The following is a 72,089-nucleotide window of genomic DNA, read 5'->3' as shown; positions in this document are numbered from 1 at the left end:
CACGAATTATCCACAGAACACATCAATCTGTTACAGGAAGAAGTCAGATCTCTATTACTCAAACAAGCAATAGAACCTGTGCCACAAAATCAAATAGGGACGGGAGTTTACTCACCATACTTCCTGATTCCCAAAAAGGATGGCACCCTAAGGCCAATATTAGATCTCGGGACCTTCAACCTTTACTTCCTGTCAGAACACTTTCACATGGTAACTCTCCAGAATGTTATCCCACTACTTCAAAAACATGATTTCATGGCAACATTAGACCTCAAGGATGTGTATTTTCATAGACCCATCCATCCGGCTCACAGAAGATATCTCAGGTTTGTCATTCAAGGAAAGCACTATCAGTTCAAAGTGTTACCCTTCGGAATAACAACAACTCCAAGGGTATTCACAAAGTGCCTAGCAGTAGTCGCAGTCTTTCTAAGAAGACAACATATACATGTCTTTCCATATCTAGACGACTGGCTAATAAAATCAAACATTCATACACAGTGTCAAACCCATACGCATTACGTAATACAAACCCTGCACACGTTGGGGTACTCAATAAATTACCAAAAGTCACAACTGCAACCTGCGCAAATACAACAGTATTTAGGTGCAATACTAAATACTCAAAAAACGATAGCAAGTCCAAATACGCAAAGAATACAAGCATTCCAAAATATAATCACACAGATACAGACAGGTCAACAATACACTGTCAGATTTGTCATGAAGATGTTAGGAATGATGGCATCATGTATTGAAATTGTTCCACATCCAAGACTAAACATGCGGCCCTTACAACAGTGCCTTGCACAACAATGGTCACAGGCACATGGACATCTTCAAGATCTAGTGTTGCTAGACCGCCAAACATACATGTTCCTTCAGTGGTGGAATTCCACAAACCTAAACAAAGGGCGGCCATTTCAAGGCCCTGTGCCTCAGACCATAATTACAACAGTTGCATCAATGATTGGCTGGGGAGCTCACCTCAACAATCACAACATCCAAGGACAATGGGATTCCTAACACAAATAGCTACACATAAATACTTAGAGTTGTTAGCTGTTTCCCTAGCACTCAAAGCTTTTCAGCCTCTTCTCACTCAGAAGAATGTCCTGATCTAAACAGACAACATGACCACCATGTATTACCTCAATAAGCAAGGAGGGACACATTTGGCCCAACTCTCCCAAACAATTTGGAAATGAGCAATACACAACCAAATTCACCTGGTAGCACCATACATCCCAGGGATACACAACCAACTTGCAGATGTTCTCAGCAGAAATCACCAACAAACACACGAGTGGGAGATTCACTTCCAAGTACTTCAAAAATACTTTCAACAATGGGGAACACCAAACATAGATCTGTTCGCCACAAGCGAAAATGCCAAAACTTCGCATCCAGACACCCACATCCCCTATCCAAGGGCAATGCTCTATGGATCAATTGGTCAGGGATATTTGCTTACGCTTTTCCCCCTCTCCCACTCATTCCATTTGTAGTCAACAAATTGAGTCAAAACACACTCAATATGATACTCATAGCACCAACGTGGACCCGTCAACCGTGGTACACAACATTATTAGACCTATCAGTAGTACACACACTCCAAACTCCCAAACAGACCAGACCTGTTGACACAAAACAAAGGACAGATCAGACACCCAAATCCCAACACACTCAATCTGGCAATTTGGCTCCTGAAATCATAGTTTGGGTATTTACAACTACAATCAGAATGTATGGAAGTGATTAAAGAAGTAAGAAAACCCACTACTAGACATTGCTATTCTAACAAATGGAAAAGGATTTGAATATTATTGTCAATCTAAACAGATTGCCCCTCTTACAGCATCAATACAAGATATTGTATGCTATTTACTTCATTTACAAAAATCTAATTTAGCATTCTCTTCTATAAAAATACATCTTACTGCAATTTCAGCATATTTACAAAATATACAGCACAGCTCTTTATTTAGAGTTCCTGTTATTAAAGCCTTCATGGAAGGCTTAAAACGCATCATTCCAACCAGAACACCTCCAGTTCCTTCTTGGAATTTAAACATAGTACTTACGCAACTTATGGGCCCACCATTTGAACCTATGCACTCATGTCAAATGCAATTCTTAATACGGAAGGTTGCCTTCCTAGTCGCAATTACATCATTGCGAAGAGTCAGTGAAATTCAAGCTTTCACTATTGAACAGCCGTTCATACAAGTACACAAACATAAAGTCGTACTACGAACTAATCCCTAATTTCTTCTAAAAGTAGTATCACCTTTTCATATCAATCAAACAGTGGAACTGCCAGTCTTCTTCCCACAGCCAGATTCTGTGGCAGAAAGAGCTCTACATACATTAGATATTAAAAGAGCACTAATGTACTATATAGATAGAACAAAAACATTCAGAAAAACTAAACAGCTATTTGTAGCCTTTCAAAAACCTCATACTGGTAACCCTATTTCAAAACAAGGATTAGCAAGATGGCTAGTAAGATGCATCCAGACATGCTACGTTAAAGCCAAACGACAACTCTTAGTTACTCCTAAAACACATTCCACTAGGAACAAAGGTGCTACAATGGCTTTTTTAGGAAACATACCAATGGCTAAAATATGTAAAGCAGCTACTTGGTCAACACCACATACATTTACTAAACACTATTGTGTAGATGTTTTAGCAATAGGTCAAGCTGTACTCTGAACATTTTTTCAAACAACTTCAACTCCTATAGGCTAACCACAGCTTTTATGGGAGGACTAACTGCTTTGTAGTCTATGCACAGCATGTGTACCTGCAGCTACACATGACATCGAACAGAAAATTTCACTTACCCAGTGTACATCTGTTCGTGGCATGTTCCGCTGCAGATTCACATGCACCTTCCCGGCAGCCTGTTGTCGTTTAAGTTAACAACATTTGTACATATGTAGATATATATATATTAAACATTCCATCAGCATGAACATCTCTTTTCTTTAAACTCTATCACTCCTACCTTACCCTCTGCGGGAAAACAATCTAACATGGAGTCGATGCCCATGCGCAATGGAGCCGAAGAGGAGGAGTCACTCGATCCTGTGACTCAAAAACACTTCTTCAAAGAAAAACAACTTGTACACTCCGGGCCCAACACTAGATGGCAGAAGTATATGCACAGCATGTGAATCTGCAGCAGAACATGCCACGAACAGATGTACACTGGGTAAGTGACATTTTCCATATATATATATATATATATATATATGTTCAATTTAACTGTTTTCTGTTTGGAGAAAACTCCCCTTTTTCAATTTACTCCTAATCTTCCTTTACCACTACCCACCCCTAAACCCTAAAATTAATATTCAATTTTTTTCTTAGGGGGGGGAGCCTGCCCAGCACCCTCCCTTTATTTTTAATTTACTCCTAATGTTCCGTTATCACTATCCACCTCTAAACCTTAAAAATACTCATACTGTCCTTTGCCACCACCCACCCCTGAGTCTGAGGAGGTGCTTGTGCAGAGAGCAGTGTACCAGCTTCCAGGAAAAGCTTGAGGACAACCTGCAACCTCCACGTCCTGCCGTCAGGTACCGGGGCAACAGAAACAACAAATCTGAGTGGCGGCAAGCAGTGATGCAGCTCAATGGGCGGAAGCAGTCGACAGTAGTCCGATGCGGCTTGCTGGTGTGGGTGCTCCCTGCCTGCTAAACAGTCATTCCTCTGCTAAAAAATCGCACACTTTACAACTCACTAAAAAGATCATTATGTCTGATTATTGCACCAATGGCGGTATCACCTTTGTCCGCTTGTTGCCTCAGTCTGCCTTAATCTGTATTAACCTGCTGCTTTGTCAGAAACTGCAAGGAACTTCTTTGGGCAAGGTGTGAAGAGGAGGAGAATGCACAGATAGTTTGAATCATTGAACAGCTCCTGTCAGTGCACATAAATTTACAAAAGGCTTACAAAAAACACCACCCTAATGCAAGATTAAGCTCTCAACTCCGAGCAATCCAAACTACCTAAGCATCTCAAGGGGCCGAGGCCAACCGTCTGGCTGATACATTTTGTATAGTGCTCTGCCCCCAGCCACACTTGTGCAGACACTTTCTAAATCCATCTGAGACTTAGCCCATTGCCCATAATGAACCCAAAGTGTTTTTTATTCAGAGAAGGCAGCAGCATCTATTTAAGTAAATTCACATTAATTAAGAAAATCAACATCTGTCCATAATTTCCTCATTCCCAGTGCCAATGTCCATAATTTAAAGAGGAGACCAACCAAGGAACAGAGTCAGAGTTGGAGGCAAGAGACGTCCTTTATGCTTCATCTCAAAGCTGGAAATTTGTTAACAAAATCTTCAGCATGTGATGGAAGAAAATGGGATCCACCGAAAGAGTTGAAGTCCCCAAACGTCTCCCCACTCAACTGAGCACTGTGACTTGAACAGTGACCGCGGAGATATCCAGGACTATAAAATATCCAGCTATGGGATTAGCCACCGGGAAGACCACCACCCCAATGTATAATTACTTCCTAAAATACAGATCGGCTTGGTGCCCTGCCCCACAATAGGATGTGAGGAAATGACTTGTGTGGCTACCGAACTGTCGCGTAGGCTCTCATTATCCTAATGAGACTACTGGATTTTTGGGCGGCAAGATCGTTCACAGTGTGGGGGGCTAAATCTAACCCACGGCGAAGGACCCTTGTCACCCCAAATCCAGGTTGAGCTCCGGCTAACTAGCAGTGCCTCATCTCTCCCAAAGGGAAGAGACAATTGGGCAGCCAAGCACATGACATCTTAGTGCTTCCCAGGGAAGTCGTGGTCACTCAGATCCCAACCAGTTCTCTCATACACAGTGTGGTCTCATATATAAATGACAAAGGCAGTTTGAGTTTTAAATATTGGTTTAATAAAACAACTGCATTTTAGATAACTAGGCGTGAGCCGCAATAACCAGAACCATACAACACAGTAGGATTGAAATAGTAACGAGGAGAGTGAAACATAAGAATAACGCTATCATAGTGCAACTAGATTACGTTCTCTCTTCTAAATTCTATTTTGAGCACAGCATGTTAAGCTCTAAGCCTGCCTTTCAGGTTCCCCCGGGAGGACATCGACCCTCATACCTGAGCAAAGGCCTGTGATCGGGATCAGCATCTGCAACAGGGCAGTCAGCGTCTAGTTGTGGGTTCCTGGTCGGAATCTCCCTCTTACGTGTACCAGGACTAGGAAGTGTTTTTATAACTAACACGCCAATGTTCTAAGAAACGTCCCTACGTAAGAAAGTGTACTTTCTACGAACCCTAAAGACTAAACTTCTACCACGTCTATCGCCAATGTACCAGACTGTATCCTTGACTGAAGCACAGAGCGAGCAAGAATGTATTGTTTGAGAACTTCAGTGCTGAAGTAAGCTAAACAGTGTGATAGAAGAAAATAAAACAAGACCGTGAAACTGGTTATTGTAAAATAACAGTGCAAGGCTAAATAAAACGCATCTAGGGCAGAGTGCACAGAGGCCTAATACTTTAAGCAAACGCGCAGAAAGCTACATTAAAAATAGCTACACTACAGAACCAACTGGAAAATCCAGTCCTTTTCGAAGAAAACCTTCATTGATGCAGAGCAAATCTGAGTGACCAGAGAATAAGAGCCTCAGAAATAATTGAACTGTCTTCATCAACCAACCCTATTGCTCTTTTGTTGCCTTGCCCTCTCACCTCTACACACGCTAAACACCTGAGTAATCATGGAGCAATTATGGAAACGGTAGAGCAAGTGCACAGCATGTATTATCCCGAGAAATGCAAAGCTTTTCTTGTTAATGGTAACGCCTCTACTCATCGGGTAATGTGATTCTCCAACAAGAGAGCCAGTTAGCTTCACATTAACTGATCTTAGAATCACTGGAACACATGAATCCAGGACGTTTCCCTGAGCAAAACATCAACCGGCCAAATCATAAAGGTGGCTGTAATTGTTCAATGAAAACCACCCTAATGTAAATCAGTTAATCATTCTTGGCCGCCACCAATGTGCTTACATGGCAATCACATAAACTCGAGCTGCAAATTGATCTAATGCAATCAGTTGCCAACTCCATATCTAACATTGACTTAAAAATTGCCAATCTGGAATCTAAACTCAATATTGTAAAACAAATTTGCGTCTGTGCTCCAATAAACTGTGTACCTTCCCAGAATTACTATTGTTACTGATGGAGAATTGAAACACAGCAATCTGCACAGGTCCAACCAGAGCTTCGCTGCAGGCGCACCTTAATTGCCCCTTACCACCTCCCTTGAAACTAGAGGAAAGGCAATGCTTACTTCAAAATTTCAGCAGTGAGCAGTGCCCAAAACGATAATCCTACGTTCCCTCTGGTTAAAGACAACTTCTGTAAGGGCCTGAAGCCAGTGACTGTCATAGATATGTCACAACAACAAACTGGTGATGATCTACCCCAGTGGAACATTCAAACTATTAAACCCTAAACAGGAGAGGAAAAGAAAGATGAAGAAATATAAAAAAAATCCTAAAGTATTTACCAAACTGAACACAAAGGGACTAGCATGTAATGTCACCCTAAGCATTACATCACATTTGAAAGTCTTTCCCTTCTTTTGTTTTTCACAAATGAAAGAAGAACAGACATTGGGTCCTGCCATCACAATGATTCAACTGCCCCAGGCAAAAACGTTACTCAGCTTTGGCCTGTCAAACATCACTTAGCACTGCCAGATTGCCTACAGAAGAAGTCCATTCAGACACAGTGCGAGATATACCAAGCTCATTTGCACGAAAAACAAGTATGTAAGTACGGTCAACTCTTATCTACTGGGGAACAACTGGTGTGCAGTACTAAAGCTCAAGAGCAGAATACCCCCCCCCCCCCCATAGGACAGAACTACGTCTCCACACGAGAGATCACTACTTCAACTGAGATGGAACCACTATTATAGCCCCCCACTAGCAACTAAGGGTCAAGAGCAGAATACCCCCCTCCACCCCCCGAAGGACAGAACTACGTCTCCACGAGAGAGATCATTACTACAACTTAGGAAGAACCACTATTATAGCCCCCACTAGCAACTAAGGCCCTAAACATGAAGTACCTGCTCAAGGAGAGTCCAAGTATTTTAAAGAGGTTACTTCAAGGAACCAAGACTCAGCCGAGGGCACCCAGGAATAACAAGATGCATAAGCTCACTACTATCGGGGACCTAGGAAGTACGAGGGCTCAACTTATTTTGTGCCCACAATACATTTCCTGGGGAAATGCTCAATTGAGATAATATTTTGTGGTTACTGCACAATATTCCCTCCTTATAACGCCTACAATCCAAAGGCAAACAGAGTTCAATTTGTTAGATTGGATCACTCATGCAATTAGGAAAGACTGTTGTGACCTAGAGTTCTCTGTCTAAGGTGAAGTTATTTTTGAATGAGTGTGGATTATTTGAGGACTTGGAAATTGATTGAGAAGCTAAGCAAACAAAATATCCTTACATCCTTGAGAGTTCTGGGGATATGGAACAAACTAAGCCCCGTCTCCTAAGTATGCTATGGAACGCTCAGTGCGCCTTGAACCCCAAAGGACCTTTGGGAAATGAAGACTGAAGCTGGCTAGCTGCAACGCTACAGACTGCAACTAATCCACACTGCTAGCAGGGACATTTACAAAGCAACAACACATTATGCCATTCATGAAGCAAACATGAAGGTTTGCGTCAGTCAGACTCCCATCATCAGAACTCCAAAAACTGCCAAATCTTTTAAACAAGAGCTCACACTAATATCATGGAATGTTGCCAGTCTCCACCGGTTAATGACTTGGTGAGATCATACCAGTTTATTACCACTGGGGACATAATATGTTTGCAAGAAACCTTGGTGGCTGATCCTATGGCAGGATCTCATGACTTTCATAAACCAGCAATAAAGTTTAAGTATTTTGGGCGACCATCAGGTGGGCTCTCTTTATGTTTCTGCCACCTTGAAATTTGAAGTCAGAAGCATTGATTCCAGCAGCCCATCATTGCGTGCTATGATAATTGATGGCTGCAGCATTGCTGGCAACCCAAGAGCAATGCTATTGGTTAACATTTACTTAAACCTGCATATGGATAACAAAAACATAGTACTGAATGATTTTTGCGATGTTGTGGAAGATCATATCTGCACAAATCCACTTGCTGAGATTGTTCTTACTGGAGATTTCAATCTAGCCAATCTCGCTACGTTTGGCTTAAGAAATCAAAATTCATCCTTGAAGGCCCACCCAGAGAGGAAATTTGGTTAACTTATAGGCCAACACAACAGTCAGTCCTTCTGAAATCAAACAAAAACTCAGACCAACAAAGATAGCAAGGTACAACACACATATAGATGCATTTCCAATTTGGACTACACAGTTGCAAGTCATGGTATATACAGCATGTACAAAGAACATGAGATTAAACAATTACAGGTCAGTGATCATCTCCCTCAACGGTTCTCCTTTCAGCTAATGCTAGAAAAGTTACTGAGTTAAACATTGTGAGTACGACCAGAGGAGCCTCTCTTGCCTGTCCTGTGTGGTTGGTTTGTTGCCCCTGCCCTCCATGGTGTGATTTGATGCTCATGTAAAGCACTACAATACCTTTAGGTCAAGTCTGCGCTATATAAAACAAAAAAACAAAATTAAGGACCTGATTTATGAAAAGTTACGCAGCATCCACTGCAGCACCACTTTTCTTGCACCCCTTAGGGCCCCCTAACTCAACCATGGATGCGCCGTATTAAGTATATGGCGCACCTTGGCGGTAGTTAGGGAACTAGTGTCAACATTTTGAATGCTAGTTTGGCGCATTGCAGGATTAGCGTAAAAAATGTTGCCGCTAATCCTGCATAGCACATTGTCTCCGTTTAACTCCTGCTCTGTGCAGGTGTAAAAATTGCTGCAAACTTTGCCGCAAAGAAATCTTTTAGATTTCTTTGCACTATTTTTTCAGCCCTTCCAACTGGGGAACACCCCCTTGCATAGATTATACCTGGCGAAGGCATCATGTGGCGTAAGGGGTTACCACTTTGTAAACCTGGTGCAGCGATTATGGCCTCTTTGGGCCACATTAGCATGAAAAAAATTACACTATTGTGGGGCAAGAAGGTGCTAGCCCCTCTTAAATCTTGGCCTTAGTGTTTTGCCTGCTGCTGTCATTGGGTTATGCCTGGGCTACATTTAGGCTCTTTTTTCTCTATTGGCAACCTTGGATGACATGGTTTTAATGAAGCTTCCTAATTTCCTCATTTACTGCAGTATTGTCAGTAGAAAATGCTTTCAGTTTTCCACTTCAATTCCATCAAGATGGTGTTCTGATGTGACACTTTTGGCATAAATTCAGAATGCTAGCACTAGTTGCTCATTAGAACACTGTACTCAAGCTGCTGATCACCAGGGAGTTAACTGGCAGTCTGCTGCTGGTGTTGAAAGTGCATATTTCAGTTTTCATGTCAGAATGTTTTAGGGAAATAGAAAAGGAAGGTATTTGAGAACTCATTTAAAACATGTCGACATTTTTCTTTTACTGCACTAAGCATACTTTCTCTGGCAAAATAAACCCCCTTATTTAGTTCCTTTCTAAATTAAATGTTTTAAGTTTACCAGTTTGATTTCAATCAAGATGGCTTCAGGTGTGCCAAACGTTTGTCATAAGTAAGACTTAGGGCCAGATTTATGGAAAAGTGGTGCAGTGCAAAGCTGTGCCAAAATTGGCAGCGCTGCGTCACTTTAGAACCGCTGGGATGTGCCATATTTAAGTGAATACTGCACACCTCTGTGTTGTCCCCTGCTCTGGTGCTAAATTTAGCTGCCAACGCAGGCATCCTTGCACCACCATGCAAGGATGTCTGCGTTGAGGGGTGTCATTGTTTATGTGCGGGAAGGTGTCCCTTCCTAAACATACACAAACAATCACTAATGGCATTTTCAAATGATTGTTTATGTGCAGGAAGGGACACCTTCCTGCACATAAGCAATAATTTCTGGCATTTTGCTCTTTCCATGCATGCTGCAGAATGCAGCATGCATAGAAAAAGCAAAAACAAGGAGGAATAAAAATATTCCTTCTCGTTGCACCCTGCTAACACCACCCGTAGGGGTGGCGTTAGATTTTGGAGCTGCCTCAGGTTTATGAAATTTCATAAATCTGAGGCAGCGTCAAAATGCAATGTAGCATGTCCACAGCAACACCCGTTGCACGCCCCTTCCACGCACAGTGCTGCGTGGGAAGGGGACAGATTTACAAGGTGACGTTGTGTAGTCATTTTAATTATAGCTTCATACATGTTATTTTAGCGAACTAGGCCTGCCGCTGTGCACTTTAACCTAGATATATTTTATTCAGCTTTGTTTATTATTTTAACAATAGCTACGTTTGCGGTCTTGTTTTATTTCTCTCTGTCTAGCTGTGCTTTGCCTAGGTCAGCACTGCGTTCTTAAACTAGACATTTCTTTCACTGTGTGCTTTTCTCAAGGCTGCAGTTAGATAGGTTGCCTGTGCTGCAGTTAGATAGGTTGCCTGTAAACGTGGTAACGCTTTGTCTCTAGTGTTCATAGAAACATACACATCCTTACGCAGGGACATTTTCTCAGAACATCAGCTGTTTTATTACTTCTCTGTCCCATACACGTTAGAGGGAGATTCCAGCCAGATGACAACTACTGTATGCTGATTGCTGAATGCTTCACTACAGCTGCTTGTGTAGACTACAGGCCTCTTACTCTGGTATGAGGGATGCTGTCTTCCCAGGGGAACCTGAAGGGCAGGAATAGAGCTTAACATGCTGTGCTCTAACACAGCCTGGGTAGTAATTATTTTAACGATTTTAGTGACAATATTGTAGCGTTATTTTTATACTTCCCTCTCCTTGTCACAATTTTAATGCTGTCATGCTTCATCGTCCTGGTTATTGCAGTACATGCTTTATTATTTAAGATGCAGTTGCTTTGTTAAAACCTTATTGAAACATATATACTGCCTCTGATTGTCCTTGTATACGTGAGACTAATGTAAATAAGAGAAACAGTTGCGATTTGAGTGACCACAATTTCCCTGAGGAGTCAATTGTGTCACATGCTCAGCTGCCCAATCATCCCTGCTCTTGGGTAGAGGTGAGGCACTGCTAGTTAGCCGGAGCAAAACCCGGATTAGGCCGACAGGTGTCACCTGTTGTGGGTTTGACTCAGTCCCTCACAGTGCTGGTGATTTTGCCTCCCAAATCCAGTAGTCTCATTAGAATAATGACAGCATACGCAACGTTAAGCTACAAAAATTATATTAAAGCCACCTTGTAAATACGGTGCAGTGCTTAGCACCACAGGAGCGTCATGAAAAGTCACGCTCCTGTGGCGCAAGGGGCCTATAAATATGCCCCTTAGTGCTCTAATTGTTCTTTAGAACACTCTGGGAGACTGTAGTAGAACACAAGGGAATCAACTGACAGGCTGCTCTCGTTGGAAGTACATGTTTTACTGAGCATGTCAGACTTCATTCTCACATGGATGAGAAATATAGTGTGAATTTACAGAAAATATACTCTCACTTTAGCTTCTGGGGCACCTTCCATAACCTTTATGGGAAAATCATGAGAAAACAGTTTTATTTCAAACATGATTCATGAATTCCCAACAGAAGGCTTTTTCAAGTGGGAAAATCACCATTAAACACACCACAATTCCTAAAATGAGTATGGTACCATCAACAAAATATTTATATTCGAGCTCTAATCTTTTATATGTTCTCCTTTTTGTGACCCTCAAAACCTGGCATTTGGTACAGTGCATTTTGATGGGGTCCTTGTCCCACAGTCCTATAACTGCTGCCACTTCTCATGCTACATGTGTGTATATATATATATATATATATATGTGTGTGTGTGTGTGCATTTTTCCCTACATTTAAGCTTTAATTCTCGTTTTCAGCTTTGTGAACCATTTAGAAGGTGCTATGATGTATATGGGTTCCAAGATGGCTGCCAGCAGTATTGCCAGATTTTGCGACCCATCCCATTTGGCTGTCCAAAAGTTCAAACTCAAATTCCGCCCAATCCAGACAAGTATCAGCCCAAAAGCCAGCCCAAAGTTGAAACCCTCAAAGCTTGCAAAAACAGCCTTCAAGAAATATTTTGACCATAATTCTGATTTATTTCAACTAGCATACAATATGTGGAGTTTCAAAGGGCACCTATGGACTTCTGCAATCATAGTAAAATTCTATTAATGATTACTGATTTTGAAGATTGATCCCCTCTATGACTGTCTAAATGGCACTTGTGCACCACAAATCTGAGCCTGGCGCTGATGAATAAACTTTACAAGAGCAGACTATAACTCATCTTAATTAAGCCTAGCTCCGGAAATGTTGAAACTCTGTAAGTAATGTGGCCCCAAAAAACAGTATATTTAATTGATCTCACAGGATTAACACCACAAAATGATACGCATGTAAAGAAACCACCCTGGAGTTAAAACAATTCCACAATTTACTGGTTTGGCAGGAGGGAAGGGTCCTCACAGTACAACACAAGGCCCATTCTTTCTAGTTAAAATGGAAGAAGGCCAGAAAGGAGATAGTCACTTACTCTGGGATGAGTCCCGCGCCACCCACTCCAAAGTCCTTCACCATGAAAACTTACTGTGGCACTAAAGCCCTGATTTCTACTTTTTTGTGCAAAACTTCACTAACACAGTTTTGAACCAAAACGTTTAGCACCGGCATGCTCCATTTCTAGGCACCAGCTGGGCACCATATTTATGGAATGGTGTAAGCCGGTGCAAAGGGTAGGTTAGCATTAAAAGAAAATGATGTAAGTCGGGTGGGGCTGGCAGTACGGAAAAAAGGGGTTTTGCACCAGAAAATGACATTAGGCAGGTTAGAGTAAAAAAAAAATGACTAACCTGCCTAGAGTAATTTTCTGACACAAAACCATCCATACCAGTTGACTCCTGTCTTAGAAAAGACAGGAGTCATGCCCACCACCCCAATAGCCAGCACAGAAGACCAGGGTCCCCTGGGCAACGCCTTTTCACCCAGTGCCATGTAGAGGGGCCCATTTCAGGGCCCCCAATGGCACATAAAAAATTAATAATACTTACCTGTACCTACCTGGGATGGGATCCCCATCCTCCGCTCTCCCTCTGGTGTAGGTGTTCATGGGGCTTGGGTAGGGCATCTGTGGGCTTATTCAATGGTGTTCCACCATGGAAATAGGCCCACAGATCCCCTAACGCCTGCCCTGACCAAGGCATTAAAAAAATAGTGGAAAGCAAGCTTTGCACCATTTTTGTTACCCCTCCTCACCCCGTGCGTGATTTTAGCACAGGGGGTGTGTGATGAATATGGCGCTAAGGCCATAGGTGCAAAACTAACTCCATATTCATACTTTGGCGCTAGACCCTTCTAGTGCCAAATTTATGGGGTAGGGTCATTTTTTGCACTGGAATGCCTACTTTGCATCTCATTGATGCAAAGTAGGTTTCCACGTCCAAAAAATGACTTAACACCATAAATTTGGCACTAGAAGGGTCTAGTGCCAAAGTATAAATATGGAGTTAGTTTTGCACCGAATTTGCATAAAACAAAATGATGCAAATTCAGTGGAAAACAAGTATAAATATTCCCCTAAGTGTTATTCAGTACCTACACTGTTTCCTTTCTGTGGCAGCACCGACTAGACTAAAGCGGTGTTGGAAATAAGCAAGTGGGTTTGTTTGGGAACCAAACTAAAGCAAGGGTTTGGAGCAGAAAGAAAAGAGACTCCTTTCCCAACACCTTTAGGCCCATATTTATACTTTGTTAGTGCTGCATTTGCGTCATTTTTTTACGCAAATGCGGCGCAAAGTTACAAAATACAATTGTATTTTGTAACTTTGCGCCGCTTTTGCGTCAATAAATGACGCAAATGCGGCGCTAAAAAAGTATAAATATGGGCCTTAGTGTTACTCTCCCCCAAAATCTGAACTGTAACACTCCTTGATGTTTGCTGACACCACCATGACTCCCATTTTTCCATCCCATTCAATATCCCGTCATCATTAGCACTGTCCCAATCACTTTTTACCCCTGATCTGTGCAGTCTCATTAGGCTGCCCAGCTCCCTTACACCTATCTCCCACCCTGGGCTTTAAGTGCATCAGGTCCTAAAACTAATTTTTAAATGAGTCCCTAGGAGGGCCTATGTTCATATGCTTAAATTGTAAAACCATGGATTTATTTTTCAGTAATGCATTTAACCCCTTTAGTGCGGGTGTCGGCCACTGGCCGACACCCACACTACCTCCCTGGTGCGGGTCACGACCAGTGGCCGACACCAGGGAGGCCAGTAGGGCCGCTTCCTGCTCCGATGGGGAAAACAGCCCCAAACGGCCTTCCCTACGTTCGGGAAGCCCTCGTATGAAAGGGGAGACTCTCTCCCCTTTCATACGAGGCCTTCCTGAACACATTTCCTGGCCCTCGATCGCAGCACAAACGCCACTAGACACCAGGGATTTCACTTGGGGGGGTCGCCCCCCCTCAAAAAACGGGGCACCCCCCATAGGGGGCCATATTGTTTAATTTTAAGGTTTGGGCCCCATGGGGCTATTTTTATTTATTTTTTAAATAAAAAATTGACAGGGGGTCACCCATGGGAAGGGCGACCCCCTGCGGGGGCAATACTTTTTTTTTGTAGTTGTAGGGTTTCCCTGGGGGCCATTTTGGCCCCCAAGGAAACCCTACAACTACCCAAAAAAAAATACAGATCTATATATATATATATATATATATATATATATATATATATATATATATATATATATATATATATATATAGATATATCAATTCATGTAGATAGATATATCTATCTACATGGATATATCTATAGATAGATATATATCTATAGATAGATCTATATATATGTATGTGTGTGTGTATATATATATATATATATATATATATATATCTAAATCTAAATAGATCACTTTTGTCAGTGCATGTAGGGTTTCCCTGGGGACTGCGATCGGCCCCCAGGAAAACCAGACCCACATATAAAAGTGATCTATATATATATCTTATATATATATATAAAAAAATATATATATATAATCATATATATGTATATATATATATATATATTTGCCAGCAGTTGTCTTGCAGTTGCAGCTTGCGTCTTCCAAGCAGTGCACATACTTCAACTGACGCATTTCAACTGTAGCTTTTAGGCAGCAATAAAAAAGTCAAATAAGTCTTGTGATTATGTTTCTGCTACAAAAGGATCAGACTTTTATCTAGTGGCAGTTTTAGTGCCATAAAGAAGCGCAGAAGGTTTATATGACTACTGCAAAGAGCAAATCTGTATTTTATGTAAATAGCTGAGTTCATTAGTAAAGTCAGCCACTACCTGCGCTATAATACAAATTAAATGTATGTGCGGGGTGGGGGGTGGCTATGGAGAGATGAAGAGCACGTTTGCTGGGTGGTAATGAGGGAATCCGAGGAGGAGGACATGGGAGTGGGAGCACCAATAATGATTGTTGGACTGGGCGCAGGAGGTGCTAAAGACTGTGATGAATGGTATGTGACAAGGTGTTTGAGTGTCTTGAAAGAACGTGCTGATTGAGGGAAGAAGCGCAGGTAAGGTGGCCTCTACTGTTGCACGTATCACACACCCCAGCAATTTTGTGACTGTCTGTAGGCTAGTGTTTTAGAGCAACAGTTTAGGTAATAGCAGAGATGGCATCTTGATGGATGACTGCTGCTGACGTCACTCGGGTTATAAATGACATCTCTGACATAGGATCAGAGACTGAGACAGCAGATACTGAGACAGCATCTGAGGGATAGGACAATGGCGCAGACTCTGGGAGTGATTTTTCAGTTGGAGGAGTCCCATTGGATAACTCCTTCCAGTAAATTGTGAGGGAGGTGATGAGGGCAGTCCTGTTGTCCCTTCGCAAGCACAGTCTGTGCAACAGGGCAATAGTGGGTTAGCCTAACCCAGAGAGCAGGTGAATGCTGGGGCAAGCACATAGAGGGTGCTCTCTTGGGGGCTCCCCAATTTAGTTCAGCCCCAAATTGTATTGTGGAGACATCAAAATTATCTATCACAAAACAAACTGGTTTTGTAAGGCAGGCACCTGTGTTTTTGATCCTGGGTTCGACGGCTAAATAGGGAAACATACTAAACCCAAACATTTCTGGAAACTAGACATCCAGGGGAGTCCACAGAGGTGTGACTTGTGTGGATTCCCCAAAGTTTTCCTACCCAGAATACCTTGCAAAGCTGAAATGTTGAATAAAAACTCTATTTTCCTTGCATTTCTGTCACACAAACTACAGGAATATGCTGCAATCCACAAAATTCCTACCACCCAGTGATTCCTCACCTGTCCTGATAAAACCACTACCCCACTTGAGTGCCTATACCTAGTGCCTGCTTAAGGAATGGATTACCCCAGGGTCAACAGTTGCCTCATATAAGTACCAACATTGACCGTTGTGTGATCTATTCCTGTCGCCGGCACTAGGCCTACCCACGCAAGTGAGGTACCAATTTTATCGGGAGACCTGGGGGAATGCTGGGTGGAAGGACATTTGTGGCTCCTCTCAGATTCCAGAACTTTCTGTCACCGAAACTTGAGGAAAAGGTGTTTTTCTGGCCACATTTTGAGGTTTGCAATGGATTCTGGGTAACAGAACCTGATCAGAGCTCCACAAGTCACCCCATCTTCGATTCCCCTAGGTGTCTAGTTTTCAAAACTGTGCAGGTTTGCTAGATTTCCCTAGGTGCCAGCTGAGCTAGAGGCCAAAATCCACAGCTAGGCACTTAGCAAAAAACAGCTATGTTTTCTTTGTGAAAATGTGATATGTCCACGTTGTGTTTTGGGGCATTTCCTGTCGCGGGCACTAGGCCTACCCCCACAAGTGAGGTATAAGTTTTATCAGTAGACTTGGGGGAACGCTGGGTGGAAGGAAATTTGTGTCTCCTCTCAGATTCCAGAACTTTCTGTCACCAAAATGTGAGGAAAAAGTGTTTTTTGGCCACATTTTGAGGTATACAAAGGATTCTGGGTAACAGAACCTGATCAGAGTCCCACAAGTCAGCCCATCCTGGGTTCCCCTTGGTGTCTAGTTTTAACAAATGTGCAGGTTTGGTATGTTTCCCTAGGTGCCGGCTGAGTTAGAGGCCAAAATCCACAGCTAGGCACTTTGCAAAAAACACATGAGATTTCAATGTAAAAATGTGATGTCTCCATGTTGCCTTTCCTGTTGCGAGCATTAGGCCTACCCCCACGAGTTAGGTATAATTTTTATCGGTAGACTTGGGGGAACGCTGGGTGGAAGGAAATTTGTGTCTCTCTCAGATTCCAGAACTTTCTGTCACCAAAATGTGAGGAAAAAGTGTTTTTTGGCCACATTTTGAGGTTTACAAAGGATTCTGGGTAACAGAACCTGATCAGAGCCCCACAAGTCAGCCCATCCTGGGTTCCCCTCGGTGTCTAGTTTTAACAAATGTGCAGGTTTGGTATGTTTGCCTAGGTGCCGGCTGAGCTAGAGGCCAAAATCCACAGCTAGGCACTTTGCAAAAAACACATGAGATTTCAATGTAGAAATGTGATGTGTCCATGTTGCCTTTCCTGTTGCGAGCATTATGCCTACCCACGCAAGTGAGGTACCATTTTTATCGGGAGACTTGGGGGAACACAGAATAGCACAACAAGTGTTATTGCCCCTTGTCTTTCTCTACATTTTTCCTTCCAAATGTAAGACAGTGTGTAAAAAAGACGTCTATTTGAGAAATGGCCTGTAATTCACATGCTAGTATGGGCACCCCAGAATTCAGAGATGGGCAAATAACCACTGCTGCTCAATACCTTATCTTGTGCCCATTTTGGAAATACAAAGGTTTTCTTGATACCTATTTTTCACTCTTTATATTTCAGCAAATGAATTGCTGTATACCCAGTGTAGAATGAAAACCCATTGCAAAGTGCAACTCATTTATTGGCTCTGGGTACCTAGGGATCTTGATGAACCTACAAGCCCTATATATCCCTGCAACCACAAGAGTCCAGCACACGTAACGGTATATTGCTTTAAAAAATCTGACATTGCAGGAAAAAGTTACAGAGTAAAACGCTGAAAAAATGGCGGTTTTTTTTTCAGCTCAATTTCAATATTTCTTTATTTCAGCTGTTATTTTCTGTAGGAAAACCTTGTAGGATCTACACAAATGACACCTGGCTGAATACAGAATTTTGTCTACTTTTCAGAAATACTTAGCTTTCCGGGATCCAGTGTTGGTTTCACACCCATTCCTGTCACTAACTGGAAGGAGGATGAAAGCACCAAAAATAGTAAAAATGAAGTATGTCCCAGTAAAATGCCAAAATTGTGTTGAAAAATGTGGTTTTCTGATTCAACTCTGCCTGTTCCTGAAAGCTGGGAAGATGGTGATTTTAGCACCGCAAACCCTTTGTTGGTGCCATTTTCAGGGTAAAAAACACAAGCCTTCTTCGGCAGCCCTTTTTTCAAATTTTTTTGAACAAAACAAAACTTTAGGTCTATTTTGGCTACTTTCTTGGTCTCCTCCAGGGGAACCCAGAAACTCTTTAGAAACCCTAGGATGTTGGAAAAAAAGGACGCAAATTTGGCGTGGATAGCTTATGTGGACAAAAAGTTATGAAGGCCTAAGCGTGAACTACCACAAATAGCCAAAAAAGGGTTCAGCACTGGTGGGGGGAAAGGCCCAGCAGCTAAGAGGTTAAAAAACCATACAGTAACCAGTATCAGCGAAGCAGCATTTGCTTATTACCTTCATTTTCATTTTATCTTTCATTTTGTGGAAGTATTTCCTTTTTTAGGTGCACATCTGGAAGATTATTTTCATGCAACATATGGCTCTTGTGTAGTCCACACTGTGAACTGAGCCACCTCCAGGTGTCAGGGTGAGTTCAGATTGTGGGTGGGTGTTCATGATGGTGTACTACTGAGTCCTGCGGCTGAAAGTAGTATGAGTTTCCTCTGCTCTGCCAGTGTGAAATTAAGGGGTTCAGACTACGTGCACATCCAATCCTTGCCCTCTCTGCAAAGCACACAGGTTGGTGGTCACATGTAAATTTTTCCAGTGCAGCTTGAAGCTGGGTCACATCAAGTTTCAAAAGTCCATCTTTCAGAGCATAGTGAGATTAGGGCTATGGGGCCTGTTTTCTTCTCCACAGCTTTCTGAAATCCTCCATCTGCATGTCTCACGCCATTGCTTTCCTCTTCAGGACTACCTTTCCACTCTGTTGTTTATATATGTATACACCTTTTCATTAGTGAAATGAGAGAACCACAGCACATCACAGGATCATAGTGTGAAACATTTAATATTTTGTAGTATTTCAAGAAAAACAGATATCCTGATTCAATAGAATACATTCGAAAGGTTGCTTGTAGATTGATTCCATAGTGGTAAGAAAACAGCCGACACGTGTTTCGTCATCCTTGACTTTTTCAAGGCTGTGAAAAATGGAATGTAACAATCATGAAGCTAGTAGGTAGTGATGAGATGAATTTTAATGTGAAATGCGAGTTGAATAAGAGATGTATAAACCTAATAACGAAAAGGAAGGAGAAAGAGAAGACCCTGTGTTGTTGATGTGAGCAGATTAAAATTTAGAACAAGAATATTGTGTCACCTCGATAGTATAGTGATTCTATACATAAAGGAAAATAAGCATTATCAGTGAAAAGCTGGATACTGATATAACACCACAGTGAAAAGTCGTGGAAAGAGCAAGCAAACCAACTGCAACAGCAAAGTGTTGGGTGGTCTAAGGTTAAGAGCACACCACCACGAATAACTATAAAGATATGACAGTGTGTGTCCAAGCAGTGAAAAGTATTGAATACAACTAGGACATACCTCATTCAGATTGAAAGAGTTGAATAAATTGTAGGAGTTCCATATTCCGAAAAGTTTGCAAGTTCAATCAATTGGGCAAAAAGGTAGAAGGAGTCACAAGACCGTGGTAAGTCTGTAATCTGATGGGGAAAGTGTAGATCGTAAGTAAAAGGTGGTTAAGAAAAGAAAATGGAAAAGGACAAAATATATGATTATATAACTGATTGGAGAAAAAATACTCCAAAAGCAAAAGTTGTTGGTCCTAAGTCTAAAAAATAAAAATAAAAATGAAAGTTTGAAAGTTTCTTTACAATAGAGTTAATTGTTTTTGAAAACGACACCAAAAATTGGAAAAATCCATATTAAGTAGAAAAGCCATGAAGGAGTTTATGGCGATCACAGAAAAACCGAAGAGATCGGCAGTCCAATCATAACTTAGAATCTAGTGCGAGGGCATGTAATCGCCGTAACTAGTAAGTATACGGTCAAATTACGGAGGTGTGGAATACCAGAAACGGGTAGGAATCTTATAGGAACTTTCCGGTTGCGAAGGGTGAAAGAAAGTAGCCTGTTTAACTTAGTGTCTTTTCATTAGTGCAGGATATGATGGGGACCAATGCTTAATTTGAGCTGTTGATTTCCAGTGCAGGGAACCAACACTTATTTTTTAGGGCTGGCACTTATTTTTCTGCCTCAAGCATTTAATGCAAACAAAAGACACATAAGGAAAAGACTGAGGAAGAGAAAAATTAAAAAGCTCCACAAAGGCAGAAAGCTGTAAGAGTGAGCTGAAGGGGCAGGGAGTAGCTGTAAATGGATTAAAGAGGCCCGAGGTGGCTTAAGGATTACGCTGCCTCAGTATTCTGTCCTTTCACATTTAATTGCAGCAGTCACATGTTTCAGAGGTGAGCTTTGGGCACTGGTATGTTTTTATTTGCAAATTAAGCACTGATGGGGACCTGACCAGTTTCAACAGCAAATGTTGACCAGGATCTGGTTTAGCATCAGTTAAATATGCTGAATTTGTCCCAGTGTAATTTGCTGAACCGAGGACTCACTCGGCAGCAACCACATCGTATTTGGTTTCCTTTCAGTGCAGCAACCTGTGGCATGAAGGGGGGTCTTCTGCTCTCCCCAGTTCCTCTAGCTGCTGCTGCCTCTGACTTTGCTGGAATGAACTGAGAGTCTCCTGACTCAGTTTGAGGTCCTCCTCCACCCGCAGGCTGGTCCCTGCGCCTTATATCCCTGGTGGTCTAGTGGCTATCACAAGTAAGTATTTCCTTTTCTTTTCTTTCACTCTGTCGCTCTTTCACTTTTGCGTTTTCTTCCTTTTTCTTCTATCATCCCTCATTTTTCCTCTATTTCTTTTTCCTTTCCTCTTTCCTCTGCCCCCTTCCACCTGTGAAGCACCTTTATCGCCCTCCTGCCTCCCATCTGACTGCTCCCCCTGCCCACCTCCCCTTCTTAATGGCGGCAGCGCTGAACCTGCCATGCCTAAGGCAAGCCCGTATGCACCCATCCATGCCTGGACTGCACCCAGCACCAGGAATCCTGATCTCCGTTAAACCACCCCCTGGACTGCCTCTGTTACGACTCCGAGACCCTCCTCCACCTCAACACCAGACGTCTCAACAAGTGCTGCACCATCTCCCCCAAGGACACCCACAGACCTTTCACCTGCAGGAACTGCAACTTCAGCGCCAGCCTCAACAAACCAAAGGCACTCTCTGCACACAAATATACCAACAACCTCCACAACCCCATCAACTGCCTGCTCCTGAACATCAGCTTCATCCACAAACATGCCACCCAACTCTGGGACCTGATCAACACCACCCGACCGGACATCGCCTTCCTCACCGAGACCTAACCCAACCCCACCTCGGGTCCAGACATTGTCATCACCATTCCTGACGGTTACAGCATCCTGAGGAGGGACCGGCCCTCCCGCCCAGGTGGAGGACTCGCCATTGTACACAAGTCCTCACTACATGTCAAGGCCGTCCAAGAAGAACACTGCACCTTCATAGAACACCTTCACTTCCTGGTCCACTGCAACCACAACTCCTCCATCTGTCACATCAAAAATTTCAGTCTCGTCGACAATGCATCATCAATGACAGGTTTGATCCCCACTGCTACCACAGTGACAGCAATGTTTACAGCACCGCCTTCACCCATGATAATAACGCCGTTATTATAGACGACAGTGACATCGGTGAGCATAAAGTATGAGCCTTCTTTATTGTCAAAGACAACACCCCAGGGTAAGAAAATGTTGAAGAAGTCAACTTCAGCTCTGTCTTCAAGTTGTAAGAAATCAAAGACTTCTACATAGTCGACGCGAATACCGTCTACAGCTATCAACATACATACAAGGAACCATAGATCCGTTGATGACAGTTCCATCGACGGCAGCTCCGACAACACCATTTCCGTCAATGACAACTTCGAGAACAACACTGTCGACAATGACTCAGTTGACGAGGGCATCGTCGATGACAACAACATCGACGGCCCATTTCTTTCCCACAGACACACCGGCGACTATACGGTCGATGACAGTTCATTCAACGAAATCTCCCTTTTACCCTTAAGAATTTTAAAAATAAAACGTAAATCCGCTTAAGAGACATTACAGCTTTCACATACCTCACCCAGTAAGGTATCGCCAGCACATTCAGAACGTCTTCTTGATGAGGATAAAGACAAATATGGAGATGAGTACTCTGATGATGGTCTGTCTGCTTGTCCTTCAGAACTACAAATTAAATTCCAGGAAGAGGATGAAGAAGAGTGTGAAGAGTTACATATTCAACAATCTTTTCATGATCAACAACACACACGTTCGCAAGAACAAGAGTGCGAGTCAACAGTTCAGATGCCAGTGTCACTAATTGCCAATTTGCACAATATGATGCAGGATTACTACAATAGATTCCCACCACCAGGATCATCAACTCTGCTTCAGCATTCACAACTACTGTTAAGTCCTCCTTCTCGTGACCAGTCATCAGGGTTTCAGGTTCCTTCAGTACCGTTACCACTTCCATCTAAACATCCCGAAAATGATCCGCCTTCTTCGGAAGAGGATCAAGTAGAACAGGAAATCCAGGACAATGCCCCGCTCCCCAGTCAATGGGATGACTACCAGACTCAAACCCATCCCCCTCTACTCCACCACCAGTTGATTCTCTTCCACAAGATATAGGAGGGTTCCATAGTGTAATGGAAAGAGCAGCCAAGAGATTCCAGCTTTCCATTGTATCAAAGCAGTCGGATTGTTTCCTTTATGACTTTAAAGAAGACACCAGAAAGACAGTTTGCGCGACCCCGCTTGTAGATTTCATCTCGGAAGAAGGTCTTAAAGTGATGCAGACCCCATCCTCCATACCATCAGTACTTCTTAGACTAGATAAAAAATACAAGGCGCCAGAAAATTCACCAGCTTGTTTGATCAGTCAACCCAAACCTGACTCCGTGATAACCCAGGCAGGTCAGCACAGGTCAAGAAACCCATCCTCTCTGCTTTTCGCGCCCCCGGATAAGGAAGGACAGTGCTTAGATACAAAAGGAAAGAAATGTTCCACAATGGCGGGTACAATGGTCAGGGCAGCAAACTTGTTCGCGATTCTAGGACGACACAACTGCCAGGTGTGGTCAGATATCTCTTAATACATTGATCTCCTTCACAAGGATGCTAGAACTGAAGCATGAAAGGTTACAAGAGGGAGAAAAGATCTCTGCTGAGATCATAGACTGTGCAATAGATGTGTCACACACAGGTTTTGCCAGCTAGCAAGAGTGGCAGTGCTAAGGCAGTAGGGTTGACTAAAGGCCACTTCTACCCGGAGGTTCAGATGAAGGTTCTGGACATGCCATATGTGGCAAGCATGTCGATGACGCGTTAAAATCAATAAAAACGGACACAGACACAGCTAGATTGTTGGGTACTCTACAATTCAGAAGGCAGCCCTTTCGAGGGGTGAGAGGTAGAGGACTGTATTCCTACAGGGGTGGCCTACACCAATATAGACAATACCAACCTTATCAGGGACAGTTTCATTCAGCCACCAATCCACAACAACAATCCTTTAGGCAGCCACCATCTGCAGCCTACAGACATACCACCAGAGGAAAGTCTACTTATAAGGGCAAGGACACATGCAGAAAACAATGACTTCCATCAGGTGCCTGCCTCCAACCCCTAGTCCAACTCTCAGATGGGGGCAGAATTCCCAGCTTCTCCCACCAGTGGTCCCAGATCACCTCAGAGCGATGGGTTCTCAATATCACCAGAGGGCATACCCTGGAATTTCAGCAACCTCCCCCAGATGTACTAGCTTGGGAACCCCCACCTGCCCACTTAAAAGAGTTCCTTTTACAAATGTCCACAATGATAGACAAGGGAGCCATCGAGATCGTACCGAAGTCTCAGAGGGGAACCAGCTTCAATTCTCACTTCTTCCTCATCCGGAAAAAGACAGGAGACTGGAGCCCCATCTTAGATCTCCGGCGTCTAAACAAATTCCTGAAAAAACAATCATTTTGGATGGTCACTTTTCAGGATGTATTACAGTTGCTCAACCAGAGGGATCACATTATGGCCTTAGATCTCCAGGACACCTATTTTCATATCCCTACTCACCTCAGCCACAGGAAATTCCTACGCTTCAAGGTAGCAGGCACACACTACCAATTCAGAGTGTTACCATTCAGCCTGAGATCAGCTCCTTGAGTGTTCACCAAGGTCTTAGCTCTGGTGGCAGCGTATCTCAGACCTAAAGAAGTTCAAGTGTTTCCATACTTGAACGATTGGCTAATAAAAGCTAACACAGTGTCCAAGGTAGCGAGAGACACAGCAACATTCCTATCACTCTTCCAGACGTTAGGCCTCTCAGTATACTACCAAAAATCACATCTAATGCCATTAACCGACATCACCTTTCTAAGAGCTGTATTAGATACGGAAAAAGCTAAAGCCCTTCGCCTTTCAAGACAGACAGATTCTTTTGCTGAGACGGAGCGCTAGATTTTGGAAGGCCACTTCTGTCTGGATCTACAAATCGTTTCTGGGAGTGCTCTCCTCTTGCATTCTGTTAATACCAAACTGCCATCTCCACATGAGACCACTTCAACAACAGTTAGACAGCCAAAGGACACAAATAAACAGATCTTTCGACGACATTGTCCAAATAACCCCACCAATGCAACAGGCCACGGAATGGTGGTCGAAGCCGCCCCACATCTCCGAAGGTCTGTCCTTTCTGAATCAAAGCCCGGAACATGATCTGACCACAGATGGGTCCCTAGACAGATGGGGTGCGCATCTCGAAGACCTGGCAGTGGAGGGAAATGGACCACCCAGGAAGCAATGCTCCACATAACTTGTTAGAATTAAAAGCCGTCTTCCTAGCACTCAAGTCCTTCGTGACCAAAATCAAGGGCTCATCAGTTACGGTCCGAACCGACAACACCACAAGCATGCACAACCTCAACAAGCAGGGTTGTACAATATTGCCAGCGCTTTCACTCCAAGCGCAAGGGATATGGAATTGGCACTTCGACATCAATAACTCTCAGAGCAGAACACATTTCAGGAGTATCCAGCACTCTTGCGGACTCATTAAGCAGGACCTCATCAACCTGCCACGAGTGGGAGCTCAACCAGACAACTCTCAATCATCTTTTTCTTTGCTAGGGCAAGCCCAGTTTGGAACTCTTTGCGACAAAGGAGAACAATAAATGCCAATCAGTTCTGTCTCACTCATCCATCAAGGTTCACCTGGCAGTCATTTCTAGATTTCGCTGTCCCACTAATTCAGCATCTTTACGGTCCTCCTGAATTGTAAAACAATTCCTAAAGGGGCTATTCAGATTGCTTCCTCCAGTTAAAATCCCTCGTCCTGCCTTACACCTCAATATTGTACTTTCACAAAAAATGAAACATCCATTTAAGCCTATACACAGAGCAGACTTGAAATACATTTCCTGGAAGACAGCGCTTCTCCTAGTGCTTTCTTCAGCAAAGAGTCAGTGACATTCAAGCATTTACAATCTCTCAACCTTTTCCCCAATTGAAGTCGGACACTTTCATCCTTAGAACTAATCCTAAATTTATTCCCAAAGTTCCCTCGAACTTTCATCTGAATGAACCAGTGGTGTTGAAAACTTTCTTCCCAAACTCCAGCAGAAAGAGCGCTACATTCCTTAGATATAAAGAGATTTCTCAAATTCTACATACTAAAGACTAGTAGCTTTTGCAAAGCTGATCAATTGTTTGTAGGCTATGGACAACTAAGAAAGGGATATCTTATTACCAAACAGACCATAGCACAGTGGATTGCCACCGCCATACAGTTTTGGTACCAGCTAGCAGGCAAACCACTGACAGCCAACGTCAAAGCCCACTCCACCAGATCTGTCTCCACCTCCGTAGCTCTCTTCGCAGGGGTGCCTATACAGCAAATTTGCAGAGCTGATCAATTGTTTGTAGGCTATGGACAACTAAGAAAGGGATAGCCTATAACCAAACAGACCATAGCACGGTGGATTGCCACCACCATACAGTTTTGTCACCAGTTAGCAGGCAAACCACTGACAGCCAGCATCAAAGCCCACTCCGCCAGAGCTGTCTCCACCTCCGTAGCTCTCTTCGCAGGGTTGCCTATAAAGCAAAGATGCAGAGCGGCAATGTGGTCTAGCAGCCACACCTTTACTCAGCACTACTGCCTAGATGCCGCAGACAGGATGCACACAGCAGTAGGACAAGCAGTTGTACAAAATGTATTTACATAAAGGGAGACAATTATTATTTTCCCACCGTCCGCTAGTATACCTTATATTTCCTGCTAATTATTCTGATTCTAGTATGTAAGTCTGTGAAAGATACTCCAATACTGGAGAAGAAAATAAGTAACTTACATGTAACTGTGGTTCTCCAGTATTGGTATATTTCATAGATTTACATGCAATCCACCCTCCTCCCAATAGAAGCTCAACTCATATCTGTTTCCTTCATAAATCACTTGTGCTAGAAAATGAGAAATCTCCTAGCTAACATGTTGGAAAGTTTCAATTCTATTAAGGACATGGAGGTGAGGATTATGCATATCTTACTTCACTCTTTATTTAACAGCAAGTTCAAAGTTCAATGACTCCACGAAAAAACTACAACACCCATGAAAGCAACGTTCCCATGGTAACCAATGTCCAATCTTCGCTCCTTCTGACGGTATGTATAAATATCCCTCTTTCTTCACTGCTCCAGTGTCAGTTAAGTCTTGCCCTTACTGCCTCTTGAGTACTTTTGATATCTTGCATTGTCTGTTGAAGTTATTCTCGTGCCAGCATTTTGTATTGTCTGAGCGAATCGCAATTTGCAATTCGCAGACCCAGATGCAGGATGGTGTCCCTGACACCATCTGCGAATCGCAAGGGGGTCGCAAAGACCCAACTCATTAATATTAATGAGGTGGGTTGCAATTTGCAACCCCTTTGCAATTCGCAGCACTCACAGGGATGGTGGCCTGCTGGAGACAGCAGACCACCATGTCTGTGACTGCTTTTTAATAAAGCAGTTTTTTTTTTGTATTGCAGCCTGTTTTCCTTAAAGGAAAACGAGTTGCAATACACATGAAAAAATGAAACGTTTTTGTTTAATTTTTTCAGAGAAGGCAGTGGTCCATAGGACCACTGCCATAGGACCACTGCCTGCTCTGAAAAAATGTTTTCAGAGCCATTCACGAAGGAGAATGGGTCCCATCGGGACCCCTTACCTTTTGCGAATAGGTTAGCACCCATTTAAAATGGGTGCTAACTGCGAATTGCTTTGCGACCACGTTCGCGGTCACACAGCAATTCTACATCGGATGCAAATCGCAAATAGGAAGGGGAGCACCCCTTCCTATTTGCGAGTCGCGTTCCCATTTTGCGAGTCGGTAACCAGGTTACCAACTCGCAAAATGGGAATGAGCATCGCGATGTGCATTTTGCATGGCGCAGACAGTGAAATTCGCTGTTTGCACCATGCAAAACGCTTGCTACATCTGGCCCGAAGTCTTTGAAAAAGGCAATAATTGGTCTAGGATAATCTGCAACTCATTTGCTGTGCAGGCGGTTAATACTGCGTCGTCTGCACACAGCAAAATGGGAACAGGCTTCTTCCCCATTCGTGGCACGTCCTTTCTCAGTCAAAAAAATTGTTAATCCCATCTATAGAGTAAGAAGAGGAAGGGGGCCAGGATGCTTCCCTGTCTAATGCCCCTGGAAGATTAAACTTGTGGTGAGCATTCACCAGAGGGGCCATAACGCATCCTTACTGCCAGGTCTTGGTGGAGCTGACATATGAGTGTTAAAAGTTCTGGTTCCTCTACCATAACGCCCATTAGATCCCACAGCTTTTCACGGTTAACAAGGTCAAATGCACTTGATAAATCAGTGAAGACTATATGTACTGATTCATATTTTGCCTTCGTATATTTTCCCAGGATTAAATAGAGGTTTAGGCATTGGTCAACTGTCTCTAGACCTAATCTGAACCCAAATTGGGTGTCAGCTAATATATTATTTGCAGAAGCCCAATCTTTCAAACAAGACAATAGAACTCGGCCCAAGATTTTTACACTAGAATTGTTGAGGGCGGTAGCATAACGGTGAGGACCTGTCACCTTTTTTAAATATTGAGACCAATAAAGCAGTCTTGTATGATTCAGGACTGGGGCCCTGCGTTACTGACCTGAAAACCTGAGGTAGTAATGGGACCCATAGGGGCATATTCGACTTAAAAATATCTGCTGGAACGCCGTCTGGACCTGGATCACCAATTGGTAGGGTAGGCGACGGGTGTGTGGGGTTAGGCCCTATGTAAGTCGTTCCTCTCCTGAGGAGCAGATTTTAGTAAAATGTGCCACACAGATGTCTACTTCAACAACGGTGTCTATTGGGGCATCAGTATCCTTAAAATATGGCCTGTTAATCTCCTCCCACAATTTGGAACTGTCCTTCATTTCCCCAGCTTTTTGGAGGTCATCCCAAGCTATGAACCTGAACTCCCTTTTCTTTCCGCCAAGAACCTTATTGTAAGCCGCTCTAGCCTGTTTAACGTTGCAGGCTACCCGCGGGTGATTTTTCAGAGCAGACAATAATTGCTTATACGCCATAGAGCATGCTGCATTAAACCAGTGGTAAAGTAATGGTTCTCAATAGGTGACTTTGCGCGTGAGGTTGAGATAGACCTACATATGTTTTCAAAAGTGGGGCAAATCACCTCAGGCCCCATGCTATCAGTCAAACAAGTCATAATGGGCCCTATAGAGTCATTAATGATTCTATAAATTAAATAGAACAGGGTCCACTTTCCTCCATTTAGTTTTAGGCCCTTATTCCATGTAATTTCCATTTTTTTGAGTTTTTGTATTTTGGATTAGGGAACCCAGAGTAAAGTACAAATGGTTATGATAATTTGTACAGCACCCTAGAACCTTAAAGTCGGTCAAATAAGGTATTAAAATAAAACATGATCTATAGTGCCACCTGTGTGATTCCCTGTAAAGGTGGGTACTAAAGCAATTACTGGATTTAGAGCGTCACTTCAGAAAACTAGGTCATACTTCATTAATATTTAATTGAAGGCTTCCCTGTATACAGAATGGGAGAAATTGGTTACATTTGCATGTTGCTCGCTGCACAAGCCATATGCCTGTGACTCTCACAACTTGCAAATATTCCTACTAAAATCCCCTATCCAGACAATGTGTAAAGTACATTTTGACTTCTTGGAAACGTCCAGGAGGAAATCACCTTTTTCGTCAATGGAATCCGGGTTTGATTGAATAAATATATTATAGTTAAAATGTATTAATAATATGTCAAAATCAACAGGGAGTGATAAGAAGGAGACCATAAAATAGGAGGAGGACCAACATTTTCGTGCTTTATAATCAGTCGCTTTCACAGAGAAAAAAACTGGCGAGGCCACCACAAGCTCTACCCGACTTAGATGGAATTGCAGGTTCCAAGGAGGCGTAGAACCCTTCTAGGTGAAAATCAGATACGGACCAGGTTTCTTGGCAACATAAAATTTCATTCTGGCTGACAAATCCTAACCCATCTTGGTTTGAGCATTTGTTGTGTGCCTCAGCAATGTTCCAAGAGACAATACTAAAACAGCTTTCCAGGGGCTTTTGGAAGCGGGTACTCCAGGAGCTTACTTCGGGCTGGGGGTAATCGTGAGCATAAAGCTCAGGGGTAGGATCACAATCAGAATAATGTCTGGGGGATTGAGACCTGCAAGGCCCCCTCATAGGGATGCCATTACCTCGTCTGTGACAGGCATCTTAAGATGGCATCAGTCAATATCTTTTAAGGATGTTAAAGGATCAAAGGCATTCCTAGTAGCGATATTAAACCTTGGACTTATTGTGGTGGAGCAAGAAGTAGGATCACCCCTGCTGGCCTGGGGGAGGATAGATGGTGTACAAAAATAACCCAAGGGTTCAACCTGGCTACAGCCCGGTGGCTGAAAAAAAAAATTGGAAAAAAAGCAAAAGTGACTTTACCACCCTTGGAGACCTAAAATTTAGTATTACACAATCTCCCTTTGTTTACTTGGAACTAAGACCTAACCTAGGGGATCTTCTGACCATCAGTATTTCTGCAGGTATATCGTGGCACCAGCCATCCTTATTTTGGATCCAAAAGATCACTTTATTCTTTAAGCTGTAAAAGTCCTTGTCACCTGAACCAGAAATGGTCAGTACAGTTTTCATGACCAGGGAGTAAGGGGTGCAATCCGGGGCAAGTTATGGATAAGAACAAGAAGTAACACCCAGCTTTAAAGGATCACTCTTCGGTGCTTTGGGCCACGCCTCAAGTAATTGACCTTTGGTTGCTGCTTCCATACCCTATGATGTGCCCTTGAGGTGTGAGTTGGGGCATTCAGGGTAGATTGTTTCTCTAGGTTTGGGCTTGGTTGCTTCAGAATATTGCCAGGGTCAACCCCCTGGCTACCCTGCTACTCTCTGCCACATATCCTGTTGCCTTTGCACGCTAAGCAGGGGGAGCTGAGGGTGCAGAGGAAGGGGTCCCTGTCCCTAACGGTTGATAGGCACAAGCATATAGAGCCCCCATCTGTTGGAGTGGGGTGGGGGAGTGAGGCCAGTGTGGAGAGTTTTGCTTCGATTTCTCCGAGTCGAATGCACATAGGGTCATGTTTACTAGTTAATAAATCTATCAAAAATAATTGTAGGTTTCCCTAACAGGTAGTTTTGGCACTTTGAGTCAATTTCATATGCTGGCTGGTCAGTTCCTGGGGCCTGTGTCGAGGTAGAAGTAGTGGTGGTGGTCCTTTGGGCTACATGACTTGCGTCCAGTAATACTGGATGGTTCCCTTGGGGACATAGCATCTGAAAACTCCACAGGAGCTGCCTCTTTTGGTGTGCTAGGCAAATATGAGATCACAGGGACCACAGGGGTTGTGCCATTGTCAGTTGGATCGAGAGTAGACGTTGTTGTTGGAGGTGATGGAAGGCTGTGGTGAGTGTTGGGGAAGGAGAAAGTGACAAGCGGCGTTCCACCAACTAAAAATAACCCCAACAGCCTATTTCAAGAACCTGTCTATGGTAGTTCCTGTGCCTACTGTGGTGGCCATAGTGTTCTTGCTTTTCCCCATGTTAATTGGAGCAAGTTAGAACTTAACAAGACAAACTCCTCTCCTTTTCCGCAGGTGTGTTCATAAAAAATGGCAAGTTTGAGCAGAACAGCGACTCCAAGCAACTCCAATCAGTCTTAAGTTCACCTATTGCTGTTAGCCAGAAGCTGGGTAAGTTCCGAAATATTATATTCCTATTTGGCAGAAACGCTAGGGGCCAGATTTAAGAAAACTGGTGCTGCACCCAGTGCTGCACCACTTTTCTTGCACCCCTTAGCGCCCCCCTAACGCCACCATGTGTGAGTCATATCTAAGACACATGAACTCCTGGCCGCCGATCACGGTCATGCTGCACGCTCCAACTCACTTGGCTCCCTGGGTGGGTTAGGTGCAGTGACAGCGGTACAAAGCGAGCCATGGTGTTGGGGCGGTGAAAAAAATGGCCAGCTCGTTGAACATTGCAATCCAGCAGCGCCAAGGAAGGTGTCCCCCTGCAGCAAACCCCGTCCCCCCCATGAGAGCCATGCAGCAGCGCAAGGACTTCACCCTCGCTATGGCTTCACGACTTCGTGGCTTCCCAAATAGGCATACCTGCCAAGATCCCGGCAAGAGGCGAGATGCCCTTCATGAGAGAGGAACAGCATGCTAACGTGACAATCTGTTGGTGTTCAAACGCAGCAGGCCTGTGGGCGGGCACAAGCACGGTAGCCTACGGGAGGAGCTGACTTAAGGAAAAGGAAGGATGACTCAAATGAAAAGGCGCAGGGACATGTGAGTCATCTGAGCTTAATTTTTAGGGACTGTGCTGTACAGTTTTGCTATGAAAATGTATCCCCCAATTATTTTTGGTAATCTTCATTACTCTTACTCCTACTTGTACCAGTCGTTACTTGTGAGGTTGTGCTCAGCTCTAGAGACATGTAATACACAGGAAGTATGGGGACGAGTAGGACCAAGAGTAATGAAGAGTAAGTAATCAGGACATTACCTCTACATCCCTTGCCTGAAGCCAGTCATTATTTATCATGAATGCCAAAGTAAGCAATCAAATGGCCTTTAGCACCAAGTAAAAGAATGAAAACGCTTAGCTAACACTCCATTTGCTACCCCCTAGTGATTTATTGTAATCAATACGATGATTTATGTAAATACAGAATTAGGAACTCCTACACCAAAGATTCTTATCCTTAGTGTTCCACCCATGAAGTACGTAATGGTAGACAAATGTATTCACATCAGAGAAGACCATGTTGCCGCGCTACAAAACTGATAGGAAGACTGTGAACTGCTGCTCAGGATGCCCAAGCTCTTTTTGATGCCCCTTGCATTCCATCCAAAAGATGAGTCCCTGATATCGAGTAAGCAACGGATAGTGTTAACCTTAACCACCTTCTTATCAGAAAAGAAGACACTTTATGACCCTGGTAGTTTAACCAAAGTAATAAACACATGATCAGAATTCGGAAACACTTAGGGGGTCATTCTAAGTCTGGCGGGTGGCGGAGGCCGCCCGCCAGACTTCCCCCCTCCAAAATACCGCTCCGCGGTCGCAAGACCGCTGAGGGTATTTTGGCTTTTGCACTGGGCTGGCGGGCGACCGCCAAAAGGCCGCCCGCCAGCCCAGTGCAAAAACCCTTCCCACGAGGACGCCGGCTCAGAATTGAGCCGGCGGAGTGGGAAGGTGCGACGGGTGCAGTTGCACCCGTCGCGAATTTCACTGTCTGCAATGCAGACAGTGAAATTCAAAGTGGGGCCCGCTTATGGGGGCCCCTGCAGTGCCCATGCCATTGGCATGGGCACTGCAGGGGCCCCCAGGGGCCCCGCGACACCCCATACCGCCATCCTGTTCCTGGCGGGCGAACCGCCAGGAACAGGATGGCGGTATGGGGTGTCTGAATCCCCATGGAGGATTCAGAAGGGCAGCGGAAAACCGGCGGGAGACCGCCGGTTTTCCTCTTCTGACCGCGGCTGAACCGCGCGGTCAGAATGCCCTGCGGGGCACCGCCAGCCTGTTGCCGGTGCTCCCGCCGACCCTGGCCCCGGCGGTCTAGTACCGCCGGGGTCAGAATCACCCCCTTAATTCCCTGCAGATACATTGATAATGTTATTTCTGCATCCAGTAAATACCAATTTATTTTCTACTTCAAAGGTTGGAGTAGAGAAAATTAATGATTCACCTAATTTCCCCTTCCCCCACCTCCATGGTTCTCCCACGAGTCCCTGAAAGCTTTTACCTCTGCCCATGGGCTCTTAAATTTGAAAGAGCTATATTCTTATGGAATCCACCCCACAAAAAATCCATGATTGAAACCAATTGACTTTTCAAATAATAAACGGAATTATTTTTCCACCATACCTGAAACCAAACCTAATGACTTGCATACAAGTTCAGAGTTGAGAGTTTAAGTGAATTTTGAATTGTCTCTTTTCTGTGAAAAGGCAGACCCTTATTCTTTAAGCCTCTCCTTCCCAAACAACAATGGGCAGTGCTTTTCCCGACCTAGAGGGGAGGAATTGATGGGAACCTTGCAAGGTTTGTCAGTTGATAATCTCTCTAGGAGGAGAACCCATGATCTCCTTGTCCTGAATGCAACTGCCATCACCATTTTCCTGTTGGACCCCTTTAGGTGATCAAAAACTTTTGGAATTACTGGAAAAGGCTGGAACGCATATTGCAGTTCCTGTGGCCACTACATTGTCAATATCTATCCCCTATACTATCATCACCTGAAATTTCAAACAGCATCTGGGGACCTGTAAGTTGTCTGAAGAAGCTAAAAAATCCTGAAAAGGAATCTTGAAAAACAACAGCTTTTAAGGAAGGAGTTTAGGAGAGCAGGAATATTCTGGTCAGGAAGCCTGCCTGAATTCCTCTTTTTCTTTTGCTCTTAGAGGTGACACCCAGGGATAGCAAATAATTCTCCACTCCAACTGAGCTGCTAATTGTTTTGAGGGCTATACTTTTGTACTTATTGCCTTTCGATGGTTGTGATCATGCTATCTGATCTTATTAGAACACATTGGTCTGGATATGAGAGAAAAAAATAAATTTAGAGCTCTGAACATTGCCAATAGTTCTCTCCAGGTAGAAGATTTCTTGCTGCCTATTATACTCCATCGGGCTTCTGTAGATAATTTTTTCACAACAGGCCCCCAGAACAATGCTCTTGCGTTTATTGTTATGATCCTCAGAAAAGTGGACTGAAGTGAAATTCCTTTCTTCAAAGTCACCTTACTTCTCTCGGGGGGATTTCCATTTATAGTCATAAGCACTGAATAGTCCCGCCCACATGCGGGGACCCCAAATCACTTTTACACAATATATCTTCTTAAGTGCAGTTGTTCGCCTTTCTTCCGGAAGGTCGGCAGAGTCACTTAGGAGAGAGAAAAATATTATGCAGCCTATAGGAACAAACTACAGTGACCCAGTTCTTCATCTCGTACTTAAAAAGGGGCCATGAGATTATATATCTATACAATTTCATTATGTTTTTGTAAAACAGCATGAATGTCTTTCACAAACCTTTTTTTGGTACAGTAGAGAGATGAGGTAGCGTCAGGCAGTGTAGCCCCATAGGCTGTTATTATAGGAGTTAAAGTAGAGGTTGTGCCTTTACCAATCCAGAGTCCTCCAGTATCCCATCATGCTGATCAGATGGCAGTTGCTTCAGTTCTTTTTTTCTGGCTCCTGCTGACATGACCCTGGAGTATTGAGTTTGGCCAGATTTTGGCTTTATTCTTCAAAATTTTGGTGAGAACTGTTTGCTAAACGTCTTTGGTCTTTTCAAGGCTTCTTTTATTTTTTTCTTACAGAAATTAGAGGTCTTTTTACAAAAAATATCTTCTACCCAGGCTCTCTCATCTGCCTCTGGAGAGCGTCCCAGTAAGAAAACATTGGCATCGGTCCTGATCGACATCGAGGAGAGGTGTACAGGCTCTACCTGTTGCCCGTCTACCCATGGTTAACTGTTGAGGAAACACCACTGGTCATTGATCAAATCATGGGGTGCCGACGTCAAGAACATCACTGTCAACTCGCAGACCTCTATCGATGTAGAGGAATTCACCTCCACAATGCTCACTGTTGAGGTCCGGATTGCCATCAAGGCTCCACAGAAGATTGACACCGAGGTTCATAACAACGCCGCCGTCTATCACTGTCAACAAGCAGGTTGACGTCAAAGCATAGAGACCGCTCGACATGGTGGCCCTTCTCAACCTCCTTAAGGCTACAAGAGGCGAGAAGAAAGAGGAGGACCATCTGTACCTCATCAGATTAAGTGTATTCAAGAACATATTCCCTTTCAAGAGCTGCACCTGGCTCTCCTCAACCACCTCCTCAGCTTCCACCTCAACCCCTGCCTCCATCACCACCCCCTCCTCCTCCTCCTCCAGCACCACTTGCTCTACCAAGGTCCACAACTTGCTCTAGATCGCGCCATCACAGCTGCAGGCGTTCATCAACCAGGAGCTCACGTTATTGCCACCATCCAAGAAGATCTAGTTCCAAACGCACCATAGATACATCATTCTCTGCTATAGGACAGTACTCTCCAACACTGGCAGACTCCCCATCTCCACGCATATCACCGGTGAATGATATCACCACATTTCAGAAAGCCTTGGTGAGAGGAGCTGCAAAACATCGGCTTCAACAACATTGACTTCAGTAATCTTTGAGACCATAAAATTTAGGTCAGCATCAAGATATTTGTTACCATTAGTGCCAGGCCAATTAAAACTATGGACTTATTTTTAATGCCAGCCTCTGTTAAGCCAGCTCCATCCAAGCTGCAGAAAAAATACCACCCTCTGGAGCAGGATCCTGCCTTTTACGTACCGACCCAACACCAGTAGTGGTGGCAAAGAAACATCATGGCACTAGTCCCACTTCAACGGTTCCTCCTGATGAAGAAAGTCAGAGGTTAGACTAAGGTTTGCAGTATAGAGGCAACCACAATGAAAGGTTTGAGCGCTACCATCCTTTTAGGCAGGTATGACAGGGCTCTATGGGACTCTATGCAATCATTTGTTGGTCATCTTTCAGAAGACAAACGAGAAGACTTTCTAGAAGTTCTCAATGAGGGATTACTTGTTTCCAACTAAAAGATGTGTGCTGCTGCAGACCCCTTGCTATGTGCAGCACCTGAGGACTGCCACAGAATCACTCTCAGAGGCATTCTTGGCTTCTCCTTTCCTCACTCAAGCCAGAATCCCAACAGAGGAATTTAAATCCCCATTCCTCTGGTATCACTTTATTCAGAAGCCATACCAACAATGAAATGGCAAGAATGAGGGCAGAAATGGAGACACTGAAAGCAGTTGGCTTGGAAAGAACTACAGAACAGCGAAAATCTTTCCGACCTTATCAACAACTTTACTGTCCTCAGAGGGTTCAAACCAAACCCCTCAGTATGGGCACCAACAAAAGTGGTGGAGAACAACAGCAACAGTGCCCTTACCACTCATACCAAAGAAAGCAGACAAGGGGTAGATACACCCAGCAAACTGCTCAAGGAGTCAAGCAATCATCTGTGTCAAATACCTGAGTTATTACTTCTCACTTTTCTGTTACCCACTCCGGTGGGGAGGAGCATATCCTCTTATTTGACAGAGTGGGAAAAAATAACAAAACACAACTGTGTTCTGAATATTGTACAAAATGGTTATTGTCTCCGGTTCCCAGTCCTCCACCGTCCATCCCTCTGAAACCGTCCAGTTTTCAACTCCAGCTGTTGCGGTCAGAAGTCAGCATCCTCTTTCAAAAACAATTGGTGGAACCTGTTCCTCACCATCAACGAGGGACAGGTACTTTCTGGTGGAAAAGAAAGACAAGAACTAATTCAGACCCATACTCGACCGAAAAAAACAGCCAACAAGTGGATTCAGCTAGAAAAGTTCTGGATGCTGTCATTACACCAAATTTATCCCCAATCACACCAGTGGGATTGTCTCTGTTCCATTGACTTTCAAGACGCATACTTCTGTATTCCAATTGCCACAAAACATCAGAAGGTCTTGAGGTTCCCAGTGGGACAAGACCAAGTATTTCCATTTTGTCCCAAGTCAGCACCCAGGACATTCTCAAAGTGCATGGCAGTTGTGGCTGCCCATCTCAGGAAGCACAAAATATTTGCCTGTCCTTACCTAGACGATTGGCTAATCTAGGCATCAACGTCTCAGGAAGCTCAGCTTCACTACAACTGGATTTGCAGTGTCCTCCAAAGATTAGGTCTTCAGGTCAACCTCTCCAAGTCAACATCTGTCCCGTTTCAAACCTTACATTACCTGGGAGATTCCACTGATACAATACAGGCAAGGGTGCGTCCTTTGGAGGAGAGACAGTTATCGATCCTTCAGAAATGTCACTCTTGTGACAGCTTACCGTCCAACAGTGAGAACAATATCCTCTCTCCTTTACTCTATGGCATCCAGCATCTTCCTCACTCCAATTGCATGTCTCCACATGCAACCTGGGTGGACAGGATAGTGCTATTTTGTCATGCAAAGCTCTCCCTGAAATGGTGGTGCTTCTCAAAGAACCTGCTTCGAGGGATGCCTTTTCACAAGGAGGTTCCTTCTCAATCAATAGTAACAGACACCCCACTACTAAGATTGGGCTCACATGGATCATCTCCAGATCCAGGGCTAATGGTCAGAGAGAGAGAGACAACATACCATATCAACCTCCTTGAGCTACACACAGTCCATCTACCGCTAAGAGTGTTTCACCTGTCGTTCAGATCCAGCTCCCTGCTTGTTCAGACAGACAACACAACAACCATCTACTACCTCAACAAGCAGGGAGGGACGAGGTCCAGGCCTCTAGCACGCAAGGCCCAGGCAAGGAAATGGCTCTCAGCCAAGGATCTGACGATCACCGCAACTCAACTTCCCGTTGTATAAAATGCACAGGCAAAGTCTCAGCAGGATTCTGCAAGAAAACCATGAGTGGGTCTTGCACGTCGACATAATTCACAACATCTTTCAACTGTCAGGCACATCTGCCATCAACCTGTTTGCCACCGCAAAAAAAAAATGCAGAAGCTTCGCCTCAAGGTACTACCAACCAGGAATGCTGGGGAATGCCCTATGGATATACTGGTCCAGCAAATTTCTTTATGCTTTTCCACCAATTCCCCTGATTCTAACAGTCCTCATTAAGTTTTCCCACTTGAGAGCCAAGTTGATCCTGATAGCTCCGGAGTGGCCAAGTCAATGGTGGTTCATGGACCTCCTTCACCAGTCCATCTGTCCACATCGAAGGCCAGATGGTTCACCCCAATCTCTCCTGTTTGAATTTGCCAGCATGGCTTCTGAGCTAGTACAGTAGAGACATTTGAATCTTCCATTGGACTGCATGGAGATCCTCAAAGAGACTGAGCGGCCTTCAACCCGTTCCGCATATGCCTTCAAGAGGAAGAGATTGTGCATTTGGTGTTCCTATAAGAACGTGGACCCTACTTCTTGCCAGTAAGATGTCATTCTTCCATATTTACTCCATCTGGCAAAACCTGACTTGCAATTCTCTTCTGTAAAGGTTCACCTGGCAGCCCGTACTACCTACAGAAAATGTCCTTCACAAACCTCTTTTTTCAAAATTCCTGCTGTCAAAGATTTTCTAGAAGGTTAGAAAAGGCCTTCCCTCCCATTAGGCATCCTTCACCTCACTGGGAGCTTAATATTATACTCTCTCATCTTATGCAGGAAGCCTTTGCGGCCTATTCACAAAGCCTCCCTGCAACACCTCTCTTGGAAGATAGCTTTCCTTGTATCAATAACATCAGCTTGCAGGGTTAACAAGATCCAAGCACTTTGTTCTCACAAACCATGCACAGTATTCCATTCTAGCAAAGTGCTTATGAGAAAACACCCACAATTCTTCCCTAAGGTTATTTCAGATTTTCATGTTAATCAGACCATATCACTATCAACATTCTTTCAGAATCCCTTTGCTCCAGCTGAATTATCTCTTCATTCCTTGGATGTGAGGGCAGTTTTGAAATTCTACCTTGATAGGACACGAGGCATCTAAGGATCAAACCAACTGTTTATCAACTGTGGTCTGGTCCGTACAGGGTTGGCCATTTCTAAACAATCCATCTCCCGATGGATAGTTTCTTGCATCCTGTTGTGATATCAAAAAGCTAATAAGACACTGTCAGCTAAGAATAAAGCATACTCCATGAGAGTTAAAGCGGCTACAGCTGCTTTATTGAGAAATATCCCTATCCCCGATATTTGCAAAGCAGCCACTTGGAGACCTGTCCATACATTTACTAAACATTACTGCCTGGATTCTGATGCCAGAGCAGACTCTAAAGTAGGGCAAGCCTCCCTTAGACGTCTATTTGCTTAAACTCATCAAAGTTACCTTCTATGTCCTCTCCATCGCCTGAAGTAGTGATGATCTTGCTACTCTATTCAGTGCATATGACTATAAATGGAAATCCCCTACGAGAGAAGGAATAGTTTCTTACCTGTAACTCCAATTCTCTCGTAGGGGAATTTCCATAATAGTCATAAGCAACCCTCCCTCCTCCCCTGTAGAGTGGACAGCAGTAACCACTAGACCGATGTATCACACACATGTTGCCTCAAAAAAAACTGAAGTAACTGCCACCTGCTCAGCATGATCAGATACTGGTGGTCTCTGGATTCTTTGGATTCTTAAAGGTGCAGCTTCTATTTTAACTAATATAATGACAGCCTAAGGGGCTACACAGCCCTGTGTTACTTCATTTGTGAAATACTTTTATGCTGTTTTACAAAAACATCATGGAATTGAATACATATATAATCTCCTGGTTCCTTTTTGAAGTACAAGATGAAGAATTGGGCCATTGTAGCCTGTTCCGATAGGTGCATAATATTTTTCTCTCTCTTAAGTGACTCTGCAGGCATTCCAGAAGAAAGGCAAACATCTGCATTAAAGAAGATGTATTGTGAAAAAGTGCACTGGGGTCTGGGACGATTCAGTGCTTATGACTCTAATGGAAATTCCCCTACAAGAGAACTGGAGTTACAGGTAAGAAATTATTCCTTATCCACCAACACCTAGAGTCCCAGATCTCTTTTGTCAGTAGAATCATCCTCTTGAAATCCTGACATGTTGGCTTCCAATAAGCATAAAGGTGATTTAGCAGTGGGTATGGGTGAAGGTTTGCCCCAGTGAAAGTAAAAATGCATGCCACAATGTGACCATACATCTTTAACCAGAATATTGTTGTGGCTTCTTTATTCCTCAGAAACTCTGTCTCCAAGGTCTATAGTCTTCAAGCTCTTTCTTGTGGAAAAAACTGCTTTTGAAGTTCTGTTTGGAAAACAGAATCCAATGAACGTTCTGTCCTGTGAAGGCACCATCTGACATGATTTCATCATTTGCACTCCTGTCATTATATTCTGTATTGATGGAGCATGCAGAAGCTAATAATCTAGATAAGGGTACAGCACCAATCTTTCAAGACGGAGGAATGCCACTAGGAGAGCCACCACGTTTGTAAACACACCGGTTGCTGTCTTTAGCTTAAATGGCAAGGCCTGAAATAGATATGCTTGTTCTGAACACAGAACCACAAAAACAAAGTTGCTTCACTATTGAAATATGATTGTAAGTATCCTGCAGATCTACTGTTATCCTATACTCCTGTTGTTGAACCAATGGAATTATTCACTAAATTGTTTCGATCTTCAGTAATGGCCCTGAACCCCTCCATCTTGCTCATTCTTAGATGGCCTCTGACAGAATTTGTCTCTTAGGGCATTTTGGCCATGATGTTCCTCTGACCCCTGAATCTGCATGGAGATCTTTGAATTTAAATGCATATTGTTTCTTCACAGTAATTTTAAACAGCCACATATCTGAGGTAAACTTCTACCAGGCTTCAAACAATTGGTGATTTCAACCTGCTACTGGAAATTCACCCTTTTCTCTGCATACTCAATACTTCTGTCTTCTTTGGGAGCCTTGATTCTGCGTTTTGAAAGTCTGTATCTGATCTTCTCATATATTTTTGCCGATGTAGAAGAAGATTGCTGTCTTCTCGATGGGTACTAAAAAGATTTCTGTCCAAATGAAGAGGAAGGTGCCAGCAGAAGGATGACAAGTGTTTTCTCCTTGAAAATCTTCTATAGCTTCCCTTTTAATTTTGTACTAAACAGTACTAAATATGTCTGCCAGCCAAGAATGGCATCAGTAAAGCTGGTGCCTTCTGTGCCATGTTTCTGTGCCATAATTTATTTCCTTCCTTCCCCCGAATGCAACTACTATACGTCTCGCCCCTCACGGCACAAACACGGAAGGCTTATCATGGGCATCTTTCTTCAGATGTTTTGAATTTATCCAGTATGTGACAGTCAGTCTTTTATAGAATATTTCTGACACAACTTATTTTTTTACTATATTTGAATTCATCCACAATAATATATGCCTTGAAAAGGTTAGATGATAAAACACGTGTCATCTGTTTTCTTGGATGTAGAGTGACTTGGAAAGAATAAACTTATAACATTCACAAGACGTGCTCAAGACTCTCATTAACATACCTTATTGTGTATATGGACTTGTACTTGGACGGATAACTCCCTTATCTTCAGAAGACTACTGAAGAGTTGGATCTTTCCTACATAACCACCATACTCAAATAGCAATGCACAGCATATCCCTGTGTATGTAAGAATTTATAATTTGATTATATATAAGCATTTATAATTTGATTATATGTATATATCTAGATATGCGTATTTCTTTGTACACATATGGATAACTATGTTTTTTAAAATATATACATACCCTTTAGGCCTGCTTAACAAATGTATATATGACTTAAATATATACATATATATTATTCTATGCTTAACATGTTCATAGGCCATTGCATAGTTTCTATATAAGTTGTTTGATTAGATGCTCATGTCTCTGTTTTATCTATCACAATAGGTAAATAATATCATAACTATTTATCTACAAGCACTTCACTATTGAATTATTGAGGAAAAGATCAAATAAAAAAAATAAAAAAAATTGAGTTATAAAAAATACACAAATAAATTACCTTCAAATACTGCAACACTTGAAGGTCTGTGTTAATACAATACAGCTTTAAATCTCAATATATTATCTTACTTAAGCAGATATATTCCCTTTCCATTCAATCATGTATCTATATATTTATTTACTCCTACTGTACAAGAGATTAAACCAATTCACTCTCTCCAATGCACTAATCTGTCCCACCCTATAACTCTCTTAATCTATCCTCTTTCTCCACTCTCTGATTCATCCCAAACTCATTCTACTGCTGTGATCTCCAAAATAACCCTTTGTAGTCGTTTCCCTCCTTTATCTCTCCTGGATCACCCCAGCTTCAGTTTACTGCTATGATCTCCCAAACAATACAACTAAATTCTTCCATTATGTATCTCTCCTTGGACTCATCCTAAACCTCATTTTAATACTATGATCTCGCTTATCCCTTACTACAGATTCTTTCCTCCTCCATCTCTCATTTTACTCATCCCAAACCTCATCTTACTATTATGATCTCCCAATTAACCCCTTCGCTGCCAGGGCTTTTCCCCCTCCTGTGCCAGGCCTTTTTTTGCCTATTTGGGGCAGTTCGCGCTTAGGCCCTCATAACTTTTCGTCCACATAAGCTAACCAAGGCAAATTTGCGTCCTTTTTTTTCCAACATCCTAGGGATTCTAGAGGTAGCCAGACTTTGTGGGTTCCCCTGAAGGAGGCCAAGAAATTGGCCAAAATACAGGGAACATTTCGTTGTTTTCAAAAAAATTGGAAAAAGTGGCTGCAGAAGAAGGCTTGTGGTTTTTCCCCTGAAGATGGCATCAACAAAGGGTTTGCGGTGCTAAACTCAGCAGCTTCCCAGCTTTCAGGAACAGGCAGACTTGAATCAGAAAACCAAATTTTTCAACACAATTTTGGCATTTTACTGGGACATACCCCATTTTTGCAATTTTTTGTGCTTTCAGCCTCCTTCCAGTCAGTGACAGGAATGGGCATGAAACCAATGCTGGATCCCAGAAACCTAAACATTTCTGAAAAGTAGACAAAATTCTGAATTCAGCAAGGGGTCATTTGTGTAGATCCTACAAGGGTTTCCTACAGAAAATAACAACTGAAAAAGAAAAATATTGAAATTGAGGTGAAAAAAACATAAATGTTTCTCTACGTTTTACTCTGTAACTTTTCCCTGCAATGTCAGATTATCGAAATCAATATACCGTTACGTCTGCTGGACTCCTCTGGTTGCGGCGATATATAGGGCTTGTAGGTTCATCGAGAACCCAAGGAACCCAGAGCCAATAAATGAGCTGCACCCTGCAGTGCGTTTTCATTCTATACCGGGTATACAGCAATTCATTTGCTGAAATATAAAGAGTAAAAAATTGCTATCAAGAAAACCTTTGTATTTCCAAAAAGGGCACAAGATAAGGTGTTGAGGAGCAGTGGTTATTTGCACATCTCTGAATTCCGGGGTGACCATACTAGCATGTGAATTACAGGGCATTTCTCAAATAGATGTCTTTTTTACACACTCTCCGATATTTGGAAGGAAAAAATGTAAAGAAAGACAAGGGGTAATAACACTTGTTTTGCTAATCTATGTTCCCCCAAGTCTCGCAATAAAAATGATACCTCACTTGTGTGGGTAGGCCTAGCGCCCGCGACAGGAAACGCCCCAAAGCGCAACGTGGACACATCCAAATTTTTTTTAAGAAAACAGAAGTGTTTTTTGCGAAGTGCCTACCTGTAGATTTTGGCCTCTAGCTCAGCCGGCACTTTGGGAAACCTACCAAACCTGTGCATTTCTGAAAACTAGAGACCTAGGGGAATCCAAGGAGGGGTGACTTGCGGGGCTCGGACCAGGTTCTGTTACCCAGAATCCTTTGCAAACCTCAAACTTTGGCTAAAAAAACACATGTTCCTCACATTTCTTTGGCAGAAAGTTCTGGAATCTGAGAGGAGCCACAAATTTCCTTCCACCCAGCGTTCCCCCAAGTCTCCCAATAAAAATGATACCTCACTTGTGTGGGTAGGCCTAGCGCCCGTGACAGGAAACGCCCCAAAGCGCAACGTGGACACATCCACATTTTTGGAAGAAAACAGGTGTTTTTTGCAAAGTGCCTACCTGTAGATTTTGGCCTCTAGCTCAGCCGGCACCTAGGGAAACCTACCAAACCTGTGCATTTCTGAAAACTAGAGACCTAGGGAAATCCAAGATGGGGTGACTTGCGGGGCTCGGACCAGGTTCTGTTACCCAGAATCCTTTGCAAACCTCACAATTTGGCTAAAAAAACACATGTTCCTCACATTTCTGTGGCAGAAAGTTCTGGAATCTGAGAGGAGCCACAAATTTCCTTCCACCCAGCGTTCCCCCAATTCTCCCGATAAAAATGATACCTCACTTGTGTGGGTAGGCCTAGCGCCCGCGACAGGAAATGCCCCAAAGCGCAACGTGGACACATCCAAATATTTGGAAGAAAACAGAGGTGTTTTTTGCGAAGTGCCTACCTGTAGATTTTGGCCTCTAGCTCAGCCGGCACCTAGGGAAACCTACCAAACCTGTGCATTTCTGAAAAGTAGAGACCTAGGGGAATCTAAGGAGGGGTGACTTGCGGGGCTCGGACCAGGTTCTGTTACCCAGAATCCTTTGCAAACCTCAAAATTTGGCTAAAGAAACACATGTTCCTCACATTTCTGTGGCAGAAAGTTCTGGAATCTGAGAGGAGCCACAAATTTCCTTCCACCCAGCGTTCCCCCAAGTCTCCCGATAAAAATGATACCTCACTTGTGTGGGTAGGACTAGCGCCCACGAAAGGAAAGGGCCCAAAACACAACGTGGACACATCACATTTTTTTATAAAAAGCAGTGCCTACCTGTGGATTTTGGCCTGTAGCTCAGCTGGCACCTGGGGAAACCTAGCAAACCAGCGCATTTTTGAAAACTAGAAACCCAGGGGAATCCAAGATGGGGTGACTTGCGGGGCTCTGACCAGGTTATGTTACCCAGAATCCTTTGCAAACATCAAAATTTGGCCAAAAAAACACTTTTTCCTCTTATTTCGGTGACAGAAAGTTCTGGAATCTTAGAGGAGCCACAAATTTCCTTCCACCCAGCGTTCCCCTAAGTCTCTCGATAAAAATGGTACCTCACTTCTGTGGGTAGGCCTAGCGCCCACGAAAGGAAATGGCCCAAAACACAACGTGGACACAACATATTTTTTCACAGAAAACAGAGGTGTTTTTTGCAAGGTGCCTACCTGTGGAGTTTGGCCTGTAGCTCAGCCTGTCCCAGGGTTGGGGGGGGGCAGAAATGCCCTAAAATAAATTGCCTACGGGGTCGCTTCCCCTGCGTGACATTGGCGCCAAAAAACAAATCCCCGGTGCCTACCGGTTTCTGCCCCTTTGGGGGCAGATTGACCTAAAATCGGCCAATCTGCCCCCAATGGCCTGAAATAAACACCCACCCCCCTCCCCGGGAGCGACCCTTGCCTATGGGGTCGCTCCCCCTGCGTGACATTGGCGCCAAAAAACAAATCCCCGGTGCCTAGTGGTTTCTGCCCCCTTGGGGGCAGATTGACCTAAACTCGGCCAATCTGCCCCCAGGGGTGCAGAAATGGTCTAAATACAATTTGCTCCCCTGGGGAGCGACCCTTGCCTGATGGGTCGCTCCCCATCTCTAAAAAAACAAACAAAAAAAAAAAAAAAAACACAAAAAAAAATTTGCCCTGGTGCCTAGAGGTTTCTGCCCCCCCTGGGGGCAGATAGGCCTAATAATAGGCCGATCTGCCCCCAGGGGGGGCAGAAATGGCCTAAAATAAATTCCCCCCCCCCCAGGGACCGACCCTTGCCTAAGGGGTCGCTCCCCTTGCGTGAAATTCACGCAAAGAAAAAACTCCCTGGTGTCTAGTGGTTTCTGCCCCCCTTGGGGGTAGATTGGCCTCATCAAAATAGGCTAATCTGCCCCCAAGGGGGGCAGAATTGGCCTAAATATAATTTTCCCCGAAGGGGAGCGACCCTTGCCTAAGGGGTCGCTCCCCACCTAAAAAAATAAAATGAAACATAAAAAAAAAAAAATGTAAAAATGTTCCCTGGTGCCTAGAGGTTTCTGCCCCCCCTGGGGGCAGATCGGCCTAATAATAGGCCGATCTGCCCCCAGACGGGGCAGAAAGGCCTTCCCGAAAAAATGCCCCCCATGGGAGCGACCCTTGCCCAAGGGGTCGCTCCCTTATGTGAATTTCAGTAAAAAAAAAAAATCCCTGGTGTCTAGTGGGGTTTCAAAAGCCGGATTGCAAGCAATCCGGCTTTTGAAACCCTCGGAGAGACTTCAAAGGGAAGGAAATACTTTTCCTTCCCTTTGAAGCCCCTCCGGGCCTCCCCCAGTGATTGAAAGAGAAATCCTTTTGCATTTCTCTTTCAATCGCGCTGGAAGCAGAGCTTCCAGCGCGATGGGGGAGGCCCCTGTGACAAATCAGCGCGCGCTCGCACGCTGACGTCACGGGGGGGTGGAAGGGGAAGGTGTTCCCCTTCCATCCCCGCCTTGGGGGGGAGGGGGTGCACAGGGGGGGCGCGCTAGCGCTCCCCCAAGTTCCCCTGTGCCTTGGACGAGATGATCTCGTCCAAGGCACAGGGGAACTGTAGCCTTTCGTCCAAGGCATAGAAGCGGTTAACACTACCTAGATTCTTGTCTCATCTAGCCCTCCACTATTCTGTTCAATCCAACTAACAGACTCACATATAAACCGCTCACGTTAACTCATATTTCCCTATACTAATCCACCACTTATCTTTTGGGTTCCGGTGTAGTGCAGAAAAGAGCTTTAGTGCTTTGCCATGGGAGGTAAGTGCTATATAAAAAAAATTATTGGGGAAATACTTTGGCCATTTTCTGCTCTGCCTTGAGGCACGTCAGCTGTATTTTTAGGCCGATCTGCCCCCAGGCAGGGCAGAAAACCACTAGACACCATGGATTAATTTATGCTCTGCCTTGAGTCAAGTCAGCTGTATTCTTAGGCTGATCTGCCCCCAAGCAGGGCAGAAAACCACTAGACACCAGGGATTACTTTGTTGCCATGACGGGGAGTGGCCCCTTGAGAAAGGGTTGCTCCCCACTATTGGGGAAATATTGGGTAAATATTTTGGCTGTTTTCTGCCCCCAGGGGCAGATCAGTCCTATTTCTGTCCCCCCACTTCTGTGCACATGGGCCTTATTTGCAGGTCGATTTGTCCCCTGGGAGGGGTGGAGGGGGTAATGTTGTGGATCAGAATACCACTACTTACCAGGTATTCATTTATTTAATTATCAAGGAGCAGCCCCTTGGGCAAGAGTCACTGCCCAAATATTTATAACTACAGGCTTTGGCTGTTCAGCAAACCCCAAATATGGAGCAGCCTGCTTTGCAAATCACCCCCACCCCCACCCGCCCCCAGTGTCAGGACAGTCTAACACTTTTTAGGGCGATCTGCCCCTAAAGGGGGGCAAAAACCACTAAACACCAGAGAATACATTTGTGTGTGAAGTGGAGAGTGGGTGGCGGTCTGCGTATACTAGCATTTGGCCTGTTGTGTGTGTACTGGCATTTGGCTGGCAGTGTGAGTATACTGTAGTTTGGCTGATGGTGTGTTTGAACTGGGGATTTTGCTGGCAGTGTGTGTGGTCTGGCTATATGTGTGACTGGTGTTTGGATCGTGGTGTGTGTGAACTGGTGATTGACTGGGGTAAGGGTCACTCCCCTAAAGAGTGTAAATATTTTGCCTTTGCTTTGTGCCCCCCCTTGGGGCAGATCAGACAGTTGTGATGCTGATCTGTTTTATAATATTAACTGTTTTATTTCTTGTCATCATTTGCATTTATGATCTTTATTTCTCCTTTTTTATTTGTGTCATTTTCTTTTGTTTTCCTTTCTAATGGGATACCATTGATGCTTGCTGTGTATGTGCAGAGTAGGTGCAGGTGATCCTCAGTCTAGCTGTCTGTGGCAAGTGAGAGGTATTTTCTGGAGTATAAAGTTCATTGTGCAGTTTGTTTGATAGTTTTTTCTAGATCACTATATGTCAAGAGCTATATTTACTGTTAGATACAACCACAGTTTGTTGAATTTGAATTTGGCACAGTGTTACTTTTTGTTGTTGTGTTTCATTAGTAAGCATTATGGCTGTCTGTGGTTTGACCGCCCAGCAGGTTGTTGCTTTGCTTTTTGAATCTGCCTCTGAATGTGGCTCTAAGACTAACTCAACGTCTGAGGCAGAGGTTCAAGTTGAAGATTCTGTCAGTGTATTTTCTGTCTGAGAGGAATCATCTGATGATAAATCCAGTATTAGTGCTGATGAATTGCCACTTTTAGAAGAGGACACTGATAGGCCAGTAGTGCAGTAGGAGCAAGCTGGATTGCAGACAGGGGCTGGAAGGCTTCCCATGGGAAGTGCTGAACCCTGGGTTGACCCAAATATGGTGCAGCCTGTTTTGCTAGCCTTCAGTGGTGTTGCAGGGTGTAAGGTCAATATAGAGAACATTTTGCCTATCAATGTTTTTCAACTGTTTATTGATGACATGTTTTTGGATGATATTGTGGAGCAGACTAATTTGTATGCAGAACAGTTTTTGAGGGACAACGGTGATACACTTAAGACCTACTCTATAGCTACCAGCTGGACTCTCACAAATCTCCATGAGATTAAGCATTTCTGGAGTTTAACTTTGCTGATGAGGTTGGTAAGGAATCCATTCCTGTCTTTATATTGGTCTCATAGACCGTTGATGACAACTGCTATATTTCCATTGACCATGATTTGAGACTGTCATTTGTTTCTGCAACAGATGATGCATCTTGTGTATAATGCTACAGCGTCGCCACAAGATGATCCTGATTGTGACTGTCTCTTTAAGATTCGGCCTGTTCTTGACTATTTAGTGGATAATTTCAGAGATCTATGTTCCAGGGAAAGATATATCTGTGGATGAGTGTCTCGTCCTGTCCGAAGGCCTTTGGTTTTCAGACAATACATTACCAGCAAGAGAGCACATTATAGTATTAAGATTTATAAATTGTGGGAAAGTGCCACTGGATAGGTGTATCATTTTAGCTTGTACACTGGTAGGGATTCTTCAATTGAACCACTGGTTGCCCTTCTACTTTTGGAGTCATTGAAAAACGTTTGTGAGAACTTGCCAGAGGACTTTTTTATTAAAAGTCACCCTTTATAAGTGGACAAATCAACATAGGTGTGCAGTTATTTAAGAAATTGTTTAAGGTGGACACTGTGGCATGTGGCACGAGCTGCTCTGACTGAAAAGATCACCCAAAAAAGTTTGTCTGTAATCAACTTCAAAGAGGACAGAGCAGTGCCTTGCATAGTAGTGAACTTCTTGCTTTGTAATTTCCCGATAGAAGAACTGTCCACCTGCTCACAACTATTCATGATTAAAGCACTTCGCCTGTGCTGTTTGGGGTCAGGTAGCAGAAGTGCCCATACCTGTGTGCATTTTAGACTAACAACCACATGGGAGTGGTGTTCGTGGCATGGAGAGTGGCACTCCATCATGCTAAGTGGGACCTCAAGCCGATGCTTCTGACCCATCTGTGGCATGGGACATGGTTGTGGGATGTGGCAGCACTAGAGGGATTTACGAAATGGAACAGTATTGGTATCACACACGCAGGAAATATGTGGACAGGATTACATATATACTCCTTTCCGGAGCTGCACGACACATATATACCATCTTAGTCGCAATTCTATAAATACATGTAACTAACACACACCCTGTATACACACATACCACAGGATACTGACCTCCCAGAATTCAGTCCCCTAGAGGCTATACTTCTCATGGGTGCATTGGGGAAGGGAGGCATCTCCTAAATATTGTGCTCTAATTAATAATGCCCCTGACACACTGAACCACCTCAGGACCTGATGGGAGGCCTGGATGGACGTCTTAGAGGATGATGACTGGCGAGATGTGCTGATCAAATCATAACGATTTCCTCCAGGCTACGCCTAGTTTAGACCTACTACCTTTATTGTGCCTTCCGTACTCCGGTTTGTTTGTATTGGCCAGGCCTTATCCCGAGTCCCACGTGCTCCAGATGTTCTCACTCTCCTGCCAACTTTTAACGCATGGTCTGGTCCTGTCCGATGATACAGACTTACCAGATTGCCATCGTGGGGGAATTATCTGCTGCAATGGGCTGGGAAGTGCCCCTTTCGCTATTGGTGTTACTGTTGGGAGTCCAGAGGGGGTGGGGGAAAACGGGCCGATCGGGCACTCCTAGGCACAGCTGTTATGGTGGCCAAGCGTGACTCCCTCATACTTTGCAGCAGTGGCAGTGTGGAGTAGACTGGCATGCACAACAGGAAAACACTGTGTTTGAGGCCCAGGAGTGTCCCCCAAAACATGAGAATTTGGGCGACATGGTAGGGACATATGGAATAGACTTTACCTACATGGGGGGGTTCTTCCCTGTTTTACTGTTCTTACGAGGTGATATTCTTGCTCATGGTGCTTGTCTTGCTGTAAAGTATGTTGCAACTTGGTCATCTCCAAGCTATCATACGTATGTGATGGTAACAAGTGAGTATTTGCTTATAAAAATTCAATAAAATCGTTTATCACAAAAAATAACAAGTACCTGGGAGGTGTAAAAGTTAGAGCCTTACAGTGCTGCTCAAAAGTCATACATCTGGTACAAGAAGTTGGCTGTTCATTTGTTTCATTTGGCCTCCTGCAATGCATATGTTGTTTTTAAAGATTATGCTCCAGAGTCCAAGATGACATTTGTACTGTTTGGCAGTCTGTAATAGGCAGCCTTGGTGCAGCTGAGCAGGCAAGTGTTCCTAGAGTCGGAGTGGTGGAGGATGTGACAAGACTGAAAGAACCACTTTCCTAAATACAATCCTCCAACACCCAAAAAACGACTTTCACTTGTCAGAAATGTGGTGTCTGTGTCCGAAGAGAAGTACAAAAGTAAAATCATGTGTACTGCCCTGGATGTCCTTCTAAAGCTGGCCGATCTGTGCCTGCATGTTTTAAATTGTACTATACGCAACTCAAGTACTGGGAGCAACCATAATGTTAAAAGGAAACAAACAGTGGTCTGTATTGTTATACATTTTCTGTTTAGATACCTGATTGGAAGTAGTTTGATATGGTTAGTTACACCTGTTGTGTATGCAGTCAGTTGATGTTTCATCTTCATCCAACAGGTGGTTCTTTCTGTTTGAAAAAAACATTACTGTTTTTAGTTGAATGTTTTATTTTTTGCTCTCTGTGCTTTGTGTGTGTCTAATCTGTTCATTGTGGGAGTGTTTTAGAAATGAAAGTGGTGTGGAGCTTCATGGTGATGCCTGAGTGAGGTTTGTCTGTTATTGTGTGTAGCTGGCGGTATATGTGGACTGGCATTTGGCTGCCAGTGTGTGTGTGTTGTGACTAGCATCAAGTCACCACAAACACTCACACACACTGCCACCGAAACACCAGTCCACACATTCCACCACATTCCAGGAGATGTGGTTGTATCTGAACTGGCATTTGGCTGCTGGTGTTGGTGTGTGACTGATAGAGCATAATAACTGCCATTTGGCTGGCAGTGTGTGTAATGACTTACTGCTGGTCACTACACACAAATTGCCAGCTAAACTCCAGTCCACACACTCCATCAGCTGCTGGGCAGTGTGATTACTGTGTCAGTCCTGTAGGCATATGAACGTGATGGGTCCTTGAATGGGACTGTTTGTTGAAGTTAGTGCTGTAATGTGCCTGGCCAGCGGTTGGCGGTTTGTATGGTTTTGTGTGTGTGGTGCATGAAAGGTGTGTGAATGGCCTGTGAAGCGGTTGGCACCTTGTTGTGGCTTTACACTCACAAGTTGTGAGTCATTGGTTCAGTAGTCTGAACTTTCAATTATCTAATTTTTGTGAAATCTTTTGTTAACAACATTTATTTTTTGAACTTTTCATTCACCCACATATCAAATCCAATTAGTAGGTGAAAGTACTTAAGGGGCAGATGGTTGTGCAGTAATTAATTATTCTTTTTTGTCTCCAACTCTAGATATTTTCATAAACTAGACACCAGGGGAAACTCAATGGTGGCTTGCATGGATCCCTCACAGTACTGGAATCTGCTGGGAACCACAAATTTCCTGCCATCCAGAGTTCCCACATATCTCCTGATAAAAATGGTTCCTAGCACCTATAAAAGGGAGCGTCCAAGACTCAACATGGTGACAACAATGAAAGGGGTAACTGCAGTTCTTGGGCCTGGGTTCAACAGCCATGCAGGAAAACCTACCAAACCAAGGCTTTTCTGAAAACTAGACCCCCATGGGAGTACAGGGTGGTGTGCCTCTCATGGACCCCACAAAGTTGTCTTACCCACAATGCCCTGCAAACCTCAAATTGTGATTAAACTTGCAAATTTTCCTTGCATTTCTATGACATATTTTTTCAGAATCATGAAGGAATCCACAAAATTCCTACCACCCAGCATTTCTCAATTTATTCCAATAAAAATGCTTGTGTGGGATGGCCTAGTACCCGTGAAAGAAATGGATCAAACTAACATCAATGTGAGTCCTCGCAAAGGGACACTCATTGACCATAGTTTGATCTGTTCCTCCTGCGGACCAGCCACACAAGTGGGGCAGCGTTTATATTGGGATGAGTAGGAGAATGCTGGATGGAAGGAGGTTTGTGAATTCCTGCTGATTCTAGAAGGTTACATCACAGAAATACAAGGACGGTTTGCAGTGTATTGTGGGTAACAAGATGTTGTGGGACCCATGCCCGACATACCACACTGGACTCCCGTGGGAGTCTAATTTTCAGAAATGTCTGGGTTTGGTATATTTCTCTAGATGGCAATCGATGCCCCGCCAAACAATCGCTGCTACCCTATTGCCAAATCAGATCATTTTTGTGGCAAGAAATATTAATGTCTCCACATTATATTTTGCGACCTCCTTACCTGTTGCAGGCTGTAGGCCTACCTCCACAAGCAAGGTAATATTTTTAACATGAGATTTGGAGGAATGGTAGGTGGTAGGAAATTAGTTGCGCCCTACAGAATTCAGAGCTTTCCATCACAGACATGTGAGGAAAATGTGTTTTGTGTCAAAGTTTGAGGTTTGCAATGGCTTCTGAGTTAGACAACCTGGTGAAATCCTTTGCAAGTAACCCCACCCTGGCTTCCCTAATGAGTATAGTTTTCAAAAATGTGCAGGTCTGCTAGATTTCCCTTAGTGCCAGTTGAGATAGGACCCAAACTCCACAGCTAGGCACATTGCGAAAAAAGGATCACTTTTCAATTGAAAAATGTGATGTGTCCATGCTGCGTTTTGGCACTTTTCTTTTTGCGGCCATTAGCCCTACCCACTCAAGTGAGGTACCATTTTTAGGGTCGAGCCTGCGGTGCATGCGCTTGCGCATGCGTTTCGCAGGGAGACTCTTTTGTATTTATAAAAGGGCTCGGAGCCCTGTCAACTTCACATCAGTTTTTTTTATTGGTTGGTGGGCTTCCCTAATAAAATCTGCTTGCTTTCATTAGTCGAAGGCACGCATGTGGCATGCCTTTTCCGGTGGCTAGCCCTCCTCCAGCGCAGCGACCAAGTACTGAAAACATGCGAGGCTCACTGTTTTCCATCGGGCTCGTGGACTTTTTTTTCTCTAATTTACGAGCCCGATCTAGCTTGGCAGAAGTCGAGCACTTTATGTACTTGATTTCACTTTTTCGGGTTATGTACATAAATGCACTTTTGCCCAATAGGTGAAAAGTCGGGTTAGGAGTTTACAACGCGATCAGCTCTAACATGAGCAAACGCGAGACCCGATGCATTGTAAATGCTTGTTATAAGGAGACTTGGGGGAATGGTAGGTGGTAGGAAATGAGTTGCTTCCTCTAGATTCCAGAACTTTCCATCACAGAAATGTGATGAAAATGTGTTTTTAGTCAGCGTTTGAGGTTTGCAAGGCGTTCTGGGTAGGAAAACCTGGTGGGAGCCACACAAGTCACCCCACCCTCGATTTTCCTAGGGGTCTAGTGTTAAAAAAATGTGCAGGTTTGCTAGGTTTCCCTGGGTGCTGGCTGACATAGGGCCTAAAATCCATAGATGGGCACATTGCAAAAAAAGGGCCAATTTTCAGTTGAAAAATGAAAATGTGATGTGTCCATTTTGCGTTTTGGGGCCCTTTTTGTTGCGGGTACTAGCCCTACACCCACACAGTTATGGTACCATTTTTATCGGGAGACCAGCAACCAGAATGGTCTAACAGATGTAATGGTATCAGTGGCTGCCAGTGAAGTTTTAGGGCGGTGGGGGTTGGCGAGGGGGCACGTGAGCAATATTAAACTGAAAGGTGAAAATCAGCTTTTGATAAGTGCCCCCTGCTATTAAGCAACGACGCCAGCATCTTTTGATCTGTTTGACCTAGAAACACAGTTTTGTTAGAATCTGTAAATTATGCAGCAGATGGTAGATTATGTGGCAAATGCAGTAAATCAATATTTATGCGAAAAGACACTACAGCCACAAAATTCCAGTGGCCCTACATACGCATCTTCCCGCCTCTCCCAAAAAAAGGCACAGAAAAAAGGTAGGGCTCCTGTCTGTCTCAGACAATACATTCCCATCCACACGAGCCTGCAGGGTTTGTGAAGTCCCCCAACCTGCAAACAAAGGGTCGAAGAGGAAGTCATGCCCTGCCTCTCCAATACCAAAGGCCATTGGGAAAAAGCAACTCATTCCATTGCTCTGTAGCCCCCAGCAATGTTACTTAAATAATCAACAAGCCAGGTCACAGGTCCTTTACAATCACTGGGAAGAGAAAGAGATCTCTTAGCCTATAATGCAGAAACGGAGGTAAGGGCAGAAGAGTCGGGTATCTCACCTTGTACCAAGAAGGGCAGCAGGTGTAATGTGTTTGTTCCCCTTCCAAATCGAGACTGCTATATATTCACAAGAACGAGGAAGGAGGCTGTGGTTCGAACCTGGTTTAACCAGTCGAACTGCCCCATGTAAAGAGGAACCATTGCCTTTCCCACACACAACCTCCATGAAACCTCTGTTCACAGAACAATGTTGCCGGGTGGAGGCACAGTGAATAGGAATTTATCACTAGAGGCTGTTTGTGCACTCAAACACAGCACAGTTCACTACAGCTGAGGTACACAGAGAGGTTGTGATGTGCACCATATCAAGGTGTCGCTAGGGTTAAAACTCTGTGCTGGGTGCAGCAGGTTATGTGCACTGGAGAAAAGCCAGAGTGCTGCTCTCACTCCACCACCTCTATAGGAAAGCAGCGACCATCCATGGGGTGTCCGGTCATAAATGCACCAAGGACCTTCACGACCAGCCCCCTGAAGTCTGGAAAGAGTGGAAGAGTTAGACATGTCCGAGTCACTCAAGCCACACCACTGACTTGTGACATATGACTGACTCGGTTTCAACTCCACAAGCCTTTAGATTTCTTAGGTCACTCATCCTCTGGCTATCTCACATTTGAGCTGTAAGAGGTGTATTTAAAAAATGTTTAAACAAAATATGCACAAAGACTGCCCTGCCCCACATACAACACCAGATGAATACACCTCTCACTCCACCCTGTCCCCTGTGACTGGAGATCATGGAAACCCCAAGAAACGGACATTCCTGCGACTTGTGCCACTCACACAGACATAATAATCACACACTTTGACGAACACACACCCAGGTGTTGGGGCCCTCTGATATTATCCCATCTTTTTGACATATAGGTACAATTACATATTATTCTACACACATGCAAGGACAACGCACATACATTTAGGTGGCAGACATCTGTTCATACATTCGCCGGTTCACTCGATTTTCCCTTACTCTGTCTTCATTTTAGTTGTTGAGATAGCTCTGTGGGTTCGATTCCTCCTGTTGTAGAACACGTTGTGTAACTTGCGTTATAGGCTGGTATCTATCCGTGGGCACAAGTCAAGAAGCACAGTCTGACTTTATTTGACACAGCTTGGTTTGTGGATCCTGGTCGGCATGCTTTTAAGTATCTTTGAGCTTTTTCACCAGCCACCAAATGGACATGCAATCAGTCACTTTGCAGTTAAATGCGAGTAGCGTGAAGGGCAGGAGTCCGCATCACAGTTAAGTGTTGTGATGGATTCTTACCCTCAGAGCTTTTCTTCGTTGCAGTTCAGATGACTGAGAGTGGGGGGAAGACCAGCAGCGCCACTCTGTGCCCATGTCATGTTAGAAATGCATGCAGAGGTCTACTATGCAAGGCAGTGGAGCAAGGCGGGAGCGGAAGAGTTTGGTATCTCATCCTGCATCAGTAAACTTCGCACACGGCCACTCTGACTAATGAATGCACAGCTTACACTTGATAGGTTTTGGAAATTAAACAGCTGCAGTTTTATTCGCATCTTTAACATCATCGTAAACTTTTAACGCCCAAAACTCAGGGCATAGCATACTGTCAACAGGTCATGAATCGCACGATAAAGCAATTTCCCCCCCCCACCAATGTCCGTTGGTCCCTCAGGACCTGAGGTTGCCGAGCCTTGGCGCCGTTTAATGCGCCGGCCCCTTGTGCCCTCTTTTGGGAGAGGTCCGAACCCAAAGGGACTCCGATATATCGAGCATAACATGTAACATGTTCCTTCCCACTCTAAATCCTTCTGCAATCTAAAACCAAATCTCAATCCAAATGAGTATAAAGAAAACACACTAGACAAATATCTATACGCAATTTATCATCAATTTGGAGGTTGAAACTTTGCAGGACATACTGCTGTGCATTGTTGTACATATCCTGATATTACGTATAGCGCACTAAAAAAAGAAAGGTGACCGTGCTCAATAACTCCGAGGTTTAGAAAATGCTGGAGTTTAGATTCACCCCACATTTCACAAGGACAAACAAAGTTCACTTTCTTACTGACTACCCATAAAAAAAGTCACCTTCAGACATACTTCGGATACGAAACACTTTATACCCAAAATTCACCAAGTTAGTTTTAAATGGGCTGTGCGAGTGTTTTCTTCCCAGCTGCTGCTAATGTTTTTTTTAACTTTATTTAATTACTTACCTGGTCCAGGCACATGAACAGTTGCAGGCTATACACACCGTCTGAAAGGAATCTAGGCTCCTTTGTGGAGCCCTACACAGATGCCACCTGCAGAGCGCACTTCTCTGCTGGAGCTATAAATGGTGTTCCTCTATCCCATACTAAAAGCAGCTTGGGAAGCATACATCTCAAGTCTGCGGAAATGTTCTTTAAAACACCTGATGATAAACTGTGCAGACTTGATTTCCAGTCTTCCCACCTGCAGCCTCTCCCCACCCCTTCCCAACTCATCCTAGGGTGGGGACACACCACCATCTTGTGACTGTAGAAAAGTATCCCCATTTTGGTGTGGTTAGCCCACTTTTTGCCTGTTGTCCATATGTTTAGACTGTGTTTGCTGGGATCCTGCTAACCAGGACCCCAGTGATGGTGCTCTCTCCCTCTAAATTTGGTTGCCTAGGAGTTTGCACACCAACAATTGGCATACTGGTGCTCCCATCTAAGTCCCTTGGTACTTGGGTACCGAGGGCACTGGGGCAGCAGAGGTTACCCATGGGCTACAGCCTGTATGGTGCCACCAGGGGAGCCCATGCAAAATGTCCTTGCAGCCTGTGTGAAAAGGTGCATGCACCCTTTTACTACAGGTCACTGCATCAGGTCACTGTAAGTCACCCCAATGGTAGGCCCTCCTAGCCCAGAGGTCAGGGTGCAGATCCCTGTGTGTGAGGACACACCTGCATGAGCAGAGATGCCCCTACGAACTCCAGGTCCAGTACACTGGACTTCGTAAGAGCGTGGAAGCCATTATACCCGTGTACTGGACACAGGTCACTACCTATGATCCAGCTCCGAACCTGGCATGTTTGGTATCAAACATGTCAGAATCATACCCCAATGCTGTTGCCAGTATTGGTTGTATAATTCCATTCACTATTGGGGCTCCTTGAAGGACCCCCAGCATTGCTACTACCAGTCAGGTTTCTGCCCTCCTGCTGCTTGACCAGCTCAAGCAAAGGAAGACAGAACAAAGGTTTTCCTGTGGAAGAGGGAGGTAACAACCTCTCCCTTGGAAATAGGTGTTTCATGGCTTGGGAGGGATAGCCTCCCCAAGCCACCGGTATGCTTTGAAGGGCACATTAGGTGCCCTCCTTGCATAAATCAGTTTGCAGCAGGCCAGGGACCACCAGGCCCTGCTCTGGAACAAAACTGGACAAAGGAAAGGGGAGTAACCACTCCTCTTTATCACCACCCCAGGGGTGGTGCCCAGAGCTCCTCCAGGTGGCCACTTGACTCTGCCATCTTGAATCCTAGGTGGGCAGAGGCCCCTGGGAGCATTTGTGAAAGCTGAATTATTTATTCATGTATTGATTAATAGTTGAGAATTTATGTGAATAAAGGTTAACATAGAAAATAACCTGTACCTGGGAAAATGTGCCCACTTGAGTGGCCATTATAATTCATGTAATTATAATGAATTCACACATATTTTGTTTGATTTACACACACAGAATAAACTGTATTAATGGGTTATACTAGTATATTAATGTTATGTAGTTGCTTAAATAACGGGCTTTTGATTAATTACGAAGTTTGGGCCTAATCGACAAAGCCTCATGTTAAGTTCCCTGGCCTAATAAATGTTTGTAAATGTCTTGTGAAAGCAGAGAATTAATATTATTAATTGTTCACACTGCGCTAAGCAAGCGATTTGTAAATGTCTTAAACTTTCGCATGAGAACGGTTTGTCAAAATGTCCTGCACTAGAAGTTGTTACTTTGTAAATTTGATGTGTGAGAAAGAGATGTTCCCAGGAACTAACAAAGGACGCACTGACTACAGCTAGTCCTGCAACAAAGAAGTTACCTGACGAACCGGACGATGGGAACGGGAGAAGAGGAGTCAATCATTGATGTGTGAAAGACTGTTTAGTTATGTTTTAGATTTAGGTTTTAATCACTATTGGTCCTACTGCAACCATACGATTTCCTGACCAATTTTGGTGTGAGAAAATGTTTTAGGGGATTTAGTATATTCAGTCTGTACTTTAACGAACAGTTAGCCATTTGCCATTTTCCATTTTTCCCTGCCACATTGGCCCATTCTGTTAGTGGAGCACCGCAGTTCCAGACTTCTTTTTTCCCCTTAATTTCTCTACCAGGATGGTTATGTTAAAGCTGATTTCTTTCTATTATAACCATCCACGTAGAGAGATTGTGTTAATGCTGATTCCTAGCTTGATAACCATCCTCCCAGGGAAGTAGTGTTAATGCCGATTCCTTAGCTTATTTACTTATGTGGTTCAGTTAACTTAGAGCCCAACCGTGGTTGAGCCATTTCTTTTCATTGCCCGCTGCTGACGCTGACCAGACGAATGTCCAACTGACGAAGAGATCTCAGCTTGCTGACCCATTTGAAGAGAGGTATACTGAAATGTGCTTACTTTTGTTGAATGCTTTATTCTCCTTTTAGGTGCCAACTGCTATTATGATAGAGCCCTAGTTAGTTGTTTTTCCAAATTAACTTGTGACTAAAATTACTTTTGCATGTAGTCCAAACATGCAATTCTAATCAGAGGGTTAGTTAGAGTGTCATGTGCTTACAAATGTCATTAATGAAGAATTGATTTTGTTCACCTGTTGAATCTAGATTTATGCTATCTCTGTTGTTCAGTTATTGATGCTATTAATTTGTACCGTAGCTCTTAAGTGCCTACTTATTAATGCACTAGTAGAATTGAGATTCTTTTGACATTTTGTTCAGCCAGTGTTGTTTGTATATGCATATCACTTGGTTTTGAGACTGATTTATGTGATATTAGCATTGTTAATAAAGGGAAATACATTTTCTAATTATACTTAAAGGTATGGTTATTCATGGCCACAAGGGTCATGGTGCATAAAGATTACTGACATTGATTTGATGATCATGTTGTTGCCGATCAGATTTGGAGTAAAGATCATGAATATGGTGGAATCACTCTAAGCATAGTTAAACCTCTAACTCGTCCCCTTATAAATAAATCATAAAAGACCAAGTAAGGCCAGACCCACTCCCAGTTTTTGGTAGCAGAGTCAGATGGTTAGTCTTGATAGAAGAATTGGATGGTTAACCTCCTTAAGAGGTCACCATAAGTTTTCCTGTTTTGGTAGTGGTAGCAGTGTATTGCGTCTCCTTAAGAGACCACTATGATTCCCCAGATACAACAGCTATAATAGTTCCAGATTTGGTAACGAAAGATTATGGGAGTCATTATGACCCCGATGGTTGGTGAAAATGTGGCTGTAGTACCACCAGCAGGCAGTACATACCGCCACATTATGACCGCCATGGCGGTATCAGTCGCCGGGCTGGAGATAACAATCTCAAACCCTGCAGCCGCTACTGTCCCGCCGGCAGCATTATGACCGTGCCTACCAGTGACAGGGAACTCCTTCCCTGTCACTGGTAGGAGGCCCACCCCCCAGCGCTCCCCAGACAACCCCCACCCCTCCTCCTCCCCCTTCCAATCCTCCCCCCCATACACGCACACACAGGCACACACCACGCATTCGCACACTCACACAGGCATACACACATTCATACACGCATGCATCCCTTCATTCATTCATGCACACATCCGAACACACATCCAAACTTGCATGCATTCACATTTGCATCATACCCACATTCTCACACATGCACACATTCATGCACACACACACACACATAACACCCCCGTCCCCTGTCGGAAACCCAGCTTACCTGAATCCAGGGGGTCTTCCGACAGGGAACAGGCCAGGATGAGGCGCTGCTGCCGCCAGTAGCGCCTGCCAGCAGAACACCACCAGGCCGTATTATCATTCATAATACAGCTGGTGGCAGTCTACTGGCGTGGCGCTGCTGGTGGTGGTAGCAGCACCACCTAATCACCATCCTCCAGCATGGCCACAGCTGGATTTGTGCCCTTCTTGTGGCAGAAATCCATCTGTCGTCATATTATGGCGGACGGATGTTACCTGCGGTGATGGATTTTTGGCGGCCCTCGCCGCGGCGGTAGCGGTACTTACTGCCAAAATTATGATGTACGCCTATGTCTCCCTAAGAACCTACCATGGCTTTCCCAAAACTTAGGAGTTTGTCAATACTTGTTTGATGTTCTCAGCATTTCTATTGAGAGTGTTATGGAATAGGTTTTGCGCTTGCACAGCTTAAGCAAATTGCAGGTGAATTGTGATGTTTGTGAGTGAATAGGAAGGCTGCGTGCTCCAAATGAAGTTAAGGGAATTTGCGTACTCCAGTGTGTGTGTGTGTGTGTATGGAAGTTGTCAAAATTCACGTGTGTGGCACCTTGTGCTAAAAAATTTCCAACATGGTTGTTGGTATACGGACCCTGCGTGGTCTAAGACTCCAGAGTATTGTATAAGTGTATGAGACACTTAGGCCCATATTTATACTTTTTTTGTGCTGAATTTGCGTCATTTTTTTATGCAAAAGCGGCGCAAACTTGCAAAATACAATTGTATTTTGTAAGTTTGCGCCATTTTTGCATCAAAATGCGGCGCTAAAAAAGTATAAATATGGGCCTTAGTTTGATGTTGTAATTTGTCTGTTTAATAGGTCAGTCGGGTATGGTTGATAATCTCAGTGTGTGTCAAGGTGAGTGCTAGTTTTCAACAGAGATTTGATCCTATGTGCACCAGTAGGACCAAATGATCAATTGAGAGTAAAATTTGCTGGCCGAATTTTGCTTGTGAGGCAGGGAAACTGAGATAGAAGGAGTATCTGTTGGAGCTAAAAGCCGCAGTGGAAAATTCAGTAAGGTTTCTGAAGCGATTGTGTTACCTACCCATAATAAACAGACAAGTTTTGTGTATTGATTTTGATTAGTGCTCGCAATATTTGCCTTTAGTTTGGTGCAGATCTAAATTGAGGAAGACAAGCCAAATGGCTTTGTCAGCCGCTGTATGTGTAAGTATGATGTTACTTGAGCTGTGCTGAGATAGGGTGGTTAGTGAGAAAGTCCACAAACAGATTGGTGGACAACTGTGAAGCGTCATTGGTTGAGAAGGCAGGCGGAAAGGATTTTGGGATTGAAATTCACTTCCTTATTCGATTGACGAGTAGCATAAAATACAGAAATGACATTTTTCAAAGCATTAAAGAGTGCCCTAAGGGAAGATGTGAACATTCCAGTTAGAATAGGAGAAATTACACAGCCAGAAGGTACACCCGCGTATATCGTATTCGAAGCACAAGTTGCACGTCATGCCTTTGGCTGAAACAATGGTGCAAAGAGACTGAGAAAGAAGGGAGTCTAGCATTTCCTGCCCATGGAACATTTCATTTAAGAATTTTTGAGAATTTGAGGAGAGTACTTTATGATTCAAAGCCTCCTCCGAGACCTGCACAATTTCAAGTTAGTGGCCAGACAGCAGCAGCAACAGAAATTTTAGAAGAAAATGAGAAAAGTTGAGAAAACTTTAGCTGAGGCGAGATGGGACAATGAGCAGCCATTTTGGAGAACTGAGGCTTTACACGGAATTAAGATGTTTCTTGCAATTACAAAAGGTAGTAAGGCTAGAAGGAATTCCATTAAGAGGGATTTGTATCATTCTGATGACAGAGAGCTCAATTCTAAGGAGTCTAGAAAATCTCTGACTTACGATGAAGAATCAGACGATGATGAGTTTATTTTACAATTTTTGAGAAGTTGCCCCCCACCATATGCAGCACATGAGACAGGTCAAAGTATTAGTGCAGACCCTGCAGCTCCGGCTACAGCAAGGCAAGCACACATTAGCCACAATGTTCCTATCACTTCCACATTACAGATACCTATGCCGCAGGTTGACGTACCAAGAATTTACCCAGATGTACCTATTGTACTACAATGAACTTAATGGTGTTGACAGGACAAGCTGCCCACATGAGACAGGTTTATCAAATGCCGACACTGTTCCAGATGGAGTCTTCCCCTAATTTAATGTCTCCCATGCAAGCATAGACAATCCGGAGATACACCCCCATAACAGGGTCACAGACGGAGATGTATGCATTGACAAGTCAGAGTAGAGGAGCAATGTACCCTATAGATCAAAACGCCTGACCGGGTCCAGACGTGGTGTCAGTACCCGTCACTATTGGCTCAGTCATATCATTATTTTCCCAAGGAAATAAGACAAGCACTGAACAAAAGATTTTGAATTCAGGTGTAGAAATGGAATGTATATACAGGTATAATGACTCCAATGAAGCCGACATTTGATATGACATGTCCGTTAATTGATTTGAGTTGTTCCAGGACTCCTCCAAATAATCCGGGGAGATCAGACATAGGTCCTAACCCAATTTTGGTGACACCAAAGACACCGTATCTAACGTTACAGCAAGTACCCAGTGTAATTATAACAATATTTTGTTGCAAGGTTTGACAGCCCAGCAATTAACTGAATGGCTGGAGAAGCTGAGTGGCACACCAGGAGATTCAAGTGGAGGAAGTTCACTGAAATGGACCGGGCTTCGACTCAAAGCAGATGAATTAATTGGGGGAACAATAGATTTCAACAAAACTGACTCTTACCGTGAAGGTGAGTTGCGCTATTTGTGCCAACTAGTTACCGACAAAGCAGGATTGGTACATCAGAAATTAGCAGATCTTGCAGAGAAATATGACATAGAAATTGAGAACATGAGAATACCAGGAATGAAAATTCACATTAGGGAATTAATTCAGAGTATTTAGACATGGGAAGCATTAGACAAATGGGAAGGCAGATGGGTAAAGAAATGATACGAGAAAAAAAGGGACTCTGCGAATTTAACTGTTAATGTGCAGCAGACTGAAAACCCAGTAAAAATTTTACTGTTGACAAAGATTCCATGAAGGAATGTTGTCCATGTCCCTTGGAGCAGAAGTGACATTCTGTCATTTACCAATGATTTTTCGAGGTTGAGAGAGAAACCAGTGAAATGATACCTGCAAATGGATAGGTTTGTTAAGCTTGCAAGGTGCTTGTGGCAAGATTTGAACACTCTCTTAGAGATAGTTGTTCAAGAAGATTTATGGGTGGAATGCAAAAGAAGTGTACAGTAGATTTGCCAATGAGAGAACCTTCAAGAGGTCCAGCTACTGGTGCTCCATCTCCTGATGTAATGAAATATCACTATAAGATGATCACATTTTTTAAAACAAGAATTTCTCCCAAGAATATCGATTCGCAGAGAATAGACAAGACAGCTCAGGAAGGAAAGGAGTCCATACATGCGTACTATGAGAGATTGTTGCAGGCATTCAAACATTACAGTGGAACAGAAACAATTGCGCCAAAAGACATGATTCATTTCATGTTCAGATATGTCAAAAGACTGAGACCTGAGATTAGCCAGATGATTAAGAGTCATTTGCTTTGTTGGCAAGCAAAGCCGATTGATGAAGTACCACAATATGCTAAGTACTGTAGTGATGAGATAAAGTTGTAGCAAAGTAAGTTGAAAGAGACGGCAATGGTGATGCAGATTAAAGCGGCACAATCTGGAAAGCAGAGGAGTTTTCTGCTGCAGCAGGGAAACATGTGGTTTTCAATTCAGGTGAAAGGTAGAGGTTGAGTTGGAATTGGAAATGTGAATCGTGGTCCCGATTTGAACACCGTAGTTACACAAAATTATATGCAGGCAATGAAAAGAACGTTACCTTGTCACGCTTGCGGAGGCCTTGGGCATTGGAAGAGGGAGTGTCCGATGCTAGGACAGACAGATGTTGTTCCACAGACAAATTAAATTATTTTTTTCCCCAAACATGAGGGGACCAAGAGAGAGGTCAGAATTTTGGGTTCCAAAACAATGTGAATCAGGTGCAAGGTCCTCAACCCATTCAACAGATGCAGATGCCACTTTTGCAGATGCCTCAGTCACAGCAAATGCAAGCCCAAGTTCAAATGGTACTGACGCAACACATCCAGATACCTCACGCCGCAATGGAGCAGCAGCATGTGATACTTCCTCAGCAGGACACAGGTCAATGGTTTAAACCGAGTAATAACACCATAAACCAATACCCATTGCACAGTGAGAATGAAGCGAATGATGACTGGGTAAGTGAGAGTTCGGATGAAGAAGAGTGTGTGTTAGCCGCTTCATTAGAAGTAGACCAGCAGGGTCCATATGTGAAGGGTAAGGTGATGGGTCACAAAGTTTAATTTTTAGTCAACACAGGAGCTACATGCTCTACAGTGAGAACTGCAGAGGTTCTCAGCTTGCCCCTTTCTGGGAAGAAAATACAGATTTTAGAAGTTGCAAACCAGTATTTGACAAACCCGATTACAGAACCCGTTCCAGTTAAAATTGGAAACTTTAGAGGATTGCACAAATTTGTCGTTTGTGAGTCTGGTTTCCTTATTGGGAAGAGATTTACTATGCAAAACGAGATGTTCAATTACTTGTTCAAATGATGGGATTGCCATTCAGACAAATAGTGATGACGCAGATGATCAACCTAAGAGAGAATATTGTGATTCAATGAATGAAAAGTACCTTTGAATCAGTTTCTTTCCTGTTTTTACAATACAAGATCTTCCTTCTGACTTACAGGGAACAGTTAAAATGAAAGTCTGAGATTTTTCAGGGAAAGATATTGGTCTAATAAAAGGAGTTGAGCCAGCTAAAGTCCCAGTCAAGCCAAATGCAATTTTTCCTCAGATTCCCCAATACCACATGACCTAGGATACCATTGAAGGGATTGCCTCTATAATTGCAGAATTTGTGAGAGCAGGTATCTTAAAAGAAGTATTTGAGGAAGATAAACAATATTGTGCTTAACTGTTGTCCAGTGGTGTCCAATCCAGCAGTGATATTGTTTCAGATCCCATGTGATGCTGAATGGTTCACCTATCACAAGCATTCTTTTCTGTTCCTCTTCATGAGGATAGCCAGTTTCTCTTATGTTTTAAATTTCTGGATCAAGTATATTGTTGGTGCAGAATTCCTCAAGGGTTTTCAGAGGCAAGATCCATTTTTAATCAGATACTGAAGAAGAATTTGGATTCATTGGAAATGCCTTTCCAATCGACATTGATGATTTGTTAATTGTTGCAAAAACAAGAGAAGCTTGCAGGCATGATACGATTGCCTTACTAAATCATTTGGGGAAGAAGTAAGGTGTCCCCTCAAAATTACAGTACTATCAGAAAGAAGTGAAGTATTCGGTACACCAAATTGAAAAGGGAGCTAGAAAGATTTCCAGAGAGAGAGTCACAGCCATAAAATAGATGAATCCCCCTGTTACGCAGAGAGATGTCAGAATAATTCTGGGAATGGTGAGCTACTGTCGCCAGTGGATTCCCAACTTTTCAATCATTTCAAAGCCATTGCAGAAGCTAACTCACAAAGAAGTTACAGATCCCCTAGAGTTAGACCAACTTGTATGAAAGCCTTTACGGAGTTGAGAAAAAGTGTGCAAAGCTCTGGCTTTGGGATTGCCTGACTACACAAAGCCATTCATGTTGTTTTGTCATGAGTGTGATGCATGTTCTTTGTCCATCCTGACACAGGTCCATGGTGGTGTAAACCGCCCAGTAGCATATTTTTCAGCTACTGGACCCAGTTGCAGCAGCGCTCCCTGGCTGCCTGCAAACTGTAGCAGCAGTTGGATTGAGTCTCAGTCAGAGTGCGAGCATTGTGATGGGACATCCTTTAACTGTTTTGGTCCCTCACACCCGATCCAAGACCCAACATCTAACCAACGCGAGATTGACCATATATGAAACTATAATTTGGGATCACCAAATGTTACTCTGAAAAGGTGTACAGTGCTTAACCCAGCATCCTTGCTTCCAAAAGAAAATGTTGAAATTGATCAGCTGAAAGAGGTTGAATATGACTGGAAGTTACTGATGTGTGCGCAAAACCTAGACCTGATATTCGAGATACACAATGGGAAGAAAATGACCAGATTATTTTTGTTGACAGTTCCTGTTTAAGAGATAACATGGGAACATTAAAAACAGAATACGCAGTGTGCACAATTTCTGGTATACTTGAGGCTTCCTGGCTCCGAGGAGTGAATTCTGCACAAGTGGTTGAATAAGTGGCTCTTACTAGAGCATGCCACTTCTCTCCACAGCTTAAAGTTACCATTTATACAGACAGCCAGTATAGATTTAGAATGGTCAATGACTTTGGTCAGCTATGATCACACAAGGGTTTCCTGACCTGTTCTGGTTCACCAGTTAGAAATGGTGAAAAAATCCATGATTTGTTACAAGCTTTACAATTGACTGAAAAGATTGTTATGGTGAAATGCAGTGCACACCAGAAATTGCAAAAATTTGTATCAATGGAAAATGGATATGCAGATCAAGTCGCAAAGTTTTGCACATTGAATTGTATATCCTTCAAGGATAAATGGGAACTGTTATCTGAGGAAGAAATGTGTACGAATTTTGTTCTAACTGTGATTGACACCTGGGAGGAGCTGAAAGCTATTCAAGAAAATATTTTTGACAAAGATAACAAAGAAAATGCGGGTTAAAATGAAATGTGTACAAAGGGATGAATGTGTGGGTATCAGGGGAAGGCCAAATAGTCCTGCCAAACAATCTGTTGACTCAAAAGGCTAGATATTATCATGATCAAGCACATGTTGGGAGGGATGCTATGATTCGAACCTTTAAACAATCTTGTTTCAAACAGAAATTTAGACAGGTTGCCGAAACAGTTTGCCACCGTTGCATTATCTGTCAGCAGATGAATGTGGGTAAAAGGACCATGGTTAATATGAACCACAATGGAAGAGCGGGAGGTCCAATTAGCAGAATGCAGATGGATTTTATTGAGATGCCTGTATGTGGAGGATTGAGGTATGTGCTGGTGATTGTGTGCATTTTTTGTCACTAGATCGAAGCCTACCCCACATGAAGAAATGGCAGCCCCACCGTAGCAAAGCTATTGCTTAGAGAACTGATGCATCGTTTTGGTTTTCTGGTCTCTTTAGAATCTGAAGGTAACTTAATGACTTCATTACTGAAGTGACTTCCTCTATGTTCAGCACTAAACATTGAGCAGAAGTTGCATTGTAGTTACCGCCCTGAAGCATCAGGACTTGTTGAGCAAATGAATGGTACCTTGAAGTCAAGACTTGCTAAGGTGTGTGCGGCCACAAATCTGAAATGGCCAGACGCACTACTGCTAGTTCAAATGAGTATAAGAAGCACACCCGACAGAACAGTCGCCACATGAAAACCTCATGGGCTGAGCAATGAGGTTGCCAACGGTTCCTGCAAATGCTCTTGTGAACATAACAGATGATATGGTGTTGGACTACTCTAAGGGTCTGGCTGATGTGGTTCGCTCTTTCTCTCATCAGGGGTTGGCTGCCACTGTGCATCCATCTCAAGGTCAAAGCCACAACCTGACACCTGGACACTGGGTTGTGAGCAGAAAACACCAGAGGAAGACTTGTTTGGAGCCCATGTGGAAAGGTCCTCATCAAGTAGTACTGGTTACCACTATTGCTGTGAAGTGTGCAGGAGTTCTTAACTGGATTCAGGCCAACCATACTCAAAAAGTACCCTGTCCATTGGACAATGAAGAAGAGTTGTCGAGCGTACCAACAACTTCCGGACAAGCTCCAGAATCAGAGAAGGAAGCTGGAGAATCAGAGACTGACTCTGAGCACATCGAAGAAAATCCAGACACTCCTGTGAGAGATGAAACAGAAGACCGACAGGAGAGTGACAGTGACCCGACCTCAACTGAGGTAACAGGAGAGTCTAGTCAGAGGAGGGCGCTCCCAGAAGCAGACGATCTTGGAAGACAAACAGAGCAAACTACAGACGCAGTGGAAGGAGTTGAGATGGATCAAAGTCAATACGATCTGACTCCTCAAAGAGAAGTCGCAGGTAAATTGAGTCAAAATCCTGCAGAACTAGAAAAAGCTGAAAGTCCAACTTTGAAAAGAGCATTAACCAAGGGTTCATTGATAGGTGATAAGTGGCCAAAATCACAAGCTAAGAGAAAATAATCTATTACAGTGTCAGCACGACAAGAAAGGAAGATTTGAGTGATGGAGAAATTAAATAGAAATCAAAGATTGAAAATAAAGAGAATTGCGAATAGACGATATGTAGGTCCTTAGTGGCATATGCAGCAACTAGTGATTGTCAAAGTTAAGTTTTGTCTGTTTGTTTTGATCCTGAAATTCCAGGTCAATACTTCGATACATGAAATAAGTCAGCGATCTGGCTTTGAAAATCTGCAACTGAAACAAAGAAAGTGACTATTGAAAGTAACCTAAAAAGACTTTTGAAAGAAAAACTGATTTTGACAAACTGCTAAACTAATCTTGACAAATTACCTATTTTGATGAGGAGTTCTGGAAAAGAGACTGAAAGCTGTACATATCTGCAAAGAAGATTTTTCTTTTGCTGCATAGATATTTTTTTTTCTTTTTCTTCTGCTTTCTTATTCGTTTCGGATCATGAATAATCATAGTGACCAGGTTAGAAAAAATAGATGATATAAATACATAGGTATTGGCTTACTTATTGTATGCATGATAGTATTTTTGTTATTGATGGTGAGTATGAGTTTATTGCATGGAGTTAGAGCCAATCATACCTCTGCTTTAAAAACTACTACTACACTGACAGAGTTAGACAAGTTTAGAAGGGATGAAATATACCTACACTCAGATAATTCACCAGGAGATCATTTGTCTAATGTTTTCTATCGTTTATTGCAGGGGTATGTTGAGACCATGGATGTGAGAGAATGTTATTTTTGCACGCACATTTTTTTGGTCAGTAGAGGAAGGGATTACCTATCACAGCTTGCCATTAATGCATGGAATTAGTTCCAGTCTTTTACTAACAAGGTTCTATAACCAAGAATACATCTAGTATTTTTATTCAAATCATGATTTGGTGTTTTCTTTTGTTCATATTATTAAATACTTGAGTAGAGAATCGAAGGAAAATAACAGAATTGGTGAGACGTTTCTTTGAACCCACATTAACCTTTGGCACAGCTTACGCATACAGGAATAATTAGACATGCTTGCTTACACCTATAGAAAAGAACTTCTAAGATCAAACTGATGACAGGAGAAAGGCATTGAAGGAGAAATTAGATAAGGGCTTAGTGAAAAGGACATTTAGAAATGATGATGCATTTAGTGTGACTAAAATACAAGGGAAGTTAGCTTTAGATGCACAACCCGTAGGGAAGCTTTGTGTGTGTGTGTGTGTGTGTATATCTATATATATATATATAGGCTCAAGTCTGGAACTGATACATTGTGAGTGAATGCAGGCATGTGTTCCTTTTCCAGAGTAAATGAGTAAATTAATTTTTATGTTACATGGACAAGACCCACCAATTCCACGGTTTTTTAACGTTTGTGGACCAAATGCTTATTACCGATGGCACATGTTATTTGAGAATAGTTTTCCCAAAGATTTACCAGCTTGAAAACGTAAATGAGACACTTAAACAAAATGAATTACACCTTGCTAGACCAAAGAGAGAATCTTACTCTGGCATAATTGGAGATATATTTGTAGCAATGATTCCCAAACTGGGAGTTATCCTAAATTCCATGAAAATTCAAAAGTTGTCTACTATTGTGGATAACCTGCTGACTATTTTTTTGCAAGAGCCATGATCCTAATGGACACAGAAATGGCTGTGGTACGATCTATGACTCTTCATAACCGCCTTGTGTTAGGCAGAGGGCGGAGTTTGTAAAATGATGAAATCGCAACATTGTTGCACATTTATACCTAACAATAGCAAGGAAATCAGAAGTTTTATTAACAATCTGACTAATATTAGCTCTGACTTAGAATTGCTGAAAGAACCTGGAGTTTGGGGAAAGGTTGGAAAAGACTTTGCTTCTGTGTGAAATTGTCTGGCCAACCTAGGGAAAGGTATAATTATGAAAATAATACAGACAATGTTGATTATTATGCTATGTGTAGTTGGATTAAGGGGAATTCGTAAGATGTATAATGTGACTAAAATAAAGAAATTGAAAAATGATCAGAGGAGGGAAGAAATTAAATTAGAAAGATAGTTTAGGGAACATTCGGTAAAGAAAAGAAATGTTAGGGTTATGGTGAGACAACATTTTAGGTAAACAAAAATTTGTGTCAAATGATGGAAGGTGTGATGACACATCAGAGGAAGGACTGTGAAAGCTAAATCAATTACTAATAAATTTGTATTGATTAATAATTGAGAATTTATGTGAATTAAGGCTAACATAAAAAATAACGTGTACTTTGGAAAATGTGCCCACTTGAGTGGTCATTATGATGCATGTAATAATTAATAATGAATTCACACATATTTTTATTGATTTACACACATATAATAAAGTGAAGCCTCATGTTAAGTTCCCTGGCCTAATAAATGTTCGTAAATATCTTGTGAAAGCAGAGAATTAATATTACTCATTGTTCACACTGCACTGATAAAAGTG

At 43.3% G+C, this 72,089-nt stretch overlaps 1 long non-coding RNA gene across 1 annotated transcript; it reads right to left on the bottom strand.

Moving 5' to 3' along the window:
- Positions 1-22,584: 22,584 nt before the first annotated feature.
- Positions 22,585-55,523, bottom strand: LOC138294068 (uncharacterized). The gene is made up of 3 exons (XR_011203165.1): positions 55,471-55,523; positions 51,714-51,801; positions 22,585-22,675 (listed from the first exon to the last, which is right to left on the bottom strand). It is a non-coding gene; the product is annotated as an uncharacterized lncRNA (long non-coding RNA).
- Between the last annotated feature and the right edge of the window lie 16,566 nt (positions 55,524-72,089).

This window comes from Pleurodeles waltl, chromosome 4_2, assembly GCF_031143425.1.
Source record: "Pleurodeles waltl isolate 20211129_DDA chromosome 4_2, aPleWal1.hap1.20221129, whole genome shotgun sequence".
Lineage (NCBI taxonomy): Eukaryota > Metazoa > Chordata > Amphibia > Caudata > Salamandridae > Pleurodeles > Pleurodeles waltl.
This window is presented reverse-complemented; position numbering and strand designations above follow the sequence as displayed.